At 49.6% G+C, this 51,927-nt stretch overlaps 1 pseudogene; it reads left to right on the top strand.

Annotated features, from left to right (window-relative positions):
• The first annotated feature begins 14,771 nt into the window (after nucleotides 1–14,771).
• Nucleotides 14,772–38,401, top strand: LOC131394236 (tubby-related protein 4-like; annotated as a pseudogene).
• The last annotated feature ends 13,526 nt before the right edge of the window (nucleotides 38,402–51,927 follow it).

Genomic DNA, 51,927 nt, shown 5'->3' on the forward strand with positions numbered 1-51,927 from the left:
CCTCCAGCTCCAAGGTGGAGGAGAGCAACATGAGTTTTGACCCAGAGTCCCCTGACGGCAAGGAAAAGAAGGTGGCTGCCCTCCCCATTCTCCCTGACAGCCCACTCCCAGTCCCTTCTTGCCCAGGACCAGTGTTCCCCAGCGACACCTACAAAGGGACCAAGAAGCCCAGGAGCTGCATGCCGGCCTGGGGTGTCCTGCCGGGTCCAGAGACTCTGCTGATCATGCCACCCCCACAGTTATGGAAATCAACCGCCCCTGGGCCCCGATGGTCTCTGGTTTCATCTTGGCCTCCAGCAGCACTTCCTCCTCCTCAGCCTCCACCACACCCATGGCAGCTTTGGTCACACCAAGCGTCGTGTCTCAGGCTCTTCAACCATAGCTCCTCGCTGGCCCTCTCCATCCACACGGTGGGCGATGCTGCATCATCCCTGTCCACCTGGAGTAAACAACAGCAACGTGGACAGGAGCGTCCTGTTTAGCCCACTGGTGGGACGTGCCCTTGGTCCCGTCACTCAGAGCTCTCTGAGCACAGACCTGTCCTGAATGGCTACTTTGACAAGAAGCCCTCTCTGGGCCCTCCAGGCAGCAGGCCCAGCCCAGGCAGGAGGTAGGCGACCGCCACAGTGCCCACTGTACACGGGAGGAAATGGAGGCAGCCTTCTCATCCTGTTGGTTCTTGGGGATCTGGGCTTGAGTGGAGGTGGATAAGGTGCCCACCGAGCAGCTCCCTCCAAATCTAGGATCTAACCGCCCGAGGATCTGATGAGACTGCTCGTTCAAGTCCAACCAACCTGTAGTGAAGCCCGACTCCTTGCCTGAGTCACGGCCCTGTGTGATCTGGTCCAGACACCGTCCCCAGAGTGCACCCCTCACCGCACCCCACCCTCCCTAAAGCCTTCCTCCCCAAGGACCCTGCCAAGCCCCTGCCCCCTTCAGAGCTCCTAGCCTGCAGTGCCCCTCCCCCAAGCCCCCATCCAGGATGGACTCACCTCTGTGCTGGGCTCACAGGCCACCTCCTCAGGCTCCTGTGCTAGCAGAGCCTTTAGGGTCAGATTGACCTGGGGTCAAACCCACAGCTGGGTCACCTCACAGCCCTGTGACAGGAAAGGTCATGTGGTGTCTTCTCGGAGCCTCAGTTTCCTCCATGAAAAATGGGGTCAGTGACTCTGACCTCAGGAGGGTGTGTTGGGATTCAAGCAGGGAGACGAAGCTGCCCAAAGTGCTTGGACTCAGGAGGTCGCCTGGCTGGGGGAGCCCCAACGCAGGACAAGGCCTCGATGGTCAATGCTGGGCTCAATGCTGGTGAAAATCAAGGATTTCTAGTCCCCTGTTCACGTCTGGACTTGGTCACTTAGAGCAGAGTGACCTTGAATGCTGGGACCACTGGTCATCTGTAAAATGGGGTGCAATCACTCAGCACCCAGTGGGCTCCCTAATAACAGTAACTCCCTCCAATAGTTGCCCAGCTGGGCTCCCTTCAGCTCCTCCTACACCCGCCAGGGCTGCAGGCAGGGACTGGCTGGACCTCATGTGGTAGGGAGGGGGTGTAGAGGAGGAGGGAAAAGGGCAGCCTGGCCTTCTCCCTGCCCAGGGTCTGTGTCCACCACTGTCTTCGTGTCCGCAGGACCAGCCATGCATGGAGCTGGACCCTGGGATGGAGTCTGTGGACCAGGACAGTGAGGTTGGTGTATATTCAGTGACCCTCACGTCCCCAGATGTCCAACCTACCCAACTGTGCACCGTGTGGCCTACCTGGCTTCTGTGGCGTGTTCCTGTGACGTAGGGGATGTGAGGGTCACCGAGCAGTTGGCTGGGGAGGGGACAGACGAAAGCAGCCATGTCAAGGGACCGTTGTGTTACACGTGTGTGCTGCGAGCTGTGTCATCCAGAAGTGCTGTCTGCAGGGCCCCTCTGTGTGCCTGACCACGGACAGGAGGCCTGGTTGCCGCACAGGAGAGAGGCCTGTGAGACCGTGAGGGGATCCCTGCCACACTCATGTGGGCAGAGATCCCGGGCCATGTCCATGCTCATCAGGGCTGATGTTGCTCCGTGTCCAACCCTCACAGGACAGTTGGGAAACTGAGGCCAAGAGAAGCAGGGACAGGCCCTGGGGTCACAAGGTGGGCAGAGTCCAGAGGGGAAGAGAGCATTCCAAGCTCTTAGGCCAGCCTCAGCACTTCCAAGGGGTTTGCTTTGGGAATGAGAGCCCCTAATCCCCTGGGGGACCCCTGCCAACGCCCTCCCATGTAGGGCCCTTTGCTATACGCATCCCCACGTGGACACACTCACACACACAAGCATACACACACACTCTGAATGCCCAGCCGGGTCTCAGAAGGGAAGTGCTCACTGGGGAGGTGACAGGAGGAAGGAAGAAAGAGGTTGGAGGCAGCTCTGCCATGGGGCATGGGCATCCGGTCCCCTAACAACATGCCCAGGCCCATAGCATGAAGGGGAGAGATGCCAGACTGGTGGGCAGGGGGTCCCCAAGGTACACAGGGGGATGCAGGGGTTGGGGCCATCCCTAGAGCAGCCTGTAGAGAACCAGGTCTGGCGTCCTGTGGCCACCACTCTGGGCACCGGGAACTAGGATGTGACCCCCTAGGGGGGAGGGGATACAGCAGAGAAGGCTAGATCTTACGCCTCTGTAAATTGGGGTGCATAGATGGGGTGACTCTAAGGGTCCCACAGGCTTGTAGAAGAGTCTATTGACCTTCATTCTCCATCCATGACCCACTGTTCTCTGAGTCCTTGTAAAATGCATTCCATTCCCTCGAGGTCTTGCTGAGCAGAAGGCAGCCTGAGAGCTTGGGGACTGGGGGCCCGGGCAGTGCAGAACATGGCAGAGCACTGGTCGACTTGTCTGGGGACCAGGGACAAGGCCATCCTTGTCGGAGCCTCGGGGGCCTCCTTTGGAAGTGAGGTGGAGTCATTGCCCTGGCTGGGGCGAGGAGGCCTTGTGAGTCAACGGGACACGCCACGGCCAGTGGAGGGAAAGCGAGAAGCAAGAGAGGCTTCTGAGGTCCCTCACGTCCCTCCTGGAGCCCACAGGTCCTGCTCCTTTGCGTCCTCGGCCCTGGTGGAACCACTGCCTTGAGGACCCCAAACAAAGAAAGGTGTGTGTTTTGCTTTCTGCTTTCCTGCCTGGGGCTGCAAGGCTGGGGCTGACCACCAGGGGTGTCCTGTGTCCACTCATGCTCAATGCAGCAAGTGGAGCAGGGAAGGGACGCCCAGGGCTCGTTCTGGGTGTTCCCCTGTCCAAAGCAACAGGCACCTTTGATTACTGGCATCCACGTCCACAATGGGAGCTGCTCAGAGGTGGGAGGGGACCCTGAGATCCTTTCATGATTCTTTCAGCTACTGTGGCCCCAGCACTCACCCTGAGCAGGGCCCATGTTAGTCCTGAGGGCAGTGCTGAAAGCACCCACATGGTCTCTGTCCTCCAGGAGCTCACAGCCTGGAGGTGGAAAGGACAAAATCATGAACAAATCCATGTGAAAAAGAAGAGAAGGTGCTACAGAGCAACGAAGCAGGGTGCTGGAGGAGGGAGGGCCTGGAGCCCCTAGCTGGGTGTAAAGGGCCTCCCTGGGGACATTTGTGCCCTGAGCAGAAGGACAAGAGGAGCCAGCCCTGCATCTGTCTGCAAACAGCGTGCTGGGGGGAAGCTCAAAGGCACAGAGACTTGGAGGCAGAAGAGGATTTGACGAGAGAGGAGGTGAGAAAAGAGCCAGTGTGGCTAGAGTGAGCTGGGGAGGAGAGAAGTGAGGGAGAGAGGATGGCAGGGCCAGACCCAGGCCTGGAAGGAGGTACTAGCTGTCTATGCTGGGTGACAGCATTAGCCTCACTTAGCACTTACGAGACCTATCATTGAGCATCTGACAGTGTCTCTACCAGGGTCCAGGCTCAGGTCAGCTGGGAGGCTCCCCGTCAAGGTCTAGCAGGAGGCTGGGGCTGTGTTCTCAACTGAAGCTCGATAGAGGCAGGAGCCATCTCGGAGATCATTCGCAAGTATCGGGGCAGTGGTAGGATTCAGTTTGGATGGGGGGGTTTCAGGCCTTTTCTGTCTGTGGGCCGGGACCCTCTGCCAGTTCTTTGCACTAGGGGGTGTCATAGGGAAGGAAGCTCATAATATCTGATATGGCTTCTCCTGAATAGTGGATCAGAGAGACAGAAAGAGGGAGAGAAAGAGAGACAGTGACACACAGAGATAGAAAGATGGGGAGGAGAGACAAAGAGAGTAGACACAGACAGAGACAGGGAGACAAAGAGAGAGACAGAGAGACAGGGAGAGACCAAGAGAGATACAGACAGCCAGAGACACAGAGAGAGACAAAGACAGAGAGAGAGAGACAGAGACAGAGAGATAGAATGAACACAGGAGAGACAGAACCACACAGAAGTCACAGACTTTTCATTAAGCTGACCGTGGAAGTGACATCCCATCACTCGGCCCTATTCTATTGGTTAGAAGCCAGCCGCAAAGTCCATTCTCATAGAGGAGCGGGGATTACATAGGATGTGTGCCTAGGAAGTGGGAACGCTGGGAGCCGTTGTGGGGGCTGCCCACCACATAGGCTGAGATGACCACCACTCAGGCACTTGGACCTGAGTCTAAACATAACAGGAGGCCCTGGAGGGTTGCGAGCCAGAAGGAGATGATGTCTGAACGTCATTTCATTTCAACCCTCCCTAGGAACACTGGGAAACAGGCAAGAGGGGAAGTGCCTCTCCCAGATGCCCAGCAGACCCAAGCCTCTTTGCGTTGTATTCTCTGCCACAGCCAGCCCTTTCTGTAATCCTTGCACTGCCAAGTCTGTGCAGGAGCTACGTGTGGGAGCAGCCCACGGGATTCACAGACTCTGAAGGGATCTCTAGGTCTATACACCTGATGACATCCCTAGGAAGTAGATGCTAGAATGACCCCCACTACAGAGAGGGACATGAACACAGGAGAGACCCTGAGAGGGGAGGCCCTGAGAGGTGCAGGGTTGTCCAGGGTGACATCACTGGCAAGAAGCAGGAGCGGGACTGAATTCAACTCTGTGTCCTCAAAGCTGGGGCCCTGGTTGCGTCCAGACCTCCCCAGAGGCTGTGGGGTGGACTGTGTCGGTGTGACTGTGTCTGGACAGGGTATGGAGATGGAGAGTGAGCAGTCAGCAGCCCGGGGGGCCCTTAGGAAGGTCTTGTGTGAGGAGGAAGCTTAGGTAAGGAGATCCCAGGAAGTGACCTCACAGAGCCCAATAGAACTTGGAACCCTGGTAACTAGGCACCCACATCCTAAACACAGCCCCCAAGCGAGCTCACTTCTCTAGCACTTGTCTAGAAGGAGCAATATGTTCAGTTGCTGCTTCCCAATGACCAGGGGCCGGAGCCCCAGGAAAGCCCCCAAAGACCGATGCAGATGCTGGTGCCCCTCTCACGGCCGACGGCTCTGGTCGTTTACCCGGAGGGACGGAAAGGTAACACCGGGAGGCCCAGGGAAGGCCATTCCAAACCAGGCTACCACTGTGGTCCCATCTGGGCAGCCCCACATCCCCTCCCCATGTGAGCCTGGAAGGGCGGGTTCATGTGGGTAGACCACCATGAGCAGGAGCAGTCGGTGAGGTGTTAGAAGCCTTGGGGGGTCGGTCAGGTTCAAAGCCCAGGTCAAGGCCGGCTGGGTGGGATGTGGAGTGCGGGGTGGTGCCCTTCTGCCTGAGGTTTATCCCAAGCCCCTGAGGTGTAGGTCTTTCCTCAGGGGTGGAATAATGTGCAGGCACAGGTGTGTGCCTGATCTGGGAGAATTAGGACCAGAGGGCAGAAGCAGCAGCAAGGACAGCTGGGCAGGGCTCTGATGCCTCTGGGACGGAGCCAGTCACTGTCTTTGCAGAGCTCCACGAAGAAGATCAGCGTGGAGCTGGCGGAAGGGGATATTCCATCCATCTCCCCGATGGAGGCGCCGGTGTCCCACAGGCCTGGACCAGCAGCTACCGGGAGACGGTCTGCAGTGACAGTGATAAAACCCTCAGAGCCACCAGAAGACCCAGCTTCAATCCCGGGAGAACCATCATACCCACCATGTCCTGCAGCAGCGCAGGAGGCAGCTGAGGCCCCAGCCTCCGTGCAGGGAGCGCCATCCCCTGCACAGTCTCCTGTAGGAGACCAGGAGGCAGAAGAGGCCCAAACCTCTGTGCAGGGAGGGCCATCCCCTGCACAGCCTCCTGCAGGAGACGAGGAGGCAGCTGAGATCCCTGCCTCCGTGCTGGGACAGACATCTCCTGCACAGACTCCCGCAGGACTCCAAGAGGCAGCTGAGGCCTCAGCCTCTGTGCAGGGAGAGCCATCCCCTGCACAGTCTCCTGCAGGAGAACAGGAGGCAGCTGAGGCCCCAGCCTCTGTGCAGGGAGAGCCATCCCCTGCACAGTCTCCTGCAGGAGACAGGGAGGCAGCTGAGGCCCCAGCCTCTGTGCAGGGAGAGCCATCCCCTGCACAGCCTCCAGCAGGAGAACAGGAGGCAGCTGAGGGCCCAGCCTCTGTGCAGGGAGAGCCATCCCCTGCACAGGCGCCTGCAGGAGATCAGGAGGCAGCTGAGGGCCCAGCCTCCGTGCAGGGAGAGCCATCCCCTGCACTCTCTCCAGCAGGAGAACAGGAGGCAGCTGAGGGCCCAGCCTCTGTGCAGGGAGAGCCATCCCCTGCACAGTCTCCTGCAGGAGACAGGGAGGCAGCTGAGGCCCCAGCCTCTGTGCAGGGAGAGCCATCCCCTGCACAGCCTCCAGCAGGAGAACAGGAGGCAGCTGAGGCCCCAGCCTCTGTGCAGGGAGAGCCATCCCCTGCACAGGCTCCTGTAGGAGAACAGGAGGCAGCTGAGGGCCCAGCCTCCGTGCAGGGAGAGCCATCCCCTGCACTGTCTCCGGCAGGAGAACAGGAGGCAGCTGAGGCCCCAGCCTCTGTGCAGGGAGAGCCATCCCCTGCACAGTCTCCTGCAGGAGACAGGGAGGCAGCTGAGGCCCCAGCCTCTGTGCAGGGAGAGCCATCCCCTGCACAGCCTCCAGCAGGAGAACAGGAGGCAGCTGAGGGCCCAGCCTCCGTGCAGGGAGAGCCATCCCCTGCACAGTCTCCTGCAGGAGAACAGGAGGCAGCTGAGGTCCCAGCCTCTGTGCAGGGAGAGCCATCCCCTGCACAGCCTCCAGCAGGAGAACAGGAGGCAGCTGAGGGCCCAGCCTCTGTGCAGGGAGAGCCATCCCCTGCACAGCCTCCAGCAGGAGAACAGGAGGCAGCTGAGGGCCCAGCCTCTGTGCAGGGAGAGCCATCCCCTGCACAGCCTCCTGCAGGAGAACAGGAGGCAGCTGAGGTCCCAGCCTCTGTGCAGGGAGAACCATCCCCTGCACAGTCTCCTGCAGGAGAACAGGAGGCAGCTGAGGGCCCAGCCTCCGTGCAGGGAGAGCCATCCCCTGCACAGCCTCCAGCAGGAGACAGGGAGGCAGCTGAGGTCCCAGCCTCTGTGCAGGGAGAGCCATCCCCTGCACAGCCTCCAGCAGGAGAACAGGAGGCAGCTGAGGGCCCAGCCTCCGTGCAGGGAGAGCCATCCCCTGCACAGTCTCCTGCAGGAGAACAGGAGGCAGCTGAGGGCCCAGCCTCCGTGCAGGGAGAGCCATCCCCTGCACAGTCTCCTGCAGGAGACAGGGAGGCAGCTGAGGTCCCAGCCTCTGTGCAGGGAGAGCAATCCCCTGCACAGCCTCCGGCAGGAGAACAGGAGGCAGCTGATGGCCCAGCCTCTGTGCAGGGAGAGCCATCCCCTGCACAGCCTCCAGCAGGAGAACAGGAGGCAGCTGAGGGCCCAGCCTCTGTGCAGGGAGAGCCATCCCCTGCACAGCCTCCAGCAGGAGAACAGGAGGCAGCTGAGGGCCCAGCCTCTGTGCAGGGAGAGCCATCCCCTGCACAGCCTCCAGCAGGAGAACAGGAGGCAGCTGAGGGCCCAGCCTCTGTGCAGGGAGAGCCATCCCTTGCACAGGCGCCTGAAGGAGACAGGGAGGCAGCTGAGGCTAATTTCTGCGGCCTGGGAGAGCTGGCTCAGGACCCTCCCTCATTAGCACCTCCAGTCCCACCTGTTCCACCTACTCCCTTACCACAAATTTCCCTCCCCATCCTCCTAATTGTGTTTCTCTATTTCTTGGTTTCTTTCATTGATTTTTTTTTATTGTTTATATCTTGATTATTTAAAATAAATTTCACTTTCATCTTTTAACAGTTTACTGTTTTTCATTTTAAATTGTACACTTCATGAGCATTAAGTACATGCACAATGCTGTGCAGCCATCACCGCTGTATGTGTTTAGAATATTTCATTCTCCAAAAGAACACCGTGTTCTAAAAGCACTCACTCCCACTTTCTCCCTCAGGCCCTGGCAACCCCTAATCTGTTTTCTGTCACTGTTTCCTTTTTTTTTAAAATCAGTTCAGGATGTTTCCTATAAGTGAAATCATGCCATAGGTGGCCATGTGTTTTCTGCCCATTTCTTTTCGCACGGCCTGATAGGTTTTCCTTTTCTGTTTTTATTTGAAATAGAATTTCTCTAATTTGATAGGAAAATCCCAGATGGAGTCTAGATTTGATGTATCAAAGAAAGCCCTTTCGGTAAATATGTGCATAATCTTGGGGTACAGACTGCTGTTCTAAGTGGGACACCAGAGCCAGAAGCCACACACGAAACGCGTTGCTCTTCCTGCGGCCTAAACAAAAGCAAGAAAGGGTAGAAAGCTGGAAAGACAAACCAAGAGGCAGCTGAGGCCTCAGCCTCCAAGCAGGGAGAGCCATCCCCTGCACTGGCTCCTGCAGGAGACAGGGAGGCAGCTGAGGCTACAGCCTCTGTGCAGGGAGAGCCATCCCCTGCACAGGCTCCTGCAGGAGATCAGGAGGCAGCTGAGGGCCCAGCCTCTGTGCAGGGAGAGTCAAGCCCTGCACAGGCACCTGCATGAGACAGAGAGGCAGCTGAGGCCAAATTCTGAGGCCTGGGAGAGCTAGCTCGGGAACCTCCCTCATTAGCACCTCCAGTCCCACCTGTTCCACCTGCTCCCTTACCACAAATTTCCTTCCCCATCCTCCTAATTGTGTTTCTCTATTTCATGGTTCCTTTCATTGCTTTATTTTATTGTTTATATCTTGATTATTTAAAATAAATTTCACTTTCATCTTTGAACACTTTACTGTTTTACATTTTAAATTGTACAGTTCCTGAGCATTAAGTACATTCACAATGCTGTGCAGCCATCACCGCTGTATGCGTTTACAATATTTCATTCTCCAAAAGAACACCCTGTTATAAAAGCACTCACTCCCACTTTCTCCCTCAGGCCCTGGCAACCCCTAATCTGTTTTCTGTCACTGTTCCTTTTTTTTTTTAAATCTGTTCAGGATGTTTCCTATAAGTGAAATCATGCCATAGGTGGCCATGTGTTTTCTGCCCATTTCTTTTCGCACGGCCTGATAGGTTTTCCTTTTCTGTTTTTATTTGAAATAGAATTTCTCTAATTTGATAGGAAAATCCCAGATGGAGTCTAGATTTGATGTATCAAAGAAAGCCCTTTCGGTAAATATGTGCATAATCTTGGGGTACAGACTGCTGTTCTAAGTGGGACACCAGAGCCAGAAGCCACACACGAAACGCGTTGCTCTTCCTGTGGCCTAAACAAAAACAAGAAAGGGTAGAAAGCTGGAAAGACAAACCAAGAGGCAGCTGAGGCCTCAGCCTCCAAGCAGGGAGAGCCATCCCCTGCACTGGCTCCTGCAGGAGAACAGGAGGCAGCTGAGGCCCCAGCCTCTGTGCAGGGAGAGCCATGCCCTGCACAGGCTCCTGCAGGAGAACGAGAGTCAGCAGAGGGCCCAGCCTCCGTGCAGGGAGAGCCATCCCTTGCACAGTCTCCTGCAGGAGACAGGGAGGCAGCTGAGGCCCCAGCCTCTGTGCAGGGAGAGCCATCCCCTGCACAGCCTCCAGCAGGAGAACAGGAGGCAGCTGAGGGCCCAGCCTCTGGGCAGGGAGAGCCATCCCCTGCACAGGCTCCTGCAGGAGAACAGGAGGCAGCTGAGGGCCCAGCCTCTGTGCAGGGAGAGCCATCCCCTGCACAGTCTCCTGCAGGAGACAGGGAGGCAGCTGAGGTCCCAGCATGACCCTTTGAAGGAATGGAAAGAAAGTCAAAAGGGCTAAGGGTCAAAACAGTGTAGACAACACTATTGGTCACCTCTCCAGTAACTATTCCATCTCCTCTTCCTCACTCCTAACAGAATCACACTTGGGTTCCAGCAGCCACCCTCCTCCACACATAGTCATGTGCTTTAGAGGAAGACGACTCCATTCTTGATTTTAGGAAGTGGATACGTTGAGACTTAAGTCAGTCATGGCCACCTCTTTTCTCCCTGCCAGTGATTAGTTAAAGAATGGCATGAGTGAAAGCAGGAAAAGAAGTTATTGCATGCTCTAAACAAGAGATGGTAGTTTGGACCAGGGAGTTGTCAATGGAGATAGAGATTTGCACGGAGAAATAAGGTAGAGCAACGTGTACAGGATGTCTCCTAGGTCTTAGGCAAATAACGACCAATCTTTTCCATATAGTCAAAGCCAGAGAAATATTTTTTAAAAATTAAGAGTCTTATGTTATTCTTAATATATTTCACTTAAATAAATCTAATTAGAACTATTCAAGGATCATACCTAAAACATATCTCATCCTCATGCAGGATACTGGCTTCAGAAGTTCATGCAAACTTATCAAGAATGAATGAGGCTAACTAGATTTTGTCTTACAATACAAATCAATGTTTTCTAAAATTCTAACTTATAATTAACAATCCTGCCTACAAATAACATCAATTTCTGAATATCATTTATTTTGCCTTGCCTGCTTCAAAAAATGATTTAAGCTAGCAAAATGTCCAAATCAATTAAAAGCCAAGCCAAGAATAAAGTAGTCCAAGGATTTCTGACCACTCTTGTGTTATCTAAAAATAATTCCAGAGAAATTACATGGAGGTACCTAATGAATTATGCTCATCAAATTTATCAAATTAGGTCTCATAACAACAGTAATGAAGGTTCCTATTACACATACCAACAGACCCAGGCAAAAATATAACCTACCTTGACAAGTTGATGAAGTGCCATTTCTTTCAGAAGGTGGTGTACTTGGACTGTTGAAATGACGTGAAGCTCCTCAGTCCTCGCCATCGTTTGTAACACTCTTTGAGCGGCACGTACGACGACGTGACAACGGCACTTCAGCTTTTTCGCTTAAGCTTTCATCCGCTGGCTTCCCTCAAAGTGAAAGAACCTCTATTCATAATATTTCTAATTAAACAAACATTCATCATCCTCTGCAGCTAGAGTGAGCAACCACTCGAATTTGCCCAGGATTGGGAGGTCCCCCAGGCTGTAAGATTTTCAGGGCTAAACCTGGGAAAGTACCTGGCAAATCTGGACAAGTTGGTCACCCTATCTGTAGCATCAAATTAGGACAGGAGAGAAACACTTATGCTGTCAGAGACATTTATAGAGAAATTATCATCAACTTACATAACTTACAAAAAGATAATAGTCAAAGATTAATAATGTAATAAAGGCACAACCACTTGAGTATTCGTTTATATTGAGATTCATTAAAATATCAAGCAGGGAGGATTAAAAGAAAGACCAAAAGTATATTCTTAGTTACTGCTATTTCCTTAAATGAATCATTCTGGATAAAAAGTACTTTATTATATTTTTTTCAAGTCCCAATAATCAAGCTGAATATATCAACCACATACTTACATGAAGAAGAGACTGTCGCCACGCTAAAGCAGCACAAAGTAAGACTAAGCTTTTCCCACTTCCTGTAGGGCTCTCCAACAAACAATGCTGCTTACTTTTTAATCCTCGGACAATCTATTGACACAAAATCAATAAAAACAAAATCAGTAAACAATTTACTTCATTAGGGTCTGTCTGCATCACAAGTACAAACACAACAAGCAGTTGTGTTTTCTCGTTGATGCAAGGCCCAGCATGAAGTAGCACGGCCCTTCCTCACCTCGGAGACAGGCTGTCCCACTGCTGCTTCGTGCTCCTCTACCAGGACTCCTTGGCTACTTTATCCCTGCTTGTGGGCCCACGTGACCTCTGGATCCTTTTCTGCCGTGAGGAATCATTCCGGTCCTTGTCCCTTGGCTGGCTGTTTATGCGGCTTGTTTCTCCTCTTGTCTGTGTGTCTCTTCTACAGACATGTGGTTCGGTTTGTTTCTGGGTAAAATGGCCTTGAGCAAATGAACTAAGAGGAGACCAGAGGGGAGAATTTGGGCTCGTTATTATCTGTGATGGGCAGATAGTTAAGTTTGGTAGTGGGCCATTACGGGTTCTCAGGTGGTTGTATCGCTATACTGACACTTAAGAGAGGCGGCACTGGGCCGGCCCCGTGGCTTAGCGGTTAAGTGCGCGCGCTCCGCTACTGGCGGCCCGGGGTTCGGATCCAGGCGCGCACCAACTCACTGCTTCTCCGGCCATGCTGAGGCCGCGTCCCACATACAGCAACTAGAAGGCTGTGCAACTATGACATACAAGTATCTACTGGGGCTTTGGGGAAGAAAACAAAAAGGAGGAGGATTGGCAATAGATGTTAGCTCAGAGCGGGTCTTCCTCAGCAAAAAGAGGAGGATTAGCATGGATGTTAGCTCAGGGCTGATCGCCCTCACAAAAAAAAAAAAAAAAAAGAGTGGTGGCACCTTGTAGTAAGATGAGCATAAGCTGTGGGGTTGAGAGGGAAACGGGTGAGAATTGCAGCTCTCCTGTTTATTGGCTGTAACCAAGTTACTTAGCTTCTCTTAGCTCAGTTTCCTCATATGTTAAATAGGAATAGTGATGCCTACGTGGTAGAGTTAAGATTAAATGAGATAATATATGTGCTTATCAAGATAACTCAATGTGCTATTGGAACGTAGGTAAGTTTTTAAGACATAATTGTTATTTTTGTTATGATGCTTAGTGATTGTACATGTAAATGTAACAGAGAGGATTTTTATCCAGTTTGAAACTCTAAGTGGTTTAAGTTCTTTTGTACAAAGACGTAAGAGATATATAAAACTGTCATTATGATAAGTATGTAAGATCCTCCCCAAAATTGTAATCAACTGTTACATAGAGATAGTTACTATGAAAAACAACCAGAAGGAGGGAGGACACAGGAGGATAAAAATATATATATATGTGATTCGTACATCATAACCCTTGGCATGTCAGATAAATGGGCTCAAAAGTAATGGGAAATTGGGAGAAAGCAGTGTCTGAGATTTCTGCAGCCAGTTCCAACCAGTCCGATTGTGCTAAGTGAAAACTGTCCTTCATGACTTGAGCTCTAAGTTGTACATATTATCTTAGGAGGCTCAGGGGTGGCGGGTGGCGTGTATCTTTAAGATTAAGCATGACTTTGGTAGGAATAGAACTTTAGTCCTAACCTGCACGTAAGGGGGTTGATGATACCAAATACATTTGGTGTGTATTTTTAATGTGCTGTCTGCCCTGTCTTCAGCAGAGATTCTGCCTTGCTCTAAATTAACAGGCGTCTCTCTGGGGTCCACCCTCCGCGTGGGATCCTCTTAGAAGGAGGCCCATCTTGGAAGTACGCCGGAAGCCCCCAGACTTGAGTTCTAGGCTCCGTGGTCCTCGTCCACGAGGCTGTGACTGCCTGGCCTCACTGTGATGGAAATGGAAGATGAATTATCTTCAGCCCCGCATTGTGTTTTGAAGTTCAAACCAGGATTAGCCGACCCTGGAGGCGATTTTAAGCAAGCGTCTTCATGTGTTCCTTTTATCTTAATGTTTGTCACTAAAGTGTTGGGAAAACTCTGTTCCTATCTGTCATTCATATAAAAGATCTGATAGCCCCACTTCTGATCATTGAAACCCCTCAAGACCTCATTAAATTAGAACTCCATCTGTCCAGATCGGAGTGAAGAAATTCCCTCGCTGCTTCTCCATCACTCCCTCCACCTCCCTCTTTCTTCCTTGGCTCATCTTACATAGATGGCACCCCTAAAGCTTTGGATTTTTTTCAGTACAACTAGTTTCTAACTTGCACATTTGGATTTCAGCCTGCCTTTTCAAAGCAAATGATGGCCACAGACCCCTCGAGCAGCTGCCACAGGGGCTGTGTTCCCCTCTCTCCCCTTTCCAGATAGCTTTCTACTTTCTTTCTGCCCCATCAGCTCGAGGATGGCTGAGAATAACAGTGACTTAATATCTATGGGTTATAACTGGTGATAGGTCCCAGAGCACTTGACGTCTTTCATCTCCTTTAGTCCTCACAGCTCCCATTTTGCTCATGAGAAAGTAGGAGACTTCCAAGGGTTACATCATAGTTCCCAGGTCACATAGCTCATGACCCCAAATCCAGTGATGGTTTGACTCTAAAATGCTCCCTGTCGGGACAAAAGGGAAGAGCCGTCTGGTCTGCTTCCTCACCACCTCCCCAAGCCATGGGAATACCTACCACCAGTTACTTGGGGTTCCAGATAGCAGAGCTTCAGTAAGGAATACGCAGTACAGTCCCCCAGGCTGATTGCATCTCCTGGGAGAAACGTCATAAGAGCTAAGTTAGGTTTTATGGCACCAAATTAAATGAGATAATACGTGTAAAAGAACTTTGTAAAACTTTTCCAGTGCTTTGTGCTGTGGCCTGGGGATCTAACTGCTTTTCAATGGAAATACTGAATTTTTGTAATATGGTATTTAACATCCTCTCTTGTGCTTTTTAAAACCAATATCCTCATGAACTATCAGGTCACTTGAATTGGCTTGACACAAGCGTGCATGATCTTTGCTTACAAGAGCGACAGCTTAAGCGTAGTCTCCCTTCACTTCTTGGCAGCGCCCCATCATCTCCATCTGCTGGGGACACCGGGACTCGTGGCTGCTGATGGCATCAGGACCAGCCCTGTACGTGGTCCGTGTGGAGCACCGCGTGTCCGGCCTGCAGCTGCTGTGCCAGCAGGCCATTGCCAGCGCCCTGCGAGAGGACAAGGATGTCAGCAAGCTGACCCCGCCCCCCCCGCCTCTGCTCCCACCTCCCCACTGCCTTCATCCCCACCATCAAGGTGAAGCCCTTCCACTCACCTTCTCCTCCTTCCTCACTCGTGCTGGCTGCCTGTTCCCGAAGGCTCGCCAAGAGGAGGGTCGAGACAAGGAACACAGGCGAGAGTCCCAGAGCAGGAGCACAGAAGTCACGTCTGCTCCTCTGCAAGATGAAGGTGTGCGGCTCCGCAAAGTCCCACCTCGGTCTCCCACGCGCGCAGTCTGTCCCTAGCATCACCCTTAGTGTCCACAAGAGAGTCACCTTGTGTGATAGGCATTAGCTTTCTCATGGCAGAGGCAGTATCCCGAGCGTGGCTGCCGTTGTCGTCCTGATGATCAGTCTGCCTTGTTCAGTCCTGACTCCCTGGCAGATGCTGCCGTTATCCCCTCTTGAGAAAGCAGGAAACGCGTTCTTAGAAGTGAGGGACTTGCTCTGTGGCTCGTTAGGGGAACGGTCAGGATGGGACCCTGTCAATCCTGGGGCCTGCTCTCCTCATCACTGTGCGGAGGGGCGGCCCTCACCCAGCCCTCGCTGTCAGCGTCCTCTATGCTGACTGGAGCTTGAGAACTGGTCTGTCGCTATGGTGGTATGTGGACTGGACCTGCCTGTGGCTGTTCCAGTGTGGGTTCCCCGTTCCCTCTGGCCCTCCGCATGTAGGTTGCTTCCTGTGTTCTCTTTTTTGTTTTCTGTCTCTGCTTCTAAGTATCAGATTGACTTCTTGGTTAATTTTTTCCTAAAACATCCGAGTTTTAGAATCTGTTGTGATATTTTCTTCAAGTTGCTTTACACTCTTGGTTCCACACCAGTGATTCTGGACCCTGGCTGCTCGTTAAAATCGCCTGGGGAGTTTTTAGAACACACACGTGCCCAGGCTCACCCCCACAAGATTCCAGTTCCATCGTCTGTGGTGGGATCCGGGCTGAGGTCTCTGAAAGCTGCCAGGAGGTTGTGACGTGCGCCCAGAGTTGGGAGTCATTGTCCCGCACCGCAGAGTTAACCCTCCCCGAGCCGCCAGCCAGTGCTCCGCCAGGGTAATCAGTGATGTGCACGCTCTTTTCTCTCCACGTCCTGCCTCCAGCCCCCGATTCCGGACCCCGACAACACGCGCGACTTTGTCAGCTACCCCTCTGCCGGCAACGAGCGTCTGCACCACACCGTGAAGCGCACAGAGCGCGGCCCGGAGGTGGGCGGCCCGTGCCACGCGCTCTGCCTGGAGCACCTGGGCGGGCTCGTGCGCGTCCTCGAGGGGCGGCGCGTCAGCCAGCTGCGCCGGAGCTCGTCATCACGGACCCGCGCTCAGACAGCAACGCAGGGGGGCGCCTCGCCAGGGACTGCAGACCCCTCTCGGGGGGTGCGGACTGGTATTCCTGACTGCCCACGCACAGGTAACGCCTATCTGTGAACGTTTGGCTAGCGTGGAACATCCCTGAAGCTACTCCGTTTCCAAAATCCTGCTGAAGTTACCGATTCCCTAAGTGGACTTTCCCACGGGTTTTTAAGAGCGCTCCTGAGGCTCCGTGTGGCTGGGGCTGTGGGGGGAGGAGACATCGGCTGTCATCAAGGGGAGGCTGGCGCGGGTCTTTTGGGAATGGCAGCCTCCTCTTTCAGTTATTTGTCAGGTATCCACTGAGGGCCTGAATGTGCTGTTGAGACCATCAAAACAGTGGTGAGATGCCGTCGCTGCCCCCCAGAGCGAGTGACAGGATTAAACGCTTCAGACCTTCAGCCTGCTCCTCAGCCTCCTGCGGGGATCCTGCTTCTGCTCTCGCTAAGCCACCCTTAGCTGCTTTTTAGCTGATGACCAAGGAGACTTTCTTGCTGGTCCGTAAAGATTTCGCATGACAGTCACTCCCTCCTTCTAAAGACTCTCCTATGCCAATCTTCATGACTCCGTTGCCGTATTCAGGGGGCTCACTGCACACCTCTCTCTGGGACCCTAGAGTGTGAGCCTCCAGGGAAGGGACTTTGCTCTTTTTGTTTGTAGTCACTGTGGAAGCTTGTGGCCTCTGTCAGCAGTACCTGCCGGCTCAAACGTTCCCCCGCCTCCCTGTGAAATCTTGCCCGTCACCTAGAGCAGAGCGAGCAGCTGTCCCCTCTGTGCCCATCGCCCCTCAGTCAGTTGAGCTGCTGGTATCCCTCGGGGCACACAGTCCCTGAATCCTGAGGGCCCGGAGGGAGGGAACTGAGTCATCTTTGTACCCCCAGTGCCTGGTAAGCGCCTGACCGTGGGACAATGTGGGTTGAATTAGATTTGTTTTCATTAGTTCATACTTGTTCTCTCCACTTCCCATCTCCTGTTCCCTCTCCCGCCCATTAGACTGGCCTCTCCCCCGGTCCCTGAAGCCGCTGCACCGTGTAGCATCACCAGTTAGCCGAGTGTCACGTGCAATGGGCTTTTTCAACCTTGGCCTCAATTGCCCACCTCAGTATTTTACAGTCGATCCACTTGCTGTCTGCTTTTCTTTATTGGAATGCTCCGCATCTGTAGCAACATTCTGCTGTCAGTGTTACCGTGTAAAATTGAAAGCAGTGAAACTATACTTTAAAAATTGGATATTAGTCAGTTATTTCGTCTTTTGAGTCATGTGATGACCTGGGACCAAGAGCAGGGAGAGCGAGAAGAATTGGAGGCTGGTAGGAGGCAGGTGGAAAGGAGGGAGAGGGAAGATTCAGAAGGAAGGAAGGCAAAGTGAGAGAAGCCAGAGAGCAGTGCACATGAACTTAGAAGGAAGTTGCAGTTTCAGGGGAAGAGAGAAGACAGGAGCCATGGCGGTTAGAGATGACTGATGGGGGGACTTGGGAAAGGTCCTGAACCTGAGGGCGCATCGCCGGTTCTCAGCGGGGTCGTTGTCTCTAAGGTTCCTCCCGTGTATGCAGTTTTATAAAACCTATGCTCGGATTCAGTGTTGACGGGAACTTATGTGAAGAGCTTGCTTCTGTTCCCCCGCTCCGGTGCGTCAATTTCCCACTGAAGAACAGGACAGAAGCAGCGGGGGCTGTGCTGTAGGGACAAGGCTGCAGCCTCCTAAGACCTTGCTTGCGTGGACCTGACCTGAACGTCCCAGGGCCTGCTTCTCCGTAGTGGTCACATTTGTCAGCTCCTCCCAACACAGGCTGGCCCGGTTGCTAACAGGCCTGTGGGGAAGGAGGTGTTGTGTTTTTATAATGAAAAAGTTGTAAAGCAAAGCAGATAGGCGGGACGTATTGAGTGCCTGCCTTGTACACGGTCCTCGAGTCTCCTGTGGTTGTGAAGCAGTGCCGGGGCATCTCTGCTTTCAGGGAGTTCATGATCCCTTTTGGGTGAAAGACAACTTAACACTTGAAAAGTTCAATAAAAAAGTCAAGATTTAAATACCTCGAGACGAAAATAGACGATGTGTCACAAGGCAGAACATGACTAATTGCCAACCGAGTGGTAGATGTAACCTGGTTCAGAGAGGAGAGGGTTCCTGACTTTGAGAAGCCAGGACTTGCTCATCGTGAGAAGCTGATGAACTCTCTCAGTCCTCCATGTCGTCGTTTCTCAGATGTGGTCCATGGGCCACCTTCCCGCAGATCTCCTGGGAGACTTACTTGAATCCAGGTTCCTAGGCCTGCCCCTTAGATTGGTTCAGCACGTTGGGGACGATGCCTAGAGATCTGCAACTTAGTGGGGGCCCCAGGGGATTGCTATGCTCTGAAGTTTTGATCCCCTGTTGTAAATGTCCCCCAAGTAACTTAACAAATGTGTTTCTCAGAATTACCAGTGTGTGTTTTTATAATAGATAGCATGAATCCCAATAATTTTTGTTTAGCAAAAGTTCACAAATTTTCCAAAGGAAATCTTTAGTCAGAGCTTGCTATGGACTGAATTGTGTCCCCCCCAAAATTCACATGTTAAAACGCCAATCCGCAATGTGACTGTATTTGGAGATAGAGCTTTTAAGGAAGGTGGGGTCCCAATTGGATAGGATTGATGGCCTTATAAGAAAAGGAAGAGGGAGAGCTGTCTCTCGACACGCACGCGTACACTGAGGAAAGGCCACGTGAGCACACAGCAAGGTGTGCATCCACAAGCCGAGACCCCAGCCAGGCTGGCACTCTGACCTTGGGGCCTGTCAGCCTCTATTATCGCGTGAGCCAACTCCTTATGATCTCTCTCTCTTTTTCTGTATGTGTGTGTATATGTATTTGCCTCCTATTGGTTCTGTTTCTCTGGAGAACCCTGACTAACACAGATTTTAGTACTAAGAAGTGGGGAACTGCTGTAACAAATACCTATAATGTGGAAGCAGCTTTGAAACTGGGTCATGGGTTGAGGCTGGAAGGGTTGTGAGGTACACATTAGAAATATGGATATTAGGGCCATGTCTGGTGAGGTCTCAGACAGAAATGAGGAACATGTTATTGGAAACTGGAGGAAGGCGATCCTTGTTGTAAAGTGGCACAGAACTTGGCTGAACTGTGTTCTAGTGTTTTGTGGAAGATAAAACTTGCAAGCAAATGAAATTGGATATTTGAGAGATTTCTAAGTAGTTTTGGAGGATTGGCTTGGTTCCTCCTAACTGCTTATAGTAAAATGAGAGAGGAGAGAGACAGACTGAAGAAGGAATTGTTAAGCAAAAAGGAACCAGAACTTGGAGATTTGGAAAGTTCTCAGCCTGTCCATACTGGCCAAGATGAAGGACGGCTGTTGACTTCCTGGATTTGACAGGACGGGATGATGGAGCTGGTCGGCTAGGAACATGCACTATTCTTCAAGAGGGAAAAATGACCCCAAAAGCGATTCAGAGGTCATCAGGGCCACTGCCTCAATTTTAGCAGGCCAGACAGCCTCCACCCGGAGACTTGAGGACAAGACCCCAGCCCCGCAGAGCCGTGGGGACCCTCACCTCGAGCTGTGGGGTGACACTGCCACCCCAGTGGGCCTGGAGGGCAGAGTATTGAACCAAAGAGGGTTATTCTCAAGCCTTAAGGTCTAGAAATTCGCCTTACTAGGCTTTGGACTTGCCTGGGGCCCTTCTCTCCTGTGTCTCCCTTTGGGATGAGAATGTCACCCTGTGCCTGGCCCGCCGCCGTCTTGTGTGTTTTGAAAGCACGTAACTTGTCTGGTTTCACAGGTTCACGGCTGGAAGGGAGTTTTGCCTCAGTGTGAGTCGTATCTCGGCTCTCACCCATTTCTGATTGAGGTGATATTTAGATGAGACTCTGGATTTTAGACATTAGCGTTAATGCTGGAGTGAGTTAAGACTTTTGGGAGTGTTGGGATGGAATGAATGTATTTTGCGTGGGAGAAGGATATGAATGAGGGGGCAACCAGGGGCGGAATATATGGACTGAATTGTGTCCACCCCACAAGTTCATATGGTGAAGCTCTAACCCCCATGTGACTGTATTTGGAGACAGGGCTTTTAGGGGGTGATTATGGTTAAATGAAGCTATAAGGGTGGGATCCTAATCCAGTAGGATTGGTGACTTTGTAAGAAGAGGAAGAGGGATCTCTCTGCACACACACACACACACGCTGAGGAAAGCCCACCTGAGGACACAGTGAGAGGGTGGCCGTCTGCAGGCCAGGAAGACAGCCCTCACCAGAATCTGGCATGTCAGCACCCTGATCTCGGACTTCCAGCCTCCCAAACTGTGAGAAATAAATTTCTCTTGTTTAAGCCACCTGGTCTGTGGTATTTGGTTATGGTAGCCCAAGCAGACTAAGACAGAACTTTTATTTGAAAGCTTTGAAACTGTGCTTAAAGATTTTTTTAAAATTCTAAAAAGATACCTGATTTGGGTTGTGTGTTTTGAAAAGGCCTCAACTCAGATGAAATAAGCATATTCTTGCAAACTGACAAAACTGGGATGTGAAGCCCCAAACAGTACAGTTCAGCCTTCTGTTCTCAAAGAGGAATCTCAACTTACATTTTTCTACAACTTGTATGTTTCTTCCAGAATTTTCATGATAAATTAATGACATAGAATCTCTAGAAATAAGAGGTACAGATGTCCATCACCCCCAGGCTCCCTGGGTCTTACTCTGACGTGCTGCACTGAATTTCTAGTTGTTGACGACAGGGAGCAGAGTGATGAGCCTCCAAGTGTGTAACTGTAACACTGAACAAGCAGGACTTGGGGCTTGTCTCAGAAAGCAACTCCCTTCTTCTCACGCCGCCCTCTTTAAGTCCGTTCTATGGGGAAGTCCTTCTGCTCCTGGGCAAGTGGTTCTCAGCCCTGGCTGCTCATGGGAATCACCGGGGAGCCTTAAAAATCGACAGTGCCCGCGTCCACTCCCAGGATCCTGCTGCAGTTAGTCTGGGGTGCAGCCAGGCAGCAGGGAGAGACCTCGTTTTTCTTTCAGGAAGTATTTATCCAGTCTCTGCGTTGTTCTGGTCTCTAGAGTTACAGCAGGAGGCGAGACAGGCAACTCTCCTTCCACTAGTTGGGGAGACAGACAATAAAATAAAAGTGGTTATGAATGCTATGCCCCCCTAAATTCATATGTTGTAATCCTGATGCCCAGTGTGATGGAATTAGGAGGTGGGGCCTTTGGAGGTGATTAGGTTATGAGGACGGAGCCTTTATAATCATGAGATTATTGCCTTATAAAAGTGGCTCCAGAAAGTAGCCCCTTCTGCCATGCGAGGACACAGCAAGAAGTCAGCCGTCTGCAACCCCAAAGAGGGCCGTGACCAGAACCCCACCATGCGGGCACCCTGATCCCGGAATTCCATCCTCCCCACTGTGAGACGTAAATTTCTATTGTTTATAAGCCATCCAGTCTGTGGTATTTTGGTATAGCAGCCCACACAGACTAAGACGTGAGTAAAGGAAAAAAGCAAAGGGTATGACATCCAGCAATTACAAAACCCCGGCATCAGCAAGTCGATCAGGAGTTGAGTGGACAATACATTACTGAATTTCCTCAGGTCGGTGAACTGGCTCTGTGCTCGTGAACACAGGGGAAGCGTTCTGTGGGCTTAGATGCATTTTGGAATCGTGGCCAAGCTTCCTTTGATCTAGGGCTCCTAAGTTAAATAATGTAAAGCACTGCTTGGGCCGTGTGAATTAAGCCTTTTTATTTGATGGAACTCAGATGCACACCACTCCAGCTTGCTGGATTCACGAGTCGTGCCTTCTGATTCAGGAAGTAGTTGATGAAGAGGCCGATGTAGTAACACTGATCGGGCGTCAGCTAGTCTCCTTCCAAGTAGCACGCCAAGTTGTTCTGCTCTGCCTCCAGGGCCCTCAGAGAGGCCCTGTTCACAGATGTCACCTCCACACAGATGTCACCTCCACGTGTTCAGAAACAGAGATTAGTTTGGATTACAAACTCATTCTTTCAAATGTAAACAGCCCTTTTGAATGGTAAAATCGCTCATAGTCTATAAATTATTTCATTGTGATTGAATGATGCAGCTTTTTTATTGCCTGGCAAGGCTCTTGGAGCCTTGAGGGAATGAGGCTTTTGTCAGCAAAACAAAGTGATTTTGAAGAATGAGGTACTTCCAGTGAGGGCAGACCTGGGGTGGGGCAGAGCAGGGTTTGGGTGGTGAAGGGATGTGAGGGGGTGTGAGGCTGTGTGAGGAAGGCAGCAAAGGAGAAGGGGTTTTGAGGAGGATGTTAAACATGGACTTCATCTACTCTGCAGTTTTGTGATGGCCCCGTTGCTGTGTCTGTCATCTTCTGCCTTGGGGCCTCTAATCTTCTACCTAATGGCCAACTGACAAGGTTGTTTTGAGTGGCTTCCACGCAGGCACCCTCAGGAGAACCCAAAGCTCCCACTGAAAGTCCTGCCACACAGGTCTTCTTCCAGCCGTTGCTCGAAGCAGGCAGGCACCTCTAGCAGGTGGGATAGCCACCCCCTGCCCCCCCACAAGCATCCTTGTGGCGGTTCCAGGAGACGGTTCTGACACGCCAGACATAAACTTCTCGGAGTCCCTGAAATGGAGCCGACTCTGCCAGGTCTTGAGTCCAGAGCAGGCCCAGAACCAACAAGGGCCTTCCCCGGTCCCAGGGCAGAAGCAGGTTCTGGGGGAGTCAGTGAGTCAGCAAGCCCCTTGCCCAGCCTGGGTTCCCAGGCTGCCCGTGTGAACCCAGATGGAGCCTGGTGTGTGGTGAGGCACAATAGTGCGGCCGTTTTGTTGCCAGGTTTGGCACAGCAAACAGTGCCAGACTGTTGTACATTCCAGAGGCATTAAAATTCCACGCCCATTTGCTAACCGTAGAAGTAATGGACTACTTTTGCTTAGAAAATATAATGGCATAAAAATGTAAAAGGAAGACAATGCTCTGCTCCTTTCTGTTTCAACCTGTAGACTTCAAACGGTGGCCTAGAGGGTCAGGCTGTCCTTAGTTCCTAGTAATGATCGTCGTGAGGGTCTAACTGATGTCACTTCCCTAAAATCTACTGGTTGGTATCTTACCCGATGAAATCTATGGAAACAGCTTGATTTCTACCATGATCGACAGCTGCAACTGCTCAGACTCCAGTGACATCGAACTGAGTGACGACTGGGCTGCCAAGAAATCTCCCAAAATCTCCCGAGCTAGCAAATCACCCAAACTCCCAAGGTAATCTTGGTCTGTAGGGGCGTCCTCCCTTTTTGAGCCTCTGGAGGTGTGTCTGTGTTGTGTCTGCAGCAGAATCCCATTAACCCACACCAGAGGAGCATAGCAAGAGGCAATCCAAGTCTGTCGTCTGGAAGATCTGCCTGTGATAATTATAGCTTTCCTTTACTCTTCCCTTCAGGACAGCAAAAGATCCCCAGGAAGAAGTTTGCTGAACCCTCAGAACTTCTAGGGGTCAGCACTGGTGGTGGGTGGCAGGGGTGGCCGTAGCTTTCTGGCTTACTTGTTTTTATTTCTGGTCTGAGAACAGTAAGACAGAGGTTTTACAGTGTATGTAGTGTGTTGAAAGGAATACTGAATTAAATGCCTTTGATGCTGTAATTGGAAAAAATAGTATTCTAAAAAAAATGTTTGGGGGGCCAGCCCAGTGGTATAGCGGTTAAGTTCATGTGCTCTGCTTTGGCAGCCCGGGGTTCACAGGTTCGGATCCCGGGCACAGACCAATGTGCCGCTTGTCAAGCCATGCTGTGGTGGCGTCCCATATAAAGTAGAGGAAGATGGGAACAGATGTTAGCCCAGGGTATCTTCCTCAGCAAAAAAATAAAGAAGAGGATTGGCATCAGATGTTAGCTCATGGCTGATCTTCTTCACACACACAAAAAATTTCTATCCTAAGGGTTTGGCCTAAAGAGTGGCAAAAAGCTAAAAGCAGATGGAAGGGCCTGCCGTGTCATAGATAAAAATCCCTGCCTTGCTCGTCCTGACCCTGCCACCGAGGGCTCTGTAACCTCAGAATGTAATGTTGATCCATGACTTGGAGACCAGTTTCCTTGTCTATGAAGTTAAAGGGTGGAGCAGATCTTCACTAAGATCCTTCTAGCTCTAAAATTCTTGATGCTGTGTGAAATGAAGGTCTAATGTACGTGCAGATACGTACCTGCCCAGATTGTAAACACATAATGCATTGTGCAGTTGGTAAACCAGTGTATTCACCACCCAGTTGAAGATAAAGAATATTTCCATCATCCCGGAAAGTTCCCTTGTACTTTTTCCCATTCGACACCCACTCCCTAAAGTAATCACCGTTCTAACTTCTGTCAGCATAGATTAGTTTTGCTTCCTCTTGAGCTTCATATAAATGGTGTCAAACCACATGTCCTATTTTCTTATTTGGCTTTTTTTAATCAACATAATGATTGTGAGACTCATTCATGTTGTTGCATGTATCAACAGTTTTTCTTTTTTGCTCTGTGGAATTCCATTGTAATGAATATACTACAATTTGTTTATTCTGTTTACCAATTGAATGTTTGGTAGTTTCCAGTTTGGGGCTATCATGAATAAAACCATTGTAGACATTCTTCTACAAGACTTTCTATGGACGTATGCACTCGTTTATCTCAGGTATATGCTTAGGAGTGTGTTGTAGGGCCACGGGGTAGACGTATGTTCAACTTTATTGGAAACTGCCAAACAGTATTCCAAGGTGCCTGTTGTACCATTTTAAATTCCCACCAGCAGTATATGAGAGTTCTAGCTGCTTCCATCCTCACCTACAGAGTATTGTCATCTTTTAAAAATAATTTTATCCATTCTGGTAGGTGTATAGTGGTATCTCATGGTAGTTTAATCCTAATATCTTCAATGATTGATGATGCTAAGCAGCTTTTTATGTTTATTGGCCATTTGGATATCTTCTTTTGTGAAGTGTCTGTTCAAGTCTTTTGCTCCTTTTTTTTTTTGTGAGGAAGACCAGCCCTGAGCTAACATCCGATGCCAATCCTCCTCTTTTTGCTGAGGAAGATTGGGCCTGGGCTAACATCCATGCCCATCTTCCTCTACTTCATATGGGACACCGCCACAGCATGGCTTGATAAGCAATGCGTCGGTCCACACCTGGGATCCAAACCTTTGAACCCCGGGCCACCAAAGCGGAGCACGTGAACTTAACCACTACACCACTGGGCCAGCCCCTTGCCCATTTTTTATTGAGTTGTTTTTCTCTTATTTAGAGTTGTAGGAGTTTTCATGTATTCTGGCTATGAATCCTTTAGCAGATATATGGATTGCTGTATAGTCTAACGTGAATTTCTTCTTTTATGATTAGCACTTTTCGTGTGCTCTTTAGGAAATTCTTTTGTCCTGTTTTGTCTACCCTAAGATCATGAGACATTCTTCTGTTCTCTTCTACAAGCTTTATAGTTTTAGCCTTCACACTTAAATCTCGGATTAATTTTACACCTCAGATTAATTTTTGTGTATAGTCTGAGTTAGGGGTAAACGTTCATTTTTTTCCCATATAGATATCCAGATATCCAGCAATCTGTTCGATTTATTTTTTTCATCTTTATTCTAGGCTTGTTAAAATTGCAAATAAAATTATGAACTTTTCTACACTTCTACAGTGTTTTGGCTTTTCTCATTGCTTAAGGAGAAGAGGACATTTAATACATAAGCAACCAAATCTTTCACCTGTAAATGTCCCTGGAAAACTCCTGGATGTTGCGGTCTCTGGAGCTGGTCCTCTTTCCTTCCGTCTTTCTCAGTGTTGAGTGCCCCTACGCAGCAGCCAGGCCAGTTGTCCTCGCTCAGAGCTTTAACCAGCTCGGTCCCCCTGTCCTCCCACACTTTGGGAGCCCTAGGTGTCTTATCAAGCTCTCAAGCAGTATCTGTGAGGCTTAATGCTTTTCTTTCATGGAACGTCATCAACCTTACCATATTCACTTTTATAACACTCTCTTTGGGGTAGACTGCCATTAAACACGTGTGTCCCCATGTTATAAACAAAGGAACTGAGGACCAGAGATATAACATAGGATCAAAAGGCAGCAGAAAAACTTAAATCCACTGATTTGATGTCAATATTGCACGGGGGAGATGCTAGGTAAGTCTGTTGAAATCCCAGCACTGTGTTAGGAACTATAACGCCATTGTGGACTTAGGTGAGGAACGCCTCTTCCACCTGCCACTTTCCTCAGGACGAATTTTGCAGACCCCTGGCAGAAGACATGTGGACGATTCCAAACTTACTATTAGTCAGTAGAAAGTTTTCAGTAGAAAGTTAATTCTCTGAGGTTCTTTACAAATGAATCACTCGATTGAACCTCACTATATTGTTGAATATATATTATTCGATATGCAGTTCTGTCCTTCTTTCCTCGTGTTCATAAGGCAGAAGCAGGCGGGCGGGGCCTGGGTAAATTAAGGGACGTGGCCCCTGGGAGTGGCACATCCACGGTGACTGGTGGACAGTGAAGGGAGTGCCAGGAGTGCAGGCGCCGTCCCCACCGGGGCGCCTGACCCTCGGGGCCTTGCCTCCGCAGGATCAACATTGAGGCTGGGAAGTCCCCCAAGCTGTCCCGGGAGGCACAGGAGATCTCCAGGTCTCCACGGTTGCCGATGCGCAAGCCCTCCATTGGCTCGCCCAGCCTGACGCGAAGAGAGTTTCCCTTTGAAGACATCACTCAGGTAGTGTCGGCTTTCGGGTGGTCCCCCGATCCAACGCTCCGCTCCCCTCCTTAGTGTGTGCCTGATGGCCGCTGAACCCTCGGTCCCCCCTCTCCGTGCCTGTCACTGCAGTTGCAGACACGGGCGTAGAGAACCAGAGCCTGTCTGCCCTCCTCCATGCCCCGTCACCTCCACATCCCGAAAGACCTCCTTCCCACCTCGGGCATCCCCCTGTTGCCACAGGAATCTCCTCACAGGTAGCTCTGGTTGAGACACAGCCACACTTCTCACCTCTGCTCCCTCAAGCCACTTCTGACCCTTCAGTGACTCCAGTGTCGGCAGGAGCCAATCCCTGGTCACAGCCCCACTGCCTGGCCTGGCCTGTCTTTCCCTCCTGTCCTCCTCGACGCCCCCTCCTCTCCAGGTGCCAGAGCCACACTGTTGACTCACCTCTTCCCGCCTTTGTGCCTTTGCCCTGCCTGGGTAACCCGCTCCATCTCCTCACCCTCCTTTCTGCGCACGTGCTTCCAGATAGAACTTCCCCTCTGTCGTGAAGGCTTCCTCCCCTGGCTCAGCTACAGTAATCCCAGAGCATCTTGTTTGTAACTCCCTCAGGACATTTCTCAGTCACTTCCTTGTATATAAATAATTACAGGCCTTCTCTCCTCCATTATGTTCTAAGCTCTTTGAGGAGCTGTATTTTATTCATCTTTATTATTGCCCTTCCACACACACACACACACACTCACACACACACACACACACACTCATGCATGATTTGGGCATAGTGATAACTTCTTAAATTTTTAAAAATTTGATTGAATAAGAAACAGATAATTGGGTAGTTTTGGGATATACTGGGATCAGTGCAGCTGATGTTTCCAGGAGAAATATCAAGGATGAAAATGGGTTCAGGGGCCGGCCCCGTGGCTTAGTGTTTAAGTGAGTGCGCTCCACTGCTGGCGACCCGGGTTTGGATCCCGGGCTCGCACCGACACGCTGCTTCTCTGGCCATGCTGAGGCCGCATCCCACATACAGCAACTAGAGGGATGTGCAGCTATGACACACAACTATCTACTGGGGCTTTGGGGGGAAAAAATAAATAAATAAAATCTTTAAAAAAAAAAAAAGAAAAAGAAAATGGGTTCAGAGCCAGGTGCTCTCTCTGGTTCAGTGACTGGGAGGAAGGAGAGGTAAAGAAAAAAGTGCCCAAATCACTTTTGTGCCTTTTTAACCTACACACATGTGGACACACCGGGACACACCCGCCCCCACTCCCAACCTGAGAATGACAGCTCACTGAGCCACCACTTGCAAATGGGCGCCTGACATGCTGTAGGCAGCTTCTGGTCTTAAAAACAGTGGAATGACAGAGAGCGAATATTTCTGGCAGTGCCCACGTGTGGCTTTTTAAGCAAAAAGTGTTAACGTCCTTACTTCTTGAGTGATCAATAGAAAATATGGAAATAGATTGTGATTTTTTCCTTTTTTTTCTCACAGCACAACTATCTTGCTCAGGTCACGTCTAATATCTGGGGAACCAAATTTAAGATTGTGGGCTTGGCTGCTTTCCTGCCAACCAACCTCGGTGCAGGTAAAAACTGCGTCCTGTTCTCTGCCCACTGTCCCAGTTGGAACTCAGGCTGAATAAGCAATTTCAACCTTTGATGGCCTAATGTAGAAAATGAGCTCTTATGACACCAAAAGATGAGAATGTATTTTACCTCCAAAGTTTGACTCTAGCCACTCTGATTTCACAAAAATTAGAATTATCACTCAAATTGTTTTTTTGCCAGTGGTGTTTTCGTTTTTTTATACAAGCCCTGACTTACAAAAATGACAAAATAGCCAAAATCTCTATCAAAGCTCTTATAGGCTTCTGGTTACTTTGATTTCTGGCCTTTTACTGTGGGCAGATTTTGGTACCAGTGTCTTTAGGTTCTTGAGTCAGAAGAAACTCCTGAAGAAAGTCAAGAAGAAAGGGTTCAAGACCTTAAGAAGAAGTTGGCTGACTGTTAGTACAGTTCTTAGTGGTAAATCTTCTTGGATTTCATTTCTAAGTACCAGATAAATATCCTCTCCATGAGAAGTTTGAGACATCGAGGAAAATGGAACCCAGGGAGAACCAGGCTGGGCAGAACCCAGAATTTGCCTTCTCTTCTGTATCTGCTTGAATGACTGATGTGTCATATTTACTAGGGGACCGTGAAGGAGTGAAATGACAGAAGGTCCTTTTCAAAGCAGCTTCATCCTAATGGCCACATCCCTGTGTGGGCTAAGGGCCTGTGTTGTCCCCCACCTTGCTACGTTGCCTGATCATCTAACACGCACACGTCTCTCTAGAAGGCCAGCTTAGCCAGTGGGGTTCACCGATGGCTGGTGGCCCCATCTTGAATGTGGTCTATGTAACCTACTAAAAATAGTTTTTGAAAAATTCTGGATCTGCCCATTAGAGTTGTTTCAGACACAGTTAGATCCTTTAAAACAAATAATTCTTGCAAAGCAGATGTTAAAAAGACCTGTTGCTGTGTATGCATCTTCAGAGACATTAAATGGTGCTGCATTTGGATTTTTCATTTTGAGGTTTCTCAGCTCAAAGGAAAAAAAGAATAAAAGTAAAACATAAAACTGACTTAGGAAATAACAATAGACAATCCATTCACGTAATGGAAAGAAATCTCTCATGTTTTCAACAGCCGGGAAACCCTCTCATGACCACAAAAGCCTGCCCTTCAGTAATTCAGCAGCACCCTCATGATATGTATGGTGATTCTAATAACCACTGTGTGAGAGGCATGGTTACCCCACACCTGTAATCTGAGAATTTAGCCATCTGCCTACAGCAAATGTTGAAAAAAGGAATGGACGTGCGCATTTGCTCAATGGGTCTTCTCATTCTGCCCTTAGTTCTTGGATGTTGAGTGGATCCATAAAGAAGTCAAGGAGAACATTAAGATGGGAGGGCCTGTATTAGGAATGTCAGTGCCCAAGACAAAAGCTTGGTGTGTGACTGCGGTGAAATCATTGTCCTAATCGCTGACCTTTTTAAAAAGAGCGTTTTCATTTGTCAAGCTAAAAGAATTTTCCACGTGATTCTACTAGAGAGAAGAAATTAACTCTTGGATTCTAGAGGGTTTGTTACATATGGCGCCCTATTAAATAATCTTTGACACTCTGTTAGATTCAAAAAGTGAGTGCTGTTGGATATTTTATATTGAATAATTGGATAATTACATTGAATAATTTGTTTCCTTCAATTAGAATGATCGGGCTCATGAAATTTTTGTGTTTTTAATTTTTTGCATTTCTTAATTTTAAAAATGTGGAATAAATTCACAATTCAAAAGATTTAAAAGAATATACAGTAAAAATCTTTCTTATCCTCACCCCCAACCACCTGGTTTTTTTCCCTGGAGGCAACTGATATTATTTTTTAAATCCCTCCTGAGATTTTTAATTTTACATCCTTTTGTCAATCTGAACGACAAAGAATAGCACTTTAATGCATTAACTCTTAAGCTATATGGAACCATCCAGAATGTTTGAGACAAAATTCAAACTCTCTTTTGTGGGCAAGAGAGAGGAAAACATGAATAAGACCTGTAACGACCCCTGGCGTGGAAAAGGCGTCTCAGCCCACTCAAGCCCAAGGAGCAGCCTTAACGACGGTGCTTCAGAGCAGAAGGCCTGGAGCTGTGGGAATGCTGGCCAGTCAGCCACCAGGCTGTGAGGTGACAGCCTCGCAGGTAGAACTTGGCTCATCTTAATAAAAAATAAGAATAGGAATAATTAAAGAACCTCTACATATCTCACAGCAAAGAGTATTAAACATAAGAGAAAGTTGACGGGACAGTTTCATCCTGATTTTAACCTATTGTGAAACTTAAATTCAGATTCATTATTTTTTAACTTGTTTTGTCTTTTCTAAATATTTTAGTTGCAGTCTAGGCCTTCTCTTAAATGTCCCTGTTAATGAAATTAAATCTTAGCATTTAAAGAAACTGTGTGGAAGTTCTCCACGATTCTCTATCCTGAGCATGAAACTGGAAGTCAGGAAGCCCAGAATCCAGTCCCGAATACAGCCCGAGTGTCATTGCTGCTCCCCGCGTAGCTGCCCTCCAGTAGCTGCTTGACTGCCCCCTGAGCTTGGCTCTCTGGTTATCACAACTGTTTCCACCAAGTTATCCTGGTGATTGCAAATGGGATTTTTAAAAAATACATTTGTCATAACCCAGCTCATTCTAAAAAAGAATTTGTCTAAGATAGCCAGACTAAGATAGTCTGGGCTAGACTGAGAATTTGTTGTTCCCGAATCCAGTCCGTGGCCGGGGTGGCCAGTCGTGCGCCAGGGGAGGTGGAGAGCTGCTCTCAGAGTCTCCGGCCTTGCCCACACAGGTCACCCCACGTCTCTTCCCGTGACTGTTCATGCCTTGGCTCTCCTCTGGCTTGTCTCTATTAACCGTGCTTTCCTCCTCCCACCAGTAACCTATAAAATCAGCCTCCTGCATCTCCAGCCGCGGCAGATGACCATCTATCTCCCAGAGGTCCGGAAGATTTCCATGGAGTACGTTAATTTACCTGTCTTCAACCTGAATGTTGTCAGTGAAGATGAGGATGATTTACCAGGTGTGTTCACACATCAACTGGTTTGTCACGAGCCCTCTGTTAGTGGGTCGCGACGGGGACAGAGCGGTAAGTAGTCAAGAATGCCAACATGTCAGTCCGTGCCTGCTGCCTCGGTTTGGAAAAGGTACAACTTCCTCAGTAAGGTTGGTGGGTGTGGTGGCGTGTCACTGGAGAAAGGTCACCTACTGTCACTGGTTTGGGGAGGAGGGGAGCTACCAGAGCAAGGACGATGAGGTGGCCGTGATGGCTCATGATCACAGAGCACTTCTACCATCTCACTTTATCCTCTCGGTAGTCCTCTTAGTCATATGCCCAGATAGGGAAGTTAACAGGACTCATCAGGACTCATCAAGTCAGGACTGAAACCCAGTCTCACTGACCCCAGGCTAGCCCTCATCCTTTCAATCCCTGCTCAGAGAATGGCTTCTCCCTGTGGTGCCACAGAGCCCAGTTTCTCAAACCTGCCCCACCTCCGGGGCGGAACGTCTCTCTCCTAATGTGCAGAGCGTGTCCCAGTGCATAGAGGCCAGGTCTGAGTTCAAGGTCAAAGCTGTATAAGTTTTTAAAATCTCAACTTACAAACGTTCAGATCCATAGCTTCTTAATTTAAGTCTTTTCTACTGGGGGGGGATCCTATTTTGATTATTAGAATGATTTCTAAGTAGTCCACCAATTATTTATATGTAACTATTCTCAAAAAAGTCCACCTGCAATTTTATAAATATAGAGGCTCCTCTACTTAGAACCAAGCAAGGTTCTGAAAGCCTCTGGCTTCTGAGCCAGAGGAACCGTACACGGCCACTGACTCCTCCTGTATCTGGTCGTTCTCAAACGAGGGGCTCTGGAAGTCACTGTGGGATGGAAAGGGACACGCGTCCCAACTCGGGCTCTGAACTTGGGGGCGTTGTTGACCTTCCCTCAGCCAGATTTCTGCGTGTAAAATTATTCTACTGTACTTTCTGACAGTAGCCGTCTTTGGTTCTCTGATAGGTATACTTTCTCCTCATGGGTGGAGCAGATGTTCTGGACTAATGGGCGAGGTTTTGCAACCGCATAAACCTGCAGTTTGGTGAAACCTCACACATGAGCTTTATAGCAGCTCTCCTGCTATTTCAGAACCTTGGATTTAGAAGTGGCTTTCACACTTTCCCCTTAGCACCCTCCATTCTCCCGGAATGTGGCTAATCTAGCTCTCTCGTGCTCAGCTGTTGCTGCTGTTGTCGTCACTGCCTGTGGTTCCCAGAGAAAGGAGGAATGATTTGTCTCAGGGCTTACACATACTTCTGGTGACGCAACAGAGAGACTCTCCTTCGGCGGGGAAGACGCCTGCCCTCAGTACTCCATACAGAGGAGAGAGCACCTGGAAGAGGGATCTGAACAGGAATCATAGAAAACTTGAGACAGGACCTAGATTCTTGCAGCCAGGGGACAGTCACGTCTCAGTGGAGGACCCCAGGGAAGGGGGATGAGTCTGTCACAGGCGTGAAGGGTGGGCTTAGCTTTTGATGGACTACTGGCTTCTCTCTGTAGTTCTGGTGAAAGGTCAGCCAGTCTGTGCAATTTCCTGTTAATGCCTGTTTCCTGCGTACGTGCTCATAGTCACGTGGCACTTAGGCCCAGATGAGCAGACCTCCAGTGCTCTGTGGGCTCCTTAGAAAGGGCAGTACTGAACAGTGGCGCTGAGCCCCTGCGTGTGGTCTGCAGATGATTGCTCAAACGCACACTCCATTAAACTCCTCCTGTGTGCAAATAGGGTGGATTTACAGGGTTTTAATCAGTGTGGCTCTAACTTATATACTGTTTCAAATGCTAAAAAGCAGTTAAGTTAGGAAATGATCCTTCCCCTCACATGCAGATCTGCCAGAGGATTCTTATCATTGGTTTCTCTACTGCATTTGACATGGTTCTATTTACAGAAAATTAATTTACGTACAAATTTCAGATACACATCTGCCCCACGACACTTCCCACACTAACCAATCCAAAACCCTGGATAAACCTACTCAGAAGCCTAGGCATTGAGTCCTCAGTGGAGTTTCATACTGTATCACTGCCCTCCTCTTGCATAAGAATGGGCCGTTTTATGACCATCATGAGTAAAAAGTGTCCTTAAACATTTATTTGCCATGGTACCATTCAGACACGTGGCACCACACTCAGAAGGTTCAGAAGTATTCATTGAAATGCTCTGACAATGCCCTTAGCTCCAGAGCCCACCGATTGCCAGTGTCCTTCCAGAAACATCAGAGAAGCTTTGTGTAACTTGAAGGAAGGGTCCAGCTTTCCCCACGCAAAGGCATCTGTCTGTAGGAATTACAGTTTATACGTAAAAGGCCTAGATGAGTTGCTTATTCTGACCCAGTTTCATGGCACTGTTTTGTAAGCAGTTGGTTTTTCTAATCTTCCAGTGACGGGAGCATCTGGCGTGCCTGAGAACAACCCACCGTGTACCGTGAACATCCCCATGGCGCCCATCCACAGCTCAGCTCAAGCTACGGCCCCCACGCAGAGCATAGGACTGGTGCAGTCCCTGCTGGCCAATCAGAACGTGCAGCTGGACGTCCTGACCAATCAGACCACGGCCGTGGGGGCAGCTGAGCACGCAAGTGACAGTGCCAACCCATACGCAATCTCCGACCGCTACTCCAACCCCGGACAGGTGATCTTCAGAGGCGTGGAGATGGGCCGCATCATTCCGAAGCCCCCTCAGCTGTCGCTGCCGCCGCCAGCACAGGGGGCCATCCAGCTGTCGGTGGTGGACCACGGAGACCAAGACCACGAGCACCTGCAGAAGCCAGCCAAGGCCCTGCGCCCGGTGCCGCAGCTGGCCGCCGAGGGGGACGCCGTGGTGTTCAGTGCCCTCCAGGAGGTCCAGGTGGCGAAGATGAGCCCCCCACCGCCCTACCCAGGAACCATCCCCGCCGCCCCCACCACGGCAGCGCCGCCGCCCCCGCTGCCGCCCCCACAGCCCCCGGTGGACGTGTGCTTGAAGAAGGGCGACTTCTCGCTGTACCCCACGGCGGCGCACCATCAGCCGCCCCTGGGCTACGAGAGGATCACCACCTTCGACAGCAGCGGCAGCGTGGAGGACGTGTGCCGGCCCGGACGCCGATGCTCTGCGCCCGGAACACCTACACCCTCCCCGGCCCAGGCAGCTCGGCCACCCTGAGGCTCACGCCACCGAGAAGAAGGTCCCCCAGCCCTGCACCAGCGTGACCCTGCACCGCCTGACGGGGCCACGCTACTCCATTCCACCGGGGGACCCGCCCCCGTATCCCGCCCTCGCCGGGACGCTGGGCCCGGCCCGGCCGCGGCGCAGAGGCCGGACAGCAGCCTCATCCACGCCACGCTGCGCAGGAACAACCGCGAGGCGGCGCTGCGGGCGGCGCAGCTGGCCCAGCCCCCGTGCGCCCCGCCGCAGCCGCCGGCCAAGCCCAAGGGCGCGGCGCCTTTCCCCGCGCGGCCGCCGCCCGCCCTCTACACCTGCAGCCAGTGCAGCGGGGGCGCGGCCGGGCGCGGGGGCGGGGGCGGGGGCGCATGCGGCCGGCACGTCCCCGCTGTCCCTGCAGTCCTCCTACAGCCTCCTGAGCCCGCCCGACGGCGCCCGCGAGCGCGCCCACTATGTCAACTCGGCCTTCCCCGAGGACGAGGCGCTGGGCCAGCACTGTCCGTCGAGAAGCCCCTGCGGCACCCCGCGCTGCCCGAGGCTGCGGTGGCCGGGAAGCGGCCGCCCCCTTACCAGTGGGACCCCGTGCTGGGGGAGGACATCTGGGTTCCCCAGGACAGGACAGCACAGACTGCAGTGCCCAACCCCCTGAAACTGTCCCCTCTGATGGCAGGTCAGAGCCAGCATCTGGACGTGTCCCGAGTGCCCTTCGTCTCCCCCAAGTCGCCCGCCAGCCCGACTGCCACTTTCCAGACGGGCTATGGGATGGGAGTGCCCTACCCAGGAAGCTATAACACCCTCCCTTTGCCGGGAGTGCAGGCTCCCTGCTCCCCGAAAGACACCCTGTCCCAGACACAGTTTGCACAACAGGAGCCCGCCCTGATCCTGCAGCCCGCCTACCCGCCCCCCCCCTACTGCCCCCTGCCCCCCATGTATCCAGGAAGCAGCACGTGCTCGAGTTTACAGCCGCCACCTGTCGCCTTGCACCCCTGGAGTTCCTACAGCGCGTGCCCGCCCGTGCAGAACCCCCAGGGCACGCTCTCCCTCAAGGCACACTTGGTGGTGGAGAAGCCCCCCGTGTCCCCACCACCCGCCCACCTCCAGAGCCACCTGGGCACAGAGGTGATGGTAGAGACCGCTGACAACTTCCAGGAAGTCCTCTCCCTGACGGAAAGTCCAGTCCCCCAGCGGCCGGAGACATTCGGGAAGAAGAGCCCGAAGCGCCTGGACAGCCGAGCGAGGAGGGAAACGTTCAGGCCACCACAGAGGGCGAGATGAAGAAGGAGGCTCGGACTCGGAGCGACTTGAATTCCCTGATCTCCAGCCCCCGCCTGGGGAGGGAGAAGAAGAAAGAGAAGAGTCAGAAAGACCAGCTGAAGTGGAAGAAGTTGAACAAGACGAACGGGTTCCAGGACAGCTGGGAGAGCGAGCCCGGGCTGGGCGTCAGCGGGGACGAGCTGGTGACCCGGAGCCAGGGTGGCCAGACGGGCTGGAAGGGCAAGCGCAGCCTGCGCGCGGCCGGCGAGCCGGAGGAGGCCAAGGGCCGCAGGGCCAGCGAGCGGGAGGACGGCCGGCCGCGCAGCCAGGGCTTCGTGCACGTCACGGCCAACAAGCAGTGGCTGTGGACGAGGCCACGCAGGGGCGCCAGCTGGACTTCGGGGGGCGGGTGACCCAGGAGTCGGCCAAGAACTTCCAGATGGAGCTGGACGGGCGGCAGGTGAGAGCCTGGCCCGGGGCCACGGCGCGGCTGTCTCATCCTGACGGGCCTCTGGGGGCCTTTAAAGGGGGGGCAGGTATCAGTGCCTTGGCCTTGGAGGGGCGTTTCTCAAAAGGCCGCAGGGGAAATGTGGAAAACAGCTGGTGTCTCTCGGGGCCAAGTGGAGTTGTGATTTTCAGTGTACCCCTTGCTGTCTTGTCTTTATTTCTCATCAGAGTAACACATGCACTGATTTTTTAAAGTCAAAGGCTTCTACAAGACCCGAGAGGACCCCTAACAGGCCCCTGCGCGCTCCCAAACCTCAGCCTCCCCCAGAGGGCGTGCTTCCACCTCTGTTGGCTTTTTTTTGGTATTTGCCACCATATTTGTAAAGAGCAGGGTGTCTACTATTTGGTGATTTTTCAGTTTTCAGCATCGTGTATTGACTTCTTCCTGAGGAACGTGAGGGTTTGTTTTCTTCACCCCCCACTCTCTGACTACACACACGTGAACTTTCCCTGCCCCCTTCCCAGTTGAATCAGTAGTCACTGGTCACCTCCTTATGCCAGTAAGTACCGTTCAGAGCTGAGCCATGTGATACGGTTTAATCACATTTCTTTTTTTATTGGATAGTGTTTTTTTTCCCCAGACATAATAATTACCCAGTTTTTGTTTGCTTGCTTATTTGCTAATTTCTCTGTGTATTTATTATTAAGTCATTCGCGGATTCCCTGGCAGAATGCAAATCCCCTCTTGGTGCAAACACATTGGGTAATTTGTCGGTTCTTCCTGCTCCAACCTGGAACGGTTGCCCCAGCCCTGCTGTGAGCTACTGTTCTGGAACTACCCTCCTCCACCATCCTGGAATTCCCTTCACTTCTCCTATTTAAATCTCATTTTCATTAATTCACTCAACAAATGTTGATTGAGCACCTGCTGTGTGCCTGGCAATCCTCTGAGCCAGGAGTATGGCCCACAGGCCAGTCCGGCTGCTCTTGCTTTTTATAAATAAAGTTTTATTGGGACACAGCCACGCCCGTCCACTTAAGGATAGTTTATGGCTGCTTTCGCCCTACAGCAGCCGAGTTAAGCAGTTGTGACAAAGACCGTATGACCTACAAAGGCTAAAATATTATTGGCCCTTTACAGAGAGTTTGCCAGCCCTTACTCTAAGTGCTGAAATTAGATCGATGAGGAAAACAGAAAATCCCTATCCTGATGGAGTTTACAAAAATGGAAGAAAGACAATAAATAAGTGTACATAACATGTTGTATAATAATACAGTGTCACGTGGTCCCCATGAGTACTGAAATGACAAGGGCAAGCAGGCTTGGGAAAGAGGCGGTGGCATTCTGTCCCTCTCTGAGTAGTGACATTGACAGTTGCAGTTGATATTTCTCGTCAGCCCCTTTTAGCCTGTAGATTCTTCTTCCTACTTGTTCTTCCTTTTTCTGTTTCCTGGATGAGGAAGCCCCTTCATTTGACGTGTGGAGCTTTCCATGCCCTGAAGTCTGCTCATTGTCTCCCCACTGCGTTGTTTAACATGTTCCTCCGCTCCTTTATTTCCACCAAACTCGTAGTTAGATCGAGAAGCGTGATCAGAGTCACTTTTGTTGGCATCTCGCAGGCCGTGCTATCTGCCTCCAACAGGTGCTGCCCAGACCCGGCTGCCCTGTGTCCCGCCTTGTTTGTGCTTTAATGTCTTTGCTTCCCTCCCTCGCCCCCCAGGTGATGCAGTTTGGAAGGATCGACGGCAATGCGTACATCCTGGACTTCCAGTACCCCTTCTCCGCTGTGCAGGCCTTCGCCACCGCCCTGGCCACCGTGACTCAGCGCCTGAAATGAAGAGACTGCTGTGCGGAGGAGGAGAGGGAGAGGAGCCTTTCCAGAGGGGCCTGATGGAGATGCTCGAGGAGCCCGCCCGGGCCCCAGGGGCTGGGGACCAGAAGACAGGAGCAGAACTGGAAACGTCTGTCGGGCCCGGGGCAGGCGCTGACCTTCAGTTGCTGTCATTTGTTTGGGCTTTTATTCTCCTTTATTGTCTTTCTTTCTTCTTTCTTTTTAAACAAAAACAAAACACAGGAGAGTGGTATTTGGAAGCAAAGGGTGCGAGGCACCTGGTGTTCTTTCAGGAAACGTGGTTGCTGTGGGAATGTCCTCCTGGTGTGCCTGTGTGAGCTGCGGGACGAGGGGCCCTTCAGCAGAAACATGGACTGCCTTCTGGCCTGCTATTCTTTTAGACTAAGGAGTATGCGTGCTTTTCATTCTCCACAATGTCTAGCTTTTATTACTCCTCCAACATCACCACTAGTGTAAAAACGAAAAACTTTTTTAAAAGACACAAGCGAAAATCCTGAAGGTACAGGTTCTCTTGGGGGAACAACATTTAGTTCACACATATTCTGTTACTCCCCCAGAGGTGACTTGATTAATGAAGGGTGTTTTGGCAAATGCACTGTGTTTGACTAATAAAAGTAGGCTTTGTATGGGGGTGCTATTACCCAGTATAAATAGGCGTCGCTCATGAGGATGTAGGGGAAGGGACGGCAGGTGAGGAGGAAACTCCTGCACATGTACGCACGGGCGGTTCACGCAGCGTGACTTGAAATCGTACAAGGGCTGCGCTCCTCTTCGGAGGATGTTTACATTGAAGACTCCACTAGTTTTATAATATGTCACAATTCCGTAGGCTCAGTGACTCAGTATGATTGACTTCGGGAGAAGGTAGGAGACAGAAGTGGAGAGATCCCGGCGTGCGGTGGGGTAGCGATTTTCTCAGCTACCGCGGTGGCTAGTCTCTGGATGCCCACCAGCTGAGAAGCAGCCTTTATTCCCCCACCCCTTTTATTGTTTAATCTGGGAAATGCAGCAGTGGACATTTTCTCTCCCGTGAGATGACACTGTTCTACCCTTTCTAAAAAGGCTGATGATACCAATTGAAAGCCCTCCTTTCCTCTTCTTGGCTACATTGAAATGCAATTGACTAGAAATGGTTTCCACTAGATTAGAAATGTAACAAAAAAATTTTAAGCATTTGCCAGGGTATTAAGGGAGAGTTATAGTCAGCTCTTTGACAAAAGTCTCACAATCTTCTCTAGGGAAAAAAAAAGTTGTTTAGTAACTGTACAGACTGTTTACTGAGGAAATAAACCACTGGGAGAACGTGGTTAAATTATGGGACTTTAGGTAGTTGATTGACTACTCTTTGTTAATTGCGCCAAAAAAAAAAGTCCACTGAGATGATCTTCTGCCACCTCCCCCTCCTCGGGGGACGCCTTGGGCGGCATTCAGCTCTGAGAACAAGCCCCAGTTCCTCTTTTTCAGTTATTCACATCTGTAATGTTGTTTAGGTAGGGCAGGAGCACAAGAACTGTCTACTAGCTTAGGGTCCTAAATTTGGATTTTGTTTGGAAACAGACAAGTGGAAGATACTGCAGAAAAGTATTTTCAAAATATTTTTTTTTTAATTCCCTGTTTGGGTTTAAAAGACACTGGCCCGTTCCTTTCCCAGAGCAAGATGGTATCGCTCACCGTTCTCTCCAGACTGCGAAGAAACAGATGAGGTTTTAAATACGGTGAAGACCATCTTCCAGCTAATACCAGAGTTTCCCATTTTATATTTTAAAATATTGAACCTGATTCTTTGGTGGGTAAATTCTGCCAGAAAGAATTTAGCAGTGTATTCAGAATTATATAATTATTTTATGAGTTTCTGTAGCTTGTTACGATGTTTCATTGCTTATTATTAGTTGTGCAATAATGGTTATAGCCTATTTCTAAAATAATTTAAATGCAATTCCCCTGTTTTATTGTCCAAAAGATAATTATTTATCTTGCTTTACTAGTGTTCTTAGGAATTATTTTGTTACTATGTACTGGTGAGTTATGCCCATTTTATTATTTATTTAGAAAAAGAGTATGTTTGTAATGACTTATTTGGTAGCAGTATATTTTGCTGCAAGAAATAAAGAGGATATGGTAGAAGGTTTTTTTGCTGGACAATTTATAACTTTTTCTAATTGGGAAAAAAATCCTATTAATCCTTTAAAAGTAACTCTTTTTTTGCATTTTGTGGTATTGATCATATACAAAGGAGAAGACTTCTTTGAGATAACATAGCCTAAAATAATATTTCCCCTTCTCTTGGAAATTTTATTTTTAATTAAAAATAAAAGGTGATATGAAATGAGAGGAGACATTAGGAAGAGAGTAGCAGAGGAAGGAATTATTAGGAATAAGTTTCCGTTTTTAAAGTTCTGCCTGGTCTTTAAGATGTAAAGACCACGAAAGGGTACATTTTAGAACTTTTCTTCATCAGAGCAAATATGGGGGAAATCCTTGGAATAAAAACTACAAATACATGTTTGAAGAGCAAGTGAGTATGTGTAGCAAATAATTAACTAAACTTACTAAATTCTTAGATCGCTCCCCAAAAGGCCTTTTCCCCCCGGTAGAGACAGAGACCTCGGGCTGGGATGTTTTGCGTACATGCGCGTCCGCCTGTGGATGAGCAACTGCCCAGCTCCCCTTGCTCCGGCCAAAGGAGCAGAGACTCTGGAAGGCCACGGCAGACGGCCCAGGTGTCTACAGCAGCTGCTGTGTGGTGTCTTTTAAGTTCATGGTGATGCTTTTCCTTGTTTTAAAAATTGTTTTCATTCCGTCAGTCCCAATTTATTAAATACTACTAAAGTCAGTACTTTAAACAGCAGAATTGTACATCCTTCATGTTTGTTAATAGCAGTTTATGACTATTAAGATACCTCATTGGATCCCTAAATTTAAAAACATTAGCCCAGTCAATAGTCAACTACATAAAGAATCCATGCCTTTTTGAGGGAAGCGATAAATTAACAAACATAAAAACCAATTTTAAATTAGTTTTAACTCTAACTTCATCAAACCAAAGGCACAGATGTGTGTACGGTGTACCCATTGAATGTATATCCCAAGAAAAATTGGCACCAAGGAGCAGGAAAATGTCAAAGCTCTCATGGCAGCATGTCAGGATTTTGTATGTTAGTGTTTTTCATCCATGGCCACTGCTCCCTTGTCGAGTGTCCCACAAGGACACGCAGGAACGTGCACGTTCCTCTTGTTAGCATAGCAGAACGTCAGGAGACCCCAAGGTCTCTGTGCCGAAAGTTGGAGGGTGACCGTGGGCCTCCATTTGTCCATCTGTAAAATGAAAGGACGACCGGGACCGTGTTCTGAACTCCCCTCCACTCTAACAGCCCAAAGGCGCAAAACATGGCGCCTCATCCTTCCGCTGTACAAACTCGGAAGCTGTGTTCCCAAACATTGCCTTTTTGTAGAGATTTCTCCTGTATTAGTGAGCTATCTACTGATGTAAACCAGTGCATTTAAAATACTGTCTCGAGCGGGCTCACCTCTAGAAACAAATGCATTTGGAATTGCAATTGTTTTCAAAAATTACACAAAAACACCAATTCGAGCTGAGACAGAGGAGCCTCCCCATGAGTGTGCCCTGCTTGGTGGACGCCCTTGAGAACAGCCCTAAAAGAAGTCATCGCTTGCCCCAAAGACCAGAGAGTGGGTTGAAAAAAGAGCAAAGGAGTGTATGCCCCGGCTGGCTTGAATTCGAGTGTCCTCTGCAGTGTTGCGCTATCTTCAGGTTCAAAGGTTTCTTAAAAAGGAGCCCATTGTGTCCCTGTGTGGGCCGTCCATCACTTGGCCAATCAATGGTTGTGAACCAAGTTAGTTGAGACAAAATGTGTCAAAAATGTTGTTTAAGATCCTGGGATTTTGTAATAGCACAGAACTCAAAACTCTTCACCATTCTTTTATTTCCTTCTCCCCAGCTGATAAAACTCTGAGGGGTTGTGGCTTATTTTGTTTTCGTTTCTTTGGCTTAGTGCAATTTTCTTGTAACTTTACTTGTACCTATATTTTCTGTTTACAAGTTCTTTTAAAGGGGAGGGATAGGGTTCTAAGATCTCGTTGTTTACTGTAGATCAAAAAATTTCTTTTCATGTTGTAGAAAAGCATGGGTTATGCGTTTGATGAAAAAGGCACTGTATTATTTACCAAAGGGGTATTGTTTTCGCATTTGTTTATAAATGCATTATTTTGGTACTGTAAATTTGGACATAATTTCTGAGTTCATTACTACTGGCATTTTCTTTTCCCTTTTTTTTTTTAAACTGTAAGTGCGCGATGCAGGTGCACAGGTCCCAGACCAAACCAGACCACCAGCATGTTCTCGTCCAAACTTCGGGGATGGCGCACGCTGCTGTGGGCGCCTCAGTTCCTCCACCGTTGGTTTGTTTGTTTTCAATTCCAGCATCCTGCTTTGTTTTGCTTTCCAAGCAAGATCTGTTGAGATTCCCCATTGCATTCTAACGAGCTCACCCTTGTTTGCCTCTCTTATGTATTTGGTGTATCAGATTGTGCAGGAGGTATTCTAGAAGGCATCAATGGTTTGCATTCAAAATGGTGTGGTTTGTCCAAATTATTTTGTCTTTATTATTGAGATGGATTAATCTCCTTATGTTTTTTTTTCTTGATGATTTGAAGTTGTAAGAGTTGTCCAGCTATTGCTTAATAAAATTTTGCAAATCAAAAAAAATCAATTACTGGTGTGCAAAATTCAGATGTGGATCTTGAGTCCTGTGAGAAGAAATGACCTCGCTCTGTTGGCATGGCCCATCCTCCACTTGCCCCTCCAATCCCTGGGTTACTGCCAGCTCCGTGAGTTACTGCTGACGGTTACTGGACACCCTGAGATCCTTATCATCATTGCTCTTTTCGAGAGGTCAGAGGCTGTGCTGTTGTCTTGACAAGTTGGTTTGAGTTTGTGTTTGTTTTTTCGTGTTTTATTAAAGGGGGCCCATTGAGGATGCATCTATCACAGTACCTACAAGACCAGAGGTGCTAAATACATTGACACCTTCTTTGTTACTTTGTAGGAAAGTTAATAAAACCAGGTTTTGAGCAATTCCACTATAAGTGCCAATAGAACTGTTCATTGTTGTTATTACTAACAAGTCTTAGGGCACCTCCTTGCCCTGCCCTAGAGTTCCCTCTGACCATGGGAGGGGGCAGGGACAGGGGTCATAGGAGGTTCATCTGTAAACACGGTAGTTACATGCACATGTGCAGAACTGCCCTTTTGGTTTTTTCAGAGATAAAAATAAACGTGATCACTCAGGCTTTAGAGACAGAAGAACCAAAAACCACTGTTGGCTCTACCAAATTCTAATTGCGCATTGTTTTAAAATAATCATAGGACTATAAATCTGTGCTTTAAATAGTAGTAGCCATACAAAGCTAACTGACCTGAATTTTGTATAAGAATCCAAATATGTCTTATTTTGTTATGAAAGTTTGTGAACTTCAAGTCAACATTCATTGTATCTTCATCACTTAAACCAGGTAGCAAGGAGACGTTGTCGAACAAAAATGCCTTCTCTCCCCCTCCTCAAAAATACAAGAGACCCCAACCGGAGCAGCCAGGCCGTGCCTGGGTCTGTGCCGCGGAAGAGTGTGTAGGATTGCCGTCTCCACCAGCCCCAGAGTCAGATTTGGGGCCTTTCGGTGTGAGCTGGCGTCTCCAGAAGTGACTGATTTATTTATTTATTTATTTATTTATTTATTTATTTATTTATTTATTTATCATTTTGTGAGGAAGATCAGCCCTGAGCTAACATCTGTGCTAATCTTCCTCTTTTTGCTGAGGAAAACCAGCTGTGAGCTAACATCTATTGGCAATCCTCCTCCTTTTTTCCTTCCCCAAAGCCCCAGTAGATAGTTGTATGTCATAGTTGCACATCCTTTCTTTTTTTTTTTTTTTAATTTTTTGTTTATTGCAGTAACATTGGTTTATAACATTGTAAAAATTTCAGTGCTGGGTATTTATCCAAAGAACTTGAAAACACCAATTTGTAAAGGTACATGCACCCATGTGTTCATTGCAGCGTTATTCACAATAGCCAAGACTTGGATGCACATCCTTCTAGTTGCTGTATGTGGGACGCGGCCTCAGCATGGCCGGAGAAGCGGTGCGTCGGTGCGCGCCTGAGATCCGAACCTGGGCTGTCAGTACCCAAGCACACACCCAACCGCTAAGCCATGGGGCCGGCCCAGAAGTGATTTATTTTTAAAGCCCTGCTAAGAAAACTTAGCAAATCCTTTTCCTTTCACAAACTTATTTTGAAAAGGAAGCTTTCTATTTTTATTCTAGCATTGAGTATTCTTTTCCTGGTGGTGGTAAGAGAATCTGGAATCCATTTAGCTCTCATACGTTAGCCCCAAAACTCATTGTAGAAGAGAAATAACTGCCCCATGGAGATTGCATTACCATGCTCCAGGAATGCACAGCTGAACCTCCAAACCTCATTATCAAGTGGATACCTTTTGCCTTTCCTTTCAGAAGAAAATTGAAGCACTGAGAGGTTGAAATGGTTTCTGGATTCCACAGCAGACACCGATGCTGAAATAGAACCCAAGATTTCTGGGTCCCATTAATGAATAGACCTCGTTTATCCCCAGCTTCTCACTCTGCTGCTTTGTAATGATTTGCCTGCAATGAGCTCTGAGCTACTTACACTTAGTCATCTCTCGAAAAAAGAGGCATTACAGGAGGGCCCCCCGGGCGGGCAGCAGGTGAGCTCATCCGAGACAGCTGAGAGGGAGTGCTCCTTCTCGACTTGTCAGAAGACGGCATATGCGGCTCACAGGCTACATTACTCACCGGGCGTCACAAAGGAGCAGGTGTGGTGTGGACTTGCGTCTCTGCGTATCTTAGAAACAGTTGCTCCATGTGCCAAAGGATGTGAAGCCATCCATCTGAAGAACAGGCTCATTTCTTCAATCTGCTTCAAGTTCTTGTTAGAATGATAGCTCCAGATAACAGAAGGTGCACCAGCATGGACCCCAGTGGGAAGCTGGGTGTCAGGTGTGCAAAATTGTCATACCTCATCCCTTCTGCTCTTCTTTTGCTCTCCACGTCACCTCTCTCTACAGGGAATGGGTTCCCCGTGCTTCAGATGACGTTAAAGCCACCTCTCTTGACGCTTCTCTCGAACGGGGATGGGAGCCTTCAATGCAGTTTCAAGACTTGATCCTTGAATCCTTGTATTGAGGCAAAGTAAACGTTCTTTGGGAAACTATAAAACTATAGGAGTGAAATTATGAGTTTATCTTAAGGAGAAATTGGTCTGAGGGATTTATGACACTTCGGCCACCTCTCAGCACTGTCCAAATACCTTGCAAAGCATTTTCCTCTCTGCCGGTTGAAACGTCTGTCCTCTTCCCAAGTTGGTGTCATCAGAAATCCAGAGTTCCAGTTTGCCATAGAGCGCTTGCCCTCTTCCAGACACTTTCTGAGCCCAGTGATGAGGCAGCATTTGCACTGCATCCACAGTCATGGCTCCCTCACGCCCTCCCCAAAGATGGCGAGCTTGGCGGATAGAGGCTGGCCACGTGGCAGCGTCTCAAACTGCTGATCCAGTTGCCTTCTCAGTCACAACAGCTGGTCTCCCATCGTCAGCTGCAGGGTCTGGAGAAGCCGAGTTTACTCTTCCCACTCTTCAAAGTAGAAAAAATGGCCAGCCCTGACACCGTTCCCCAGGTGTGCAGGAGAAGTCTCTTTTCCGTTTGGCCTGCAGCTCATGCAAATAGTCTGTGGTTTCTCCTTTCTCATGAACGAACTCCCCAGGTGTGGCCTTGTGGGCCTTCTCTGAACTACCTATCGAAATCCTGCACTTTCACGCAGTGCTGGGTGCAATCCCTGTTACTAAAGGGAGGAATCCTTGAATCCTTAAATCCCTGTTCTTCTGATGTCTGGTGTCATGGAAACCTGGGCTTTGCCAGTGTTACATTTTCTTTCTCTCCCTGGAAAAAGGCGAGCAGCCCAGACCCCACAGTACTTGAGAAGCAAACATGTAGTGGACTCCTACTGTAAGGAGAAGGATCGTCCTCCAGTAATTCCCTTCTTTCTGTGCTTGAGCCCCACGGATCCTCTGCGGCCCGCTTCCTGCTGTCCTCAGTACCTGTGCTGACTGCAGGAGGCCCTTATGTCCTGGGGTTACGGTTTCTCACCAGGGCTCCAGTCTGACTCCTTTGTTTTAAATCCTGAGAAGAGACATTCCTCTGACAGGAAGAGGCTGTCTCGATTCATTCCGTTGGCATACCTGCCCCAGCCGAGGCTTCGTGTCCAGCAGTGGAAGGAAGTCTCTTCAGCACCAGACAGTTCATCTGATGACCCTGGATCCCAGGCCAGTTGGGACGGGAAGTTGCTCTAAAAGGCGCAGAGCATTCTATCTACTGAACTCTCAGGATCTCTGTCCTTTCTTGGCCAGGTTGAGTTAGCCTCCCTCTCCAGCCTTTCTGTTCCCATTGGCTACACACCAGTGGGTCTCACCTTCACTTCCAGGGCCTCCCTCCCATGGGGTCAGCTGATCAACATTCTCTTTTCCAGCACCCACACTTCCTGGCAGGTGCTGAACTCCTGGGAGGCTGAGAGAGAGTGGGTGTGACAAACTTTTGAGGGGATCAGCCAGTTTCTCCACAAACAGCTCCCAGAAAGAGCGATGTCCCCAGGAAACCCTCAGACTAGACCATACCAGCCTCTGGAGAACGTCACATTCCAAAGACCTACTCGGTTCCTGGCGTGTAACTCACTGGGTGGGTTCCACCCACTGGGAGCCAGATGCGGTGAAGGTGGACCTCCTCCTCTGTTCCCGGTGAGATCCCTGTGGCAGCTCTGCCCTCCACGCAGATTCTGACAGCGGCACAGGGCGCTGGCTCTGCTAACCCAGCCTGTCTCGCTTCTTAATGTTGTGTTTTCACGATGTGCGTCTCTCGAGATTGTGCTTGAAAAACCTGATTTCTCTTTCTGCAATAAAGAACTGGTACACTTGTATTCGAAAACATAAAATTTTCAAAAACCAGCCAGATCTGAGTGCATCTGTACCAGAGACTCTTATATGGAGACTGGTGCCTTTTTCCCCCTCAGTACACCACAGAGACATAGCTAAAAATAATTTAATTCGCTAAGGTCTTGTCCCCTCTAAATGGCACCACACAACAATGTATGGCTTGTGTGCAGTGTTCAAAATAAAGCAAAGGTGGAAATGACACCAACAACCCAGCCCCATAATAACAGCAAGTTCTGCAAACCCCAGTGGGAAGGTATGCCCTCGTGATGTCATAAATCCCTCTTCACAAACCCTCTGTGGGCAGGATTGGTCCCAGTTTAGAGAAGGGGAAATCTAACGTAGAAAATCTTCAGTGGTTTGCTCACAGCCAGGAAGTGCTGGAACAAATCTCGGAGCAGCCCAACCACAGCTCCTCTTTGACAAGGGCTCCTGGAAGCTTCCTAAATGACAGAACAAGCAGCGAGTCCCTGGTGAGTGGAAACCTGCCCTGCCCAGACCAGAGCCCAGGGCGAGGCCACAAGCTGTCCTGGACGTTGGCTTTCAGCCTCCTGTGAGGGACATGCGGCTGCAAAGACACGAGTTCATCTCATCCAGACCCCTGACCTGGACATCTCAGAAGTGAAAAGAAACTCAGTGAGTCAAGAATTAAGAGAAGAGAGGCCACTCTCCAGGGCAGCTGACTTTTTATCTGAGAGCCTGAGCTGCGCACAAGAAAGACCTGCCTGGAGAAGGGGGCCGGGGAGACGGGGCAGGGAGATCAGACAGAGTGGTTGAAAAGGGCTCTGGTCAAAGAGAAGAACTGGAGAGGACAGTATCCCCAGAATTTTCCACACCAGCCACCCTCCTCAGGGAAGGAAAGAGTGGGTCTTCAAACCTCCCACATGCGCAAAGAGCTGCATGAGACAGAAGAGACTGAGGCCTGACCCAAACTTGCCTGCACAGAGCTCTCCTTTACGCTGCGTTATGCTGTGAAATGTTCCAGACTCCCTCCCCTCTTCTCACAGAAGCACTCAGGTGCTCTGCCAGGGGCCTGGGCTCCTAAATGCTTCAGCCTCCATCTGCCGTGTGCCTGGCCGTCCCCACGGGAGGCGCTTGTGCTGTGCATCTTTGGAGCTCCAAGGTCACAGGTAAGGGATGGGGGCAAATCAGCAGGATTTGGGCATTCATCCCAGGCGTTTTTCTTGGAAGCAGTGTAGATTTTATAAAAAACCTCTGAAGTATGTGTCTCCTTGAGAAGCATAATGCCATACACACTTAATCTACCTATGTGCACCATTGGAAGACAGAGTTATAATTGAGACCAGACTGAATGGAAAACCATTGGGAGGCTGGGTGGGTCACAGGCATTCTCTTTCCACGAGTAATGACAAAACCAGTAACTGTGTGGAGAGGACTCTAGATCAGTGAGAATACCTGGTTGGGCAAGTCACTGGCCAGGGGATCATGGAGAGGCAGCCTGGTGCAGTATGAAGAGTGCTACTCTGAAAGCCAGAAGGGCAGGGAGCGTATCCTGGATCTCTCACCAAAACTGTAACTGGTAGGCCACTCAACCCTGGGCTTCATTTTGCTCAACTGAAAAATGAGGAGATTGGCCTAAATCAGTATTTCCCAAGGCATATTCCATGCTTCCTCAGTAATTGTGCACACTGATTAAACAGGCTTCCTTTACGTAGAATTTTCCAGAAACTTCAATATGCTAATTTGTTGTGCATGGTGACCACCAAGGGGAAGAAACTCGGTAGAGTGTTACCCAAACTTTTTTGCCCTCAGAATCCTACTTTAAAGGAGCGTCTTGTAGGACCAGTGACCCAAGGCATAAATAGGCTTTGGGAAACAGGACTGGATGCTCTAATTCTGTGCTTCTCTGCATTTTATTGAAAACCTAAAGCAGGTTTCTTTCCTCCCTCTTCTGCTAGAATAAAAGATCTACTTTGCTTCCGCTCAAACAGGCAAGAGACCTTTGCTGGAGTGTGAAGTAGTTTGCCGAGCTGTGAAGTTGTTTTGCTCCTACAGTGTACTTTCTCACAAAGCCGAGCTGATTGAAGCAGAAATGAGCTCTTGTCCGTTACAACCTACCAAGATGCAAATATTTAGCTTGTTCCATTTGCAATTCTAACTCATGCAAATACTGTCTTTCCTAAGACAACTGAGATCGAGGACACCAGACTCATTCTGACCTAGGTCATCTTTTGTTCCTAATTAATACTTTGAGACTTCTGCCTCCCACTTAATTGAGGGCCCTGGACATCATCTTTCACTCAGTTTAGAGAAGAGAACCACTTAGGGTCAACCAAGCATTCATCTGCGTCGAAGCCAGTGGATTAAACCGGGCGTCATGTTGAGGTCTGTGCTCTCCAGGGGCTGGGAGTTCATATCCAGAAATGGGGTCATAAATAGAACTCCAGCTGGCTGGGTAGGTGATTTAACAAAAGTGAATGTCTCTTCTGAACTCTTGCAAAAGTCTTCCTGTTATTTCACTTGCCAAAAGTAAAGAGCCAAGGACTGAGAATATTCATCGGACCTGCAAGTCAGCAAATAATGTCCCCTGGGAGCCCCTACAGGCTGGCAGCCACCTCGGGACTGCCTAAAGGGAAGGGGAACAGCTGGTGTCCACCTGGGGACTGCCTAAAGGGAAGGGGGACGGGGCCTCACTGTGTGTTCCCGGGAGGTCCCCAAGCCCCTGGTGACGACGTCCCTGGGAGAGGCCGGGTGCTGAGGGCCCTGAAGGCGCCACTAGAAAGATGCTGAATTGTGCCCATTGGTTCTGGGGAGACAGCCTAGGGTTCAGGGTTGCCTCAAGATGATCTGGAGGGATTTTTTCTTTTACTTTTGTGGAAAAATAAAGACCAACCAAATGAGGATAAGCAAAGGCTGTTTATTCAGAGCTTGCTAAGGGAGTCAGCCACCGTCACTTGTGTTCGGCAGAGACTCAAGGCAGAGAGAAGAGTGGGAAGGCTTCATAGTGGAGAAGAGGGACGGCTTCAGGCGTGTGCTGATGGAGGCTGTGGGCACGGAGATGCGGGAGGCAGCTAACTAGAAGCAGGGCATCCGTGTGATCGCTTAGGGGTGCATGTTTTGCTTTCTCTGGTTGGTCCTAAGTTGGAAGCAGGGACAAAAACGAGGGAAGCTGTCAGTCATTAACCATGTCCTCGCCATTTGGGGGCAACTGTTACAGAGGTCATTATTTGGCTTCCTGGATTGTTGCCAGAGATGGCAGTCTGGCTTCCTGGGATGGTTACTGTAGATTGTAGGTCAGAGTTTTCATATATGGTCTGGCCACTGTCCATTTGTATATGCAATCTCTCAGTTTAAATAAGCAAATTTCCAGTTTTCCTGAATTTTATCATCATAAGAATGAACCCCAATGAACAATAGATTAATTGACATTAATAAGAATATCTTACAATTGCATAATTATACTCTTAAATACACAAGAAGTTATAAATGCCCTCCAGACAACATGCATCTTGCCCCAGTGTCTAATTAGACCTTGCAAAAATAGGAAGGGTGTGCTGAACCGTGGGCCCATGCAGAAACAATTGTAAGGGAAAAACATTGTAGGAGCCGCTAGAAGTAACGTGAGAAAGATAGTTACGAAATACTCTGTAGATCATATTCTAGGTACAATAACATTTTATCACAAACCTCATTTTCATTTTATCGCCTTAGTTTGCCCCCAAGGAACACGGAAACAGTCCCTGCAGTGCTCGTGGTGAGTTCTCAAAAGCTTCAAATTTTCCAGGGCAGAGTTGGAACGATGCTTCTCTTCACTAATAGTGATTAATTCAGGGAAATCTTGCTCACCCTGTCACAGGGCTGTGCCGTTAGTTACCAGGTTGCTTGCTTTGGAAATGTTAAATAAGAATTCTCCCACCTCTAAATAGTAATACCATCCTGAAGAGGAAAATGGATTCTGAGTCCCACCGTGGGGAGGGTGGGAAGGTGGTGTAGCAACTTTGAGAGAGCTTAGCAGCAAATGAATATTGAAGCCAGCATGTTCTCAGAAATTCACAGAGCATCTAATTCCCTACCGATCCAGTCGCCGTACCTGCAAGTCTCTCAGTAGAAGGCGTGGTAAGTAGGAAATGTAAATGTCTACTTTATCAGAGCTCTGACTTCTTGGTACTCTCATTTCAGTAATTCAGCCTGCCCATGTCCCGCTGCTGGATAAACATGATCCTCTCCACCTCTGCCCGTGCGTGTTCTCTGTTGTTTGACATTGTCCCCTTCGTGCTAACCTCTTTATAAGAAGAATTTTTGCAGCAAAGGTCGAATGCAGTGGCCTGCTGGTAAATGCTTAACAACCGGCTCTCCAAAAAAAAAAAACCAAAACCCTGAATGCGTAAATATATGTATAAGCATTATAAATTGTAACGATATAAAGGATGTGAAGCACACCATTACAAATAATAAAATATGCAATACTCTTCATTATGAGTCCAGAGAGCCAATTGATTCTCACAGAATGCCTTT

The sequence above is a fragment of the Diceros bicornis genome, chromosome 30 (genome assembly GCF_020826845.1).
Source record: "Diceros bicornis minor isolate mBicDic1 chromosome 30, mDicBic1.mat.cur, whole genome shotgun sequence".
Taxonomy (NCBI): domain Eukaryota; kingdom Metazoa; phylum Chordata; class Mammalia; order Perissodactyla; family Rhinocerotidae; genus Diceros; species Diceros bicornis.